Genomic DNA, 72,089 nt, shown 5'->3' on the forward strand with positions numbered 1-72,089 from the left:
AGAATGAAAATGAAAAAGAGTATTTATTATAATGACCACAAAAATATAAAATACTTAATGAATTTAATAAGATAGATATACATGTATATATATGGCACCTAATATAAAGAATCTAAAGAAGTTATGGAAGAGCATAAAATAAGATCTTGATAAGTAGAGTAACAGATCGTTTTACTACATCATGTCAATTAACATGAAAATGATGTTTCCTACCAAATATATTAACATCGGATTATTTAATTATACTTTTAAAAATATACTTTGAATCATATCACCAGCTGACATTTTTTAGAAAGAGAAGAAAATGTAGGCCCACAGGTAATTTCATATAGAAGAATAAATACATGGAAATAATTAAGAAAAGGAACAAAAATGTGGTCAATAGTGATAAAGCATTTGTATCTACCTCACATTAGAAAGTTCCTTTCATGTTAATGGTGTGTGATTAGAATAAGGATAGGGAAGTGGATAAGCGGAAGAAAACAAAGTTCAGGAAACATTTTTATTTAATAAAGTAATTTAATATATGTAAAAGATGGCCATTAAATTTAGTGGAAAAGGGATCGATTATTTAATCCGTAATAACTAGATACTTTCCATTTATCCCTCTATATTGCTGCTATAAATCATATATGTAATTTCAAACTGTAGCCACAATTAAAAAGTAAAAAGAGGCCGGGCATGGTGGCTCATGCCTATAATCCCAGCACTTTGGGAGGCCAAGGCCAGTGGATCACGAGGTCAAGAGTTCCAGACCATCTGGCCATCATGGTGAAACCCCCTCTCTATTAAAAAAAATGCAAAATTACCTGGGCTTGGTGGCGGGCGCCTATAGTCCCAGCTACTCGGGAGGCTGAGGCAGGATAATTGCTTGAACCTGGGAGGAAGAGGTTGCAGTGAGCAGAGATCATGCCACTGCACTCCAGCCTGGCAACAGAGTGAGATTCCATCTAAAAAAAAAAAAAAAAAATGTAATATATTACCATTTCAGTGCAATGAATATAAACAATTATAAATGAGTATTGCATATTCATTTTCTTTGTTTTTCCTACTAATTCTTTGAAATCCAGTACTTATTTCATACATACAGAACATCTCCAGACTGGCCACATTTCAAATACTCAGTAGCTGCCTGTAACTAATGCCTGCCATACTGGATCCTGTCTCTAACCCTCACCATTCACTGAGACCAAAGGTGTGGACTATCTTGATCGGTCCGCTTGTTATCTGGTTTCTTATTGAATTCAGCCTAAGACAGACAACAAAGAAAGAGATGGACTTAGAGAGTAAAAGGAGAGCGATGTTGTGTATATATTCCTCCATGTACCTCTCTGTTGGACTGTGAGTTTGTTTCATTGCTCTCCTTGGGCCTTAAATTCATTTAAGTAGCCTTCTCCTGCAAGGTCCTGATAACACATCTCTCCTCCTCTTACCTCTCCAAGTCTAATGAAGGAGAAGGATGCTTCACTGTTTCTTGGTTTCCCTCAACCTTGCCCTCTCCCTTATAAATTATCCTTTTATTAAGTTGTCTACTTTTACCCTGTTTGATATTTTTCATACCAGGATCCTGATTGATGTAACTATTCCATTAGAAGAATATTAAAGTATACCTCATCTCATATCACATGCAACACACACACACACACACACACACACGCGCGATGAGTTACACCTTTAAATATAATATATAAAAGACAAAACTTTTGAAGAAAATATTTGTATAATTTTGTGGAGAGGAGCAAAAAAGCCAAGAAGCCATAAAGTAATAAGTAAAACAAACAACCCCAACAGATTAGATGACATTGTACTTAAAATTTTTATATGGCTAAATTTGGGCTCATGCTTGTAATCTCAGCACTTTGGGAGGCTGAGGCGGGCAGATCACGAGGTCAGGAGATCGAGACCATCCTTGCTAACATGGTGAAACCCTGTCTCTACTAAAAATACAAAAAAAAAAAAAAAAAAAATTAGCCGGGCATGGTGGCAGGCGCCTGTAGTCCCAGCTACTTGGGAGGCTGAGGCAGGAGAATGGCATGAACTCGGGAGGCGGAGCTTGGAGTGATCTGAGATTGCGCCACTGCACTCCAGCCTGGGCGACAGAGTGAGACTCTTTATCTCCATATCAAAATATTAAATAATAGTCAAAAGGAAAAAACAAGAAGAAAATATTGACATCACAAAAAATGGGCAAAATGTTAATTTAATATAAAAAGATCTATAAATTGTTTTTAAAAAGAACAACAGAAGGAAAATGGACAATAAATTTGAGTAGGAAATTCACAAGAAATTAAATGCAAACATCAAACAAGCCCATGAAAAGACATCCAACTTCACTAGTAGATAGATAATTGCAAATTAAAACAATAATATGCCTTTTTTTTTCTATTGGCAAAATGGAAAGGATTATTTTCAGTTGGTACTAAAAAAAAAAAAAACCTTAGGAATAGCTGCATTCTCATAGACTACTGATGTGAGTGTAAATTTAAACAACCATTTACTGTCCTTCTTGGATAGTAAACCCCATGATTACTTGCCATAATGAAGTAAACGTATAAGTTAATCTTATCAAAAAAAGAAAATAATAAAGGAAAAACACATGCATTTATATGTATATAGAAAACGATTATGAATGGATAGGTATAGTATTAAACAATTATATCAATAAGTTGGAATTGAAGAGGGAGAAGTCACAGTATTACAGTTACGTAGAGAAAAATACTTAATTGTTCAAATACTTTGTAATAAGAATAAAGAACAACAAAGGAAAACTATACAAAACATTATGTAATCTTTAAAAAATATAACAACAGTGTTCTGTTAACATCCTAGAGTCAGATTCTGGCTTCAATCTGGGTACCTGAACTTTGCAAAAAGAGAAGGTTTCCACTCATACAAAACCAGATTCCTATAAGACTGACCTACTGTCAGACCTTCTGTGCGTAGAGATCAGTTACCAGTTTAGCTCCTTATGATCATTGTGTATTTATGAATTCATTAACTAATATTAATATAATTATTTGAAAAACTTATTTGACAGTTTTGGCAATAGATCTGTCCAAGTTTAATTCAGGAAAAAAAAGTCTGAATTGGGAAGTGTGAGTTTCTATATCAACATTTTTTTCCATATTAGGGTTACACAGTCAATTTTATACATCTTAACCTAAAATGGTTTTGTAGCACCTGAGGAAGTTGAGTAAAATCTATGTCATGTGTTATTAGAACTTTTAATATTTAGTAATCACTATTCTTGTTCTTAGCTATTCTTTAGTAAAGATTTTACTATTTTAGGGCCGGGCGCGGTGGCTCACACTTGTAATCCCAGCACTTTGGGAGGCCGAGGCGGGTGGATCACGAGGTCAGGAGATTGAGACCACGGTGAAACCCCGTCTCTACTAAAAATACAAAAAATTAGCCGGGCGTGGTGGCGGGCGCCTGTAGTCCCAGCTACTCAGAGAGGCTGAGGCAGGAGAATGGCGTGAACCCGGGAGGCGGAGCTTGCAGTGAGCCGAGATTGCGCCACTGCACTCCAGCCTGGGTGACAGAGCGAGACTCCGTCTCAAAAAAAAAAAAAAAAAAAAAAGATTTTACTATTTTATTGTAAATGATAATTTCTTTGTTAATTTATTTTCTCTGCAGATATCTGTACTTAATCTGATTTTATAGTATTATTGGTATACAGAGTTTACGAGAGCAAGAAAGAAAACTACAAATTCCTGCTATTCTAAAATAAATGTCTGTTGGAAAATGGCCAACAGGTACATGAAAAAGTGCTCAACAGCATTAGCCATCAGGAAAATACAAATCAAGACCATAATGAGATCTCTCTCACCTCTTAGGATGGCTATATCAAAAGGACAAGAGAAAAGTGTTAGGAGAATTTGAAGAAAAGGGGATCTTTGTACATTTTTTATGGAAATACAAATTAATACAGCAATTATGGAAAACAGTATGTTTGTTACTCAAAAAAAAAATTAAAAATAGAACTATTGCATGATTCAGCAATCCTACTTCTGGGTATATTTTCAAAGAAAGTGAGATCACTATTTGGAAAAGTTATCCTTATCTCTATGTTTATTGCAGCATTATCCACAATAGCCAAGATATGAAAATAACTTAAGTACTTGTTCATTGTTAAATGGATTTTTAAAATGTGATAGCCACACACACTGGAATATTATTCATTTTTTAAAAATAAAGAAACCTGACATTTGTGACAACATGGAAGAGTCTGGAAGACATCATGCTAAGTGAAATAAACCAGAGGCAGAAAGATAATTACTTAATAGTCTCACTTACGTGTGGAATGTACTCTCAGAGAAACAGAGAAAGAAAAATGTTACCAGGGATTGAGGACCAGGTGAGGTATAAGAAATGGAAAGATGTTAGTCAAAAGTACAAGCTTTCAGCTTTAAGAGGAGTGAGTTCTGGAGACCTAAAGTATGGCATGGTGACAATAGCAAATAGTAAAGTAGTGTATTCATGATATTTGTTAGGAAAGTAGATCTTAAATATACCTACCACAAAAAACAAAATGATAGCTATGTGAGCTGGCAGATATGTTAATTAGCTTGATTGTGGTAATCACAATGTTCATACATATCAAAATATCACATTGTACACAGTAAATAATACAATTTTTATTTGTCAATTATACCTTAGTAAAGCTTGGGGGAAAAAAGAGATGCCTCTCTTTGGAACTCAAGACGAAAAAAAATGAAAGTTCTTGAATATAACCAAAAGCAAATAAATAAATACAAACAATCAGAATGTGCTGCCAAACAAAACTTACCCTCTGTGCTTGTTAGGGCTCTCTCTCTTGCCCTTGCGTGCTCTCTCTCTCTCTCTCTCTTCTACTCTCTCTCTCCTTCTCTTTCTCCTTCTCTCTCTCTATGTATATAGATACCTCCAATATCTCTCTGTCTGTCTATCTATCTATCTATCTATCTATCTATCTATCTATCTATCTATCTATCTATATCTATCTATCTATTGAGAGATACTATGCTATTATGCAAACTGAGGAACTAGCAAAGACAGTGGTGTCATTCAGTCCAAGTCTGAAGGCCTGAAGACCAGAAAAGCCAATACTATAACTACCATTCTTATTCCAAAGTTATGAAAACAAGGGGTGAGTGGCAGTGATTTAGGTCCCACCAGGCCAAAGCCCCAAGAATAAGAGTTCTGATGTCTAAGGATGGGAGAAAATAGATGATCTAGCTCAAAAAGAGAGAGAGAGAGGAAGTCACCTTTTCTCTCTCTGTTTTATTTGGGCTCTCAATAGATTGGATGATGCCCACTCACACTGATGAGGCTGGACCTTCTCAGCCTACTGATTCAAATACTAGTATCTCCAGGAAATATCCTCACAGATACATCTAGAAATAATATTTTACTGGTACAGCTATCTGGGCATTCCTTAGCCCAGGCAAGTTGATACATAACATTAACCATCACATGCTCTAAATCCAAAATCCTAATATAACAAGTCTATAGTTGGCAATTCTGACTGGCTGTTATCTGGGAGACTACCAAACTTAACATAAATGTATTTTGCTAGGAACCTATGAAAAATCTTTGTAGGTAACAATATGTCTTTTTAGTCCTGCAATTTTCACTTCCTGACAAGTCCTACCCAATTCTAACCATACCAAATATTTTTTCTACCCAGTCCTTGTTTAAATTCGACATTTTCCCTAATGATTTTCTTAATTGCAGTGATTGGAAATTAAATTTGTTTCATCTTATCTAATACTGCCATATAATTTTGATAAGTGTCATGAGTTTTGGGATTCTTAATACATTATAAACTTCCAGTTAGTCAAACTTTGCACATGACATCTTTTTTCATAAGAAAAATATTGAATATCAAAGGATCTTTTATCCTTTTTACACCATGTTAAAGTAATTCCTTAAAAAATTTCAATATGGATGTTTTGGAGAACTGCAGGTACAGCCCAAGTTTCATAACAAAAACTAGTTCATGAGTTAGAAAGTGGGAAAACAAAAGGCAGTCCACTGGTTGTATATCTATTTTATAATACTTTAGAGACCAGAGAATATTGGAATCAGGAGATTTATAAAACACTAGCCCTCCAGCTTTCCAATGTTTAGTTTTCCAGATGGTACATTGCATATTGTGGTTATTCATACAATACAGAGAAGATTAATCAAAAGAGCAAAACATGTAAGTGTCTTTTTAAATTATTACTTTAATACTCTCCTTTCTCCACCTCCAAAGATTTGGATAAAATATTTTTCCACGTTGGCAGTATTTTTCTTTGGAATGCAAATTCCTAGTGTGGACCAATCCTATAATTATTCAGGCCAGGTATCTCTAAAATGGTAAACATAAGCTGAAGGTTTACCTCTAAATTTGTAGTATGTATTCAAACTCACTGATGATTTTAGATAAATATAAGTAGAGAACCTAAATGAAAATATTTACTTACCTTAGGGAAATAAAGCTTGGAAAGCTGGTATCAACTTTCATTCTGTCATATAAACCTTGCTTATCCCTACTTCTGACCATTTACTCATGCACTTCCATGCAAAACTTTCCTCTTCTCAGCTCCTTTTTATGAGTTTATATTCAGTGGTTACTTTAAGTTCTATCTCAAAACTAGTTTCCTCCAAGTTACTGTTAAAGATTTTCCTACTCTGAAAATTTCTTTACCTAGATTTCTGTTTAGTACATATCCAACCATTGTGGTATAATTTTCTTATCATGTATATGTTCTAACTTGCTAATATGTTATTTTGCCATTATTGGATGGGATTGTCTTTTGTACTTGGAATATAAGCTTCTTAATATCAGAAACTTTGTTTCAAACTTGTCTAACCTGCAGCTGAAGGGCCACGTGTAGCCCAGCATGGCTTTTAATGCAGCCCAATACACATTTGTGAACTTTCTTAAAACATCATGAGTTTTTTTTGGCATTTTTTTTCTAGCTCATCAGCTATCAGTAGTGTTCATGTATTTTATGTGTGGCCCAGGACAATTCTTCTTCCAATGTGACCCAGGAAAGGCAAAAGATTGGACACTCCTGCTTTATTCCATTAATCTTCTACTTAGGGGTTAAATATTGATGGTGGAAAAACACATCATTAATATATTAAATGAGAGAGTTAAAAAACATTAGAAAATACTGAAATCCTGGACTTTGTCTGATGAGGTGAAATTTTCATAATTGTATTATCTTTTGATTCACAGAAACTAGAGCCCAAATGCATAATAGAGATATATTGTAGCATAGAATTATATGTGAAAAGGCCAGTGTTATATTTGGCTCTAAACTAAGTCATTGGGAATCAAATCTGCATGTTATAGAAATGATACCTATTGAGAATGGTTGGAGTTCATGATACAAAACTGAAGGAAGGCTCATGAGATAGGTAAAGCACATAAAAGTCAGTTCATGAAAGCCTTGCATGTCATTATTTTTAGGCCAAGATTTATTGAGCACTGAACAGATGACAGATGCTGAAATTAATCAATTTCAATCCTTTCACTATCCCTAGGATATAGGTGGTTTTATCCACACATTATAAATGCAAAACCTAAGCCTTAGGGAAGTAGAATAGCTAAAAATAAGTAGAGAAGTTTGTATTGGTTATTTGCTATGAAGTTGCAAATAACCAAAAAGACAATAGTCAGTGAAACAATTTATCTCAAAGAGTGATAGTGTCAGATGTAGTTATAAGACAGAGGGAAACTTCCTTGATTTTCTGTAAAAAATAGTAATCATGAGAGGCGGGAGACCCGTATGCAATTTGGAGGGGAGAGGATAAAACTTGAGATTTTAGTAACCTCTCTACTCACCCATTTGAGAGTCACTGTTTCACAAACATTTGTTGACAGCAACGTGGAGGGGGGACTTCTATTATGCCCACTTCAATTTAATATTCCAAGAAAGAGAATGTTTGGTCTGTTCTCTGCATGGTCTGTTCTCTACTTTTAATACATCATTTATTTGCAAGGCACTAATTAAGATAAATTGATAAAGTGCCTGTTACTCAGGGTCAAGCAATTAGGATGGTGAAGGCAAAAAATCATTTTATAATCAAAAAGAAATCTGGATATGTATTTAAAGAAGAGAATATTTGTGCAGTGGAGGAAATATACATTTTGAGTGATCACAAAATATAACTTTTTCAGGGTTCAGCTTGATATAAGTAATTTTTCATAATCATCTTCTACATTGGAATGGATCGTCATTGAAATAGGTGAATTTCTAATCACTGAAGGTTTTAAAACATGCTATGCAACCTCCATAAGAGGCATTATTCTCTCCCAGTTTTTCCACTGGATATGTGAAATTCTTTAACACCAGTATTTTCTATGTTCCAAGCCTACTCAAACCAGCTTAACTTACAAGGGAATTCATTAGCTTATGTAAATGGAAGTCAGGAGATTGGGCAAGCTTCAGGAATAGTTAAGACCCAGAGGGTTATCTATGCTTGACACCAGAGGTATAGTTTCATTTCTCAGGCTGGCTTTCCTCATGTTGACTGCAGGTTGGCATTGCTCTTTTTTTTTTTTTTTTTTTTTTTTTTTTTGAGACGGAGTCTCTGGCATTACTCTTGAGTTATATGCATCTTGGTTCATATTTAGACAAAAGAAATGTTTGTTTCAATACATTTACCACATTCAGTTTCATATCTATCACTGATAGTTATAATGGTGGAGGTCTCCGTTATAAGCCCATCTCTGACCCAAAACTGTCAGAAATAGATTGTGAATATATTGATAAATTTGGCATATTCCCCTGAGCAAGAGTTTTCAAACTTTGGCATCGTAAGAATCACCTGTATTGCTTGTTAAAACACAGATTCCCAGGCCCGACATCCAGAGTTTCTGATTCAGCTGGTGTGAGATCCAATGATTTATATATTTTTCTTTTATTGCATATGTTTATTGTATGCAACATGACATTTTGAAACATGTATACATTATAAAGTAGCTAAATTGAGTAATTAACATATGCATTCCTTCACATAAAATTTGCATTTAACACCTCCCCAGGTGATGATGATGATGAACCACTGCCTAGGCCTGATCTCAAAATAATTAAATGGGAATCTCTGAGGATGGAACCCAAGCATCTGTATTTTTTAAATGTGCATACAGATCGCCTGGAAATCCTGTTAAAATGCAGATTCTGATTCAGTAAGTCTGGAGAGGGGCTTGAGATTCTGAATTGCTAATAAGCTCTCAGATGATACTGATGCTTCCGATTTGAGGTACTGACTTTGAACAACAACAACTCGACAACATTCTGGTTGAATTAATCTGAGGAAGGGCCAGGTGTTTCCAGTGGGTAGACGTAGCTGAGAATCATTTTCTGATGTCATCAGGACCCAGGAATTAAAACTCAATGCAAGAGAAAGAGGAGGAGTGGGTTTCTTCTGGAAAGACAGTCCCTTTGCTAGGCAGTGGGTAATTGGATTGGTTGGGTGATCTTTAAGGTATGTTGTAACTTTTAGTTTCCAGGAATTGTCTTGGGTTCCTTTGTGTTAGCCCACAAAAAAACAGAACTTAGCTTCAGAATCAATTTATAGTTGAAAAATCAACTTAAATATAAATATTTGTTTTGTTTTGTCAACTCAAAAGGAATCTGAAATCATAAAAATCTTCCATTACTGGGCTCCAAGTCATCCTGTTTTAAGTCACCAGCATCTTAATCTTTCCTTAGAACCTTAGGCACTTACACAGCTGTCATCATGGAATAAAAGGAAAAAACATTTTCACATGCCACACAGAATTTGGATAAGCACATCAGTGATTTTTTTCCTAACTCTTCTGCAGTGTTTAGTTTACCTTACCAATGTGTCTTGCTTACTAATAGCTGCTGATCAGAGCTGAATGAATAGATTTGTTTATAGGAAAGATTTGCATGATTGAGAATCAATAAGGCACGTTTAAATCCTCAGGTGGTAGGAAGACAGGAAATAGGACAGATTAAGCTGGTGAGTGTTTACAATTTAATTGTGAGCAGACAGGTGAAAAAAATCTACTTTGGGAGAAAAAGAAAAAAAGTTCTATAAAGTCAAGGGTGAAAATATCAGAAAAATGTAAATACAGGAATCTGGATATTTTAGGCCTATGCCTTAGCCCACACTCATTAAAACTGATTTGAGCTAGTGGTCCATCTGTCCATTATCAATGGGAGAGAATGGCTTCAGCAAATAACTCATTAAATATGCACTCTGTTTGGCCCAATGTGAAGTGATATATCTAAATGGCATTTGTAATTGCTTATGTGAAACTACTTTTAGAAGTGTCTTAAAACACAAATAAAGAGATAGAAAGGAAAAAGAGACATCTTTCTGTGGATGCTTTTGTTGTTGCGGGTACTCATTCTCTTTAATTCTGAAGCCTGGTTGGTGGAATTGAGATGAATTTGTTAGGGTCATATTTTAAACCTCAGGTAGCACTTCCCCAGCTATCCACTATCTTTCCATGGCATATTTTATAGTTTAGATCTGCAGGGTAAGCCTCATAAAAATTACAAATTTTATCACCCCACATTAAAGTGACTGGTATGACGATCTGTATGAGTTAAGAGCATGGCTAATTATCTACCTCTTAGCATTTGCAAGGTCAGTGCATCAGCCGCTAAGAAGGTCAGTACTGGGTGAAGGGCTGACAAGAATTTGGGAAGTTTTGTGAAAAGATCAATGACCTTCATTTGTCTTAGGAGGCAAAACAGGCTGAAACAATTCCAGTAGAGGGCAGCAATACCTACATCAGCATGGCACTGTGTCAGAGGCCAGCAGCAGATGGCAATAATGATAGTTGTAGCAATAACAACAATTACCAATAATAGAGTTTATTACTCTATGTCAGGCTTTTTATATGTATTCTTCCATTTAATTTTCAAAACAACCACATAAGGTTTTTATTATACTCATTTTACTAACAAAGAAGCAAGCTTTGATTTAAGTAATATACCAGAATGGGTTGACCAGATGTATATAATAGAAGTATGACTTTTGAATCAAGGACTGGCAGGCAGGTCAGCATTCCAGAAAACGATGGGTACTACAACTACTATAATTCATAGTGTTCTGACCATGGTCAATGTGACTTCCTCCAACTGTATTCTGAGAACACTAACATTCCTGTTAAGATGTTACTGAGTGTTCTTTGTGTGTGTGTGTGTGGTGGGTGGTGGTGGTGGGGTTCCCACATGGGGAGGAGTTGGATAGGATTTATGACAATGTCGAGTTATATAATTTTTAGCAAGTTTATCTCTTGTATTATTTTTGCAAGGAGAGATACAATAGGGAACATGATCAATATATTACAGAATATTATCTCCAGTGGAACACAATTTATAAAGAGCTGAATGAGAAAAAGAATACAAGATCAATAGTTAAAAACCTAGTGTCTTAGTCTATTTGGGCTGCAATAACAGAATACTACAGACTAGGTGCTTGTAAACAACCTACATATACTTTTTTTTTTTACATTTCTGGAGGCCAGAAAGTTCAAGATCAAGGCACTGGCAGACTTAGTGTCTGGTGAGGGCTCGCTTCCTGGTTCCTAGTTGTCCATCTTCTCACTGTGTCCTCACATGGCAGAAGGGATGAAGAAGCAATCTATAGCAAGATTGATTTTATATGTGTATAAGAAAAGAAAGCAAAAAATATCAGACTCACTGGTGAATTTAGTGGATCAAGTCATAAGAAAAAGTAAGAATGCAGACTTCTAGAAGATAATAAATAATGTATGGCAATTAAATAGTTTAACCTCAACTTGCTTCTAAACTTCTCAGAGTCTCAAATTTAAGTGTCTTCACCTAGTGACTTTGCCTTGTCACTTGGAATTGAAAGTTTGTTTTCAAAGTAGAAAACAAAAACCAAAGAATAGGAACAAATTATATTTTTAGGGGAAATAAGAGAAGAAACTGCAGAAGTTTAGAGAAAGTTAGGAAACAGAGCCAGAGGATTCTGTTTGATCAAAAATAGACATTTTAAACTCCTGTATCTAGAGACCTTACTTGAAATGTATACCTCTTCTTCTCTCCAACACTGTATCTATGCAATTCCCTACTTTGATATGAATTGTAAACATGAAAATGGTATTATAATATGTGTTCTTCCCCTGTGGGTCCAAGATATGTCTGCCAACTAAGATTTGCAGAATATAGAAACAAAAGAAAAAATAACATCTGGATTACAACATCAGAGCACATGGTTTAAATGGGAATTTGTTTACTTTGGAGATGGACTAAAAAACAACATCATAGAAACCCTTAAACCATCGGGAATAGAAGAGCCTCACATCTGGCATCCTTTCTACTAAAACAGGAAATTCTTTTTTTGACTAAGATGTTGCCCCCGTTGGCTGGGCGCAGTGGTTCACGCCTGTAATCCCAGCACTGTGGGAAGCCAAGGCGGGTGGATCATGAGGTCAGGAGATTGAGACCAGCCTGGCTAACACAGCAAAACCTTCTCTCTACTAAAAATACAAAAAAATTAGCTGGGCATGGTGACACGCACCTGTATTCCCAGCTACTCAGGAGGCTGAGGAAGGAGAATCACTTTAACCCGGGAGGCAGAGGTTGCAGTGAGCTGAGATTGCACCACTGCACTCCAGCCTGGGCAACAGAGCAAGACTCCATCTCAAAAAAAAAAGAAAAAAAATTTGCCCCTCTTACTAAGTGTACTCTGCAGGATTTATTTGAACCAAAATTACCTGTACTCATAGAATAGTAGTACTTCGGCTCAAGAAAGTTAAGTCAAAAGAGGCCTTGAGGGGACCAACATTTTCCAAATAAGAAAACTGATGCCTGGTAGGGTGCCATGCTTTCTCAAAGCAGCTTGATGACAGAGCCAGGGCTTCAAGTCTGTAGTCACCCTGTATGCAACCCTTTGAGAAACTGTCCATTTGTCATTTTTATATCTACATTCTCAAAACTGTAGTGTGTTTTATAACTCAAAGAGTGTCAGAGCTAATTGGAAGTCAAAAGAAAAAGGTATCCAACTGAACATCTAAAAGAAAACAGATTTCAAGTAGGCACGCATGGAAGGAGAATGACCTGTGTTTCTGCTTTAGAAAGTGTTTGGGGAATGAGGCTAAGCACTTAAGAGTTAGTTAATATTTACCATGCTATGTTATAATCACAGGAATCTGAGCTGATTCTGTTGGGTAAAAATGGTCTCCATCTTTTCGGAAAGCAGCTTCTACCCAGCCATGGGGACAGAACAAACAAGACCATGGAGAGACATGACTGAATTATTAAAAGCCTCGTCTACTTGTAAGGATTAATTGTGAGTTCTAAATCAATATTTTATCATTTTAGCTAGTGAAAAATTTATGAGACAGCCTCTTTTTTGCAAGTGCCCCAGTATAATTAAAAGAGATCTAACCTTTCAATTGGCATATTTTTCTGCTTACACCTAGATGACATTGATTAGCTAAGCCCTAATCGAGCTAGGAACAGTCTCTTAGACCCTCTTTACTCAGTATCATTGTACCCATATTCCCTGTATACACACAATGCTTAATATATTAATTTATTCACTCACAAAACACGTGTTGAGTATTCAAATGAAAATCACTGAAACAGATGCCATGGGGTGTATAGTGATAATAGATATATAGTCCTGGTCCACCCACAAAACCCAAATATCATTATGATTAAGCACCTACCTGTAATCCAGCTTTTCTTAGGTCACACCTTTGTGTATATATGTGTGTGATGTGTGTTTTTGTGTGTTGTGAATATGTGTGTATGCAATGGATATAGTTATTGATTTACAATAACAAAACAAAAAGACTAAATTCTCCTGTCTCCTACTTAACATTGTCAGATATATTCTATATCCTCTTTTTAGTGTCTCTCCTAAGATACTACTTGTTTGAAAGCTCTGAAGAAGTGATCCACATAGAAGCAGTGTAAAAAAATGGATGTCAGCATGAGCTTGGAATTTCAATCCAGACTACACAGCTTAATAGTTTTGCTACCATAGACAAGTTTCCTAATCACAGTTTCACCATTTGTAAAATAAACAAAGTACCTCCCTCCACATATTTGTTATAAAGATTAATGAGAATAAAAATGTTTGGTACAGTGCCTGATGTAAAATAAGTGATCCATTGTTATTTATTATAAATATATGTCTAGTTTTATGTATCATATATTTCATTGGCTCTGAAGTGCATTTTTTTCTATTTCAGCATCTTTGAAATTGGGATGTGATTTACAATCTGCAATGTCTCAAACGTGATGAAAGAGAGAATTATATGAAAGAGAATTATATAAAGCACATACGTACATAATAATAAATGATATGTATTATCATGGGCTCATGGACAATCACATCAGCAATGTTAATATTTCTATTCTTTTATTCCTTCTTGATCCAGTTCAGTGTGGTGAGTCAATGTTTAGGTCCAGGTATCATGATGTGGGCTTTATAGCTGGGACCCAACAAGACTTCTTGCTGTGCTGTTGTTGTTTTTGCTGTCTGCTGATACCCGAACTGGGGTGTCTAGCAGTCAAGATCTGGTGCATCAAGGTAACTATGGAGAGCATTAAGGCCTATGACTACAAGAGTGATTTGAGCTTATCATGACAAAAGTCAGTGTAATTTCTGCTAATGTGGGAGATCTTTTGGCTGTACCTTTGTATCACACTCTGTTGCCCACAACTCAAGGCAGTTCTGCCTGAGACCCCTTATACTTGAATGTATTCATTAAGTAGCTCATTCAGGTTTGGTTTGCAGACTGTCCTTGAGCTCAGGCTGGAGGGAGAAGTTAAGTGACTGGCAATGTGTGCTTATCACGCATTGTCCCCTTTCTCAGGAAAATATGAATATCTGACTCTTATTCAAAGACAAATTGTTTCCAAGGTGTCTGATCACTCCCAAGTTGCCTGTGTGCGCTGCACAAATATCACAGCAGAGCTTTCAGGTGGGGATGTGCAGTGTGTGGTATGGCGGTCCTGGTGTCTGTTCCTGTGCTGTCTGTTTCACTTGTCTGTGCTCAGGTGCATTTCTTGCATTTCCCCTGCTTGGCTTCATATCATAGGGGATTGACCCCTGCAAACACTGTTTCCCAGGACTCCCTCTCCTTCTGGCTTCCAGCTAGGTCTGGCCAACAGTGAACACTCACAAGAGCTTGAACAGAGGGAGAAAAGAAAAACTTGGGTTAGTTCTCATTTTCTCTGTTTTTGGCAGTGTTGTTAGAGAGGACTGCATGTCTCCTGTGGTTCCTGTTCTTGCTGGACATCTCCCCTTGACCTCACTTCCTACCGTTTCTACCCCACCAAGGTAACCAGTCTCACGGACTCTGGAAATTCCATTCCGTCCCTTATTCCTATAGCTTAAGGGTGACAACAACTTTCTGCTTTTGCTAATTTGGGGGTTACCTTTTTATCAACTGTTTGGTATTTAAGCTCCACCCACATGTTTGTAGCTAGTTTTCTATTTTAAAATCTTACTAGTTGGCTACCTGGAATGGGTTTCACTTTCCTGATATAGGCCCATGCAAATAGACCTCAGGAGTCCCAACCCTACAAAATACCTACCCAGGTGTATCTGAACACTGGTGAAGGCAACATAGACTTAGCTTGGATCTGTAATATAGGCATATATTGAATCGATTAACATATGGCCAAATGTGAAGACAGAGTCATTCAAGAGCCATCTGGAATGATGGAACTTTTGAACGGGCTGACAGAAAAGATGGCGAGGGTGGTGATGAATGTTTCAGTGCATGGGGTTCAGGATGAGGGGTGGCATTTCTGAAAAATGAAACATCACATTTATAGAATAATGAATCATTTAGGCTGGGCGTGATGGCTCAAGCCTGCAATCCCAGCACTTTGGAAGGCTGAGGTCAGAGGTTCAGTTGAGCCCAGGAGTTAAAGACAAGCCTGAGAAACAAAGCAAGAACCCCTCTCTACAAAATAATACTAATATTGCTAATAATAATAATAGTTAGAATAATGATTCAGTTTGGAGTATGGTATACTGTGGAAGACAGGGAAGATATTACAAATTAATAACAATTATCAGTGACAACTAATATTTATTTTCATTTTAATATTTGCTAAGCACTAAATGGTCAGTACACATTCTGTAATTTATTCTTAGAAAACCTTATAATGGAAGCATTGTAAGCCGCATGTAATGATGTGGAAACCTAAGATGAGAAATGAGAGTAACTCTTTTAAGTAGAAAATGAAAACTGAGTGGCAGAGCTAAACTATGAAATGTGATGTCAGCCCCATCTACTCAGCCCAGACTTACTTTTCAGCCCTCAACATGCCAAGCTGATGTCCACTTCAGGGCGTTTTCACATTTGCTTTTATATCCTTGGAATGTTCTGTCTCCTGATCTTCACCTTTTTCTCTTTTTGACATCTAGAAATAGTGTATCCATGTATTTGTTTCTGATTATTTTCCCCTGCTCTTCCTACTTTAGCTAGAATATAAACTTCATAAGAGCAAGAACTTCAGCTCCCTTTCACTGGTTTATGACTTCTGCCCAGAACAATACATCGTATGGAGCTACATCGTAATTATTCATTGAATAGAAGAATGGCACATAATAGGGCTTTAGTAAATATCCATTCTCAACACCCTGTGTGTCCAAAAGTCAGTCCCTCAGCCACTTTCAAGGGTGTAGACTGCATACCCATAAAGGTCAATGGATCTGCTTTCAGAAAAAAAAAAAAAAAAAAAAAAAGGGCAATCTATAAGCGGCAGCATTTGGGATGATCTCTCCCAGCTAACTATTATCGTTTAGGCTGAGAAATGAGATTCTTACCCTGCCAAACTATTTATACTTTTTAGGTAATTAAAGTAATGAAGTTGTCTGGGAGCACAACACATTGTGTGCTATCCCCTCAGGTCCAATTCATCTGCTTTAGTTTCTGACTCTAGTTAACAGTTTTATGTTGGAAAATCACATCGAATAGTGGGAATTCATGCAGAGCCGCACGAAGGAACAAGCTATTTGCTATTTCCAAGAGAGAAATGAATGAAGAAAGGAAACAGAGCTTAAGTCTGCTTTCTCTGTTTCATGCAAGAACTGTGTATTTTAAATAGGCCTAATGAGGCGTGGGGAGTTTCAGCCTATGCAACACGAGCCCTCTATATGGACATTGGAAAGCACTTTGTATTAAAAAATATATACATAAATGTAAACATATAGAGACAATTTATTTTGCCAGAGGTCAGTGTAGCATAAAGGGTATGTGTATTCCTGTAGAAATATTTTTCTCAAACAGGACACAAAGCACTGTTTCTTTGTATGACAAAGCCTTAGGCAGGAAATTGCCTCTAGGGTGGATAGTTTGAGCTGCTGCACACCTTCAACAGCCTCTTCCTTTCTACAAGTTCAGCCTAAGAGGCAGAAGTCTTAAGGGAGGCTCCCATCTATTCTGTCTGGAGGCAATGGCTTTCCTGGTTCCCTACCTCTTGGACAGCAGAGACCTTGGCTACAGGCCAGCAGGAACACAGACATGCCAGCCAGCAGGTTAGTTATGCTTTCTCATTAGTCACTGCCAATCTCTGGAACACTTTCTTTCTTTTTTTCTAATTTTTCCCTCATTTGTTTTACTATGTAGATGGCTTTCAAATTTTTCTTCAAATAATTACAAATATTCCATACCATTCCAGTTGAGATGTAGAAAAAAGAGTGAAAATATGATGTTCAGAACACTGGGGAAAACCCACCAGGTTTCCTCTCATCTGGGCCCAGACAGTATTGGGGGGCAAGGTAAATAAATCTTCAGATCTGCCTATAGACACTGGAAGCCACATGTGTGAGCCAATTTTGCTGTTTTTCATGCCGATGTGTTTTACTACGATTCTCTTCACAAATACCCCTTCAACGATCACCTTCCATCCAGGTCTGATATTCAGATCATGTGTACTAGAATGGCTATGTCTGGTCTTTTTGTTTATTAAAAAAAAAAAAAAAACAGAAATATTTCCATACCAGCTGGTAAATAGCCATGCCTTGAGCCCCCTAGATTCCCCAGCTTCCCTGGCCACCTTGGCTCAGAGAACCCTTGATTTTCAGGATCCAAGTTTATATCTGGCCCCACAGGTGGTCTGTCAACCTCTGTTTCAACACTGTAGATGACAGCAGTTGTGACTGCCTGACCAAGTTTTGAAGATTAGGAATAGCACTCCTGCTTCTAATAAAAAGGGGGTTCATCTTTATAGTGCCATCAAGTCTTCCCTCACTTTGGGAATAACTTAGATTCCATGAGAAGAACTAGAAGCACTGTTAGGAGACAAAGCTGCACGGCACAATACAGGCTTGGGGGTCAACCTGAAATGCATTTAAATTTTACTTGCCAGTTGGATGAGTTTCTGCAATTGTCTTCTCCAAACATTGCTATCATATCTTGTCTCTGAACATCAGTGCCTGATCTGTGAATCAGAGGGTAGTAATTGGAATGCAAGCAAGAGGAATCAAAGTGACTGATATTTGAAAAACAATTTTTAAGGATGCAATGAAAAATAATTTACTGTAGTTCACAGAGTCAAAGGACGAATTGAGCAATGGAGCATTGATGGGAAGAGTAAAAACCACAGCAGAGCCAGGTGTTTCTGAACAGATGGCCGGGTTTCAACTATGTTCCATTTCCCATTTTATTATTTTATTTTATTTTATTTTATTTTATTTTATTTTATTTTATTTTATTTATTTTTTATTTTATTTTATTTTATTCTGTCTTGGAGACAGAGTCTCTCTCTCTCACCCAGGCTAGAGTACAGTGGCATGATCTAAGCTCACTGCAACCTCTGCCTCCAGGGTTCAAGTGATTCTCCTACCTCACTCTCTCCAGTAACTGGGATTACAGCTGTGCACCACCATGCCTGACTAATTTTTGTATTTTTAATAGAGATGGGGTTTCACCATGTTGGCCAGGCTGGTCTTGAACTCCTGACCACAAGTGCTCTGCCCGCCTCAGCCTCCCAAAGTGCTGGGATTACAGGTGAGAACCACCATGCCTGGCCATTCCTTTGTATTTTATTAAGATTCATATTTTTGGACAGAGAATCTGGTTGCGCTAATTTGTTCTCCTGTCTGTTCCTATATCTAGGAGAGCAAGTCTGTTTTATTGGCAGCCCCAACAGAATAGGGAAGAGGAATTTCCTGAAGAAAAGAAAAACAATCAATAAACAACAATAATCAAGATATCTACTTATCCACTAGACATTAATCACAGGGCACCACAGAGTTTAAAGGAGATAACATATATCAATTGCTTAGATTAGTATGTAGTTCAAACACTCAATAAATAGATGCTAATAATATAATGAATGATAATAAAGTGGCATAGGAGAAATATAATATCAGTGCTATTAAAAGTAGCAGCTGCTGGGTGTGGTAACAGGCACCTATAATCCCAGCTACTAGGGAGGCTGAGGCAAGGAGAATCCCTTGAACCTGGAAGGTGGGGTTTGCAGAAAGTGAGCTGAGATCACACCACTGAACTCCAGCCTGGGCAACAGTGCAAGGCTCGGTCTCAAAAAAAAAAAAAAAAAAATAGCAGCTGTAGCGCTGGTAGTATGGTGAGAATATGGTCTTTAGCTTTAAAAGGCTAGATATAAGATCAATGGCAAATCTGAGACTCATTTTCTTCATTAGAGAATGAGGGATATAATAGTTTTTTTGAGTTACTAAATTAAATAACGTAATGTACATAAATCACTTATGGTTCATGGCCAAGTACTAAATTTTTTTATGTGTGTGTATATGTCCTTATGTGTATATATGTATATATATACCTCGAAACCTAAATGGATATATCTTTATCTGACATATATGAGATTATATCTTAGGACTTTAAAAGAATCATAAAATCCATGATTAGGTTTGAGGTTGTGTCCTTCGGTAGCCTTTCCTTGACCCACTTCCATCTATAAATAGGCCCTTAGCATCCACGTGTAGATAGAACTGGCATTTCATTCTATAAAACACATCTGCCTCTTGCAGTCTTTGTGTAAGAATATTGTTTCCTCATCAGTTTTAAGGATGATTTATTGCTGTTTTGTTGTTATTATTTATTTTCAAACCCCACATTATTCAAAATTAATAACAGCTGCATTTGGAAAATGAGATCTAGGAAGAGATGAAAGAATCTGCTCAGGAAGCAGACCCCAGTCCTGCGTGACTCAAAGCCCACTCCATGCCCCTTTTCTGTGCTTCCTTCTGGAGAAGAAAAGCTCAGAGCCAGAGGGGTTGATGTCATTAAGAACAAATGGACACCTTCCTGGTGACTTCCTTGGGAATTGCTCCTTTGCTTTCCTATCTGAAGTCCACCTTGATAAAGCAGCTGGCCCTTTGTACTGAAAGGAGGGGTTATCTCTTTTCAGGGAAATCTCTGCTTTGAGTTATTCGTCTTTGAAAGTAAATGAATTAATAAAGTTGTCTCACTACAGAAGAGGACACATTCTGTCAACCTAGGTCCCCATTATGTGTTTTGTTGGTGATGTTCCAGAATACAAGGGGAGGAACATTAGGCAGAAATGACATTAAAACAGCTTGAGGTCAATAGATGATGGAACTAAGTAGTTGTGTTAGTGGTAGTTTTCCCCAACAGCTGCTGTCCATTCAATCCTAGCTAATTGTTTACGCTTTGTCACACACCTAGATGTATTTAAAAGTGGTCCCACTCAACTATTTAAATAAATTATGATGCAAAGATATAGTGTAGCACCGGCAGCTGTTCTTTTTAAAGACTCTATGATGACATGGGAGAAATCTTTCAAATATATTGTTTGGTGGAAAAAAAAAAAGTCAGGATATAAACATGATGTAATATAATCTCAAATAATATGCTTATATAATTTTTTAAAAAAGGCAACTTCAAAATTCTACTTTCCAAATATTCTATAAGAAATATATGTTTCTTTATAGACATAAAAACAATCAATAACTGCTCTGCTGTTAAAGAGGGCTTCAGCAGTTCTTTTATGCAGCCTATGGATCCTGGTAAGGAATGTCACTGGACCCACCCATCCCTGGAAATCTAGGATGCCCTCATCCCTTCTCATGAAATTTATTCTTCTACATGTGATTGCCCAGGAAGTTACTTTAGTCCACTTACCACTTAGACTTTGAGATAAGATTCAAAGTCTATACCTGACCACATTATTTCAATTTGAATGGTGGAATCTTGCCACTTCCATACTGAATTCATACTTAGGAATTCCATTATATTCTCCAGTTCATTTTTCCACCTTGTTTTATGATGTATGTACCTAGTAAGTTCTCTCCCTCTAGATTGTGGGCTCTGTGGAGGACATAGAGTGTTAGATTCTGCAATACATTCTTAGTGTCAGCAGATCACCAAAGAGCAAACAGTGCTAAAAATTGGTATGAGCAAGTACTTCTTAATGCCAACTGCTTTGGGGTCTGCAAAGATTACTATATTCCACATCTTTTTCTGTCAAGGAGAGAACAAGGTGAGATAGATATGGTGATTATGTGTGACAAGAACGCAAATAACTATTATATAGTTATAAGACAGAAGACGTGTCAGGTTCATATAGTATAAGCAAAGACTTGAGAGATTCAAAGGAGATTGAAATCATATGGTTTAGTGGGTTTTGGAGGATGACTGATGAAGGATTTGTCCCTCATGTTGGGACTTGAAGAAGATAGAATTTGGTAGGCCGATAATAGGGTACTTGAAGCAAAATGCAAAGCATGAGTAATTGGAAAATGTGGATAATTTCCAAAGATGGGTATATTTCTGGGAGCCAAGAGAATTTACATCTTACTGTGTCATAAGGAATAATATAGAGAATGCAGGGTACTTAAGTCAAGGCCCTATTGCCAGGGTTAGTTTGTTACAGGGAGGTTATTTTCAACTTGGTAGGAACTGGAAAATTACAAGTGGTTTTCATGTAAAGTTATGATATTACTCAACTGTGTGGAAGCCTCATTTATTTAGGAAGAATCTAGGGATGGGAATACTAATTAGGGGATTATTATCTTATTTCCTTAAAGATAAAAGGAGAAACTTTAGATTTGCAGCATTGGGAATAGAAAGGAGAGAAATACTGAAATGCACAAAATCCATGTATCTAAATCATAGCCATTTTGCAAGGTACATAATGTTCTTTACAACCTGTACTTAATTTGTAACTCATGCAATAATGGATTACAAGTCTCACCTACGCACATGCATTTTCTGCCTCCATGAGCACATCATTCTTCAAGCAATTCCACATCATTCTCTAGTCTGTTGTTTTGTGCATGCCATCTTTGTCCAGAATACCCTCTCACTAGCTCAAGTGCTGCTTCTCAGTATCTACTGACTCCTCCAGGAAGTTCCATTTAACTTTTCTGACAATATTTAGTCTAATATTTGATAATGCGTGGTAATCTAAATGAATGCATATCTTTCTTTCCCACTAGAGCCTGAGTTCTCACTCCCAACCTCGAGATATCTGCAAATTCAAAAAGCATTTCTTTTAAGCCCTCTAAGTCATTTCCCCAAATATGAAACAGGACAAGGCCAAGGCCCTGTCATCCTCCAAATTAATTTTATTTTAAAATATTTATGGACGACTACACTCTGATGAATGCTGTGCAGGATTTAGAAAAAGTAAAATACATAGTTCCTGTTCCCAAGTTGCTTACAATATAGTGCAAAAACAAGACTAACACTTGTAAAACAATTAGAGGACAAATATCACATTATATAATTAAGGGTTTAATTGTATGGTGAAGATTTACAGGAAACTTAAGTGGAGGGAGATTGGAGAGCATGAAAAAGTCAAGAACGGCTTCATGGAAGAGATGGAAAGAAACAAAAGACAAATAGCATTAGGACTGGAAGGTGTTTCCTAACTAAACCACCTGCTCTGACTTTTTCAACCTTGTGACATATACCTCTGAGACTTGTCTGGGACAGATGGAGACATGGATGTGCAATGGCTCAGAGTCAGGGTATGAGGCAGGAAAGGACGTGAACATAGACATTTTGAAAATAAAGAACTAAACCAGTAGTTTTATAGGACAAATCAGCTTTATATATGAACAGTTCGTTTCATCTGAAGTTAGAAATAGAGTTCAGCTGACATATTCACTGTCTCTTTCATCAAGATTCAAAAACGTTGGTAAACCAGGAAGAAATTGATTCCTTTATAATAATTACTAAAAGGTCCTTGTATCCAAATCTTCTTTCCTCTGAACAATTCGAAGCAGTCAAGGAATTGAACTCTAGCTATTCAAGTGAGACAAATTTTAGACAACTATAGACATAAACATGAATGCTGATATTTATTTGAAATTATTTGACTTTGATCTATTTTTGGCTTATCATTCTGGAATCAATGACAATACATGATTTGCAGATTATAAAAACCTGGCTCGGCTGGGCGCGATGGTTCATGCCTGTAATCCCAGCACTTTGGGAGGCCGAGACGGGTGGATCACGAGGTCAGGAGATCGAGACCATCCTGGCTAACACGGTGAAACCCTGTCTCTACTAAAAATACAAAAAAATTACCCGGGCGTGGTGGCGGGCGCCTGTAGTTCCAGCTACTCGGGAGGCTCAGGCAGGAGAATGGCGTGAACCCGGGAGGCGGAGCTTGCAGTGAGCCGAGATTGCGCCACTGCACTCCAGCCTGGGTGACAGAGCGAGATTCCGTCTCAAAAAACAAACAAACAAACAATCAAAACAAAAGCCTGACTCAAGCCAGGTATCCTCAGAAATGAGATGTATTCCATTTCCGCATTAAAGCTGCATAATGTTAACACGGTGCATGGAACAAGAGGTTGCCATCAATGAAAACCCGCTGCAGTACTGTATTTTGTCCATAACCTTGTTTTTCTTCAATATCAAGAAATCAATTTTTAAGCCGAGTTTTTTAGTCCATGCATCTGAGAATTAATAATTGTGTAGAATTGAGGATGAGTCAAAAAATCAAAATGTGAAGGTAGATTTAATATTTCTATCTTCAAATGGTTTGCTGTTTTTTTGTATTGATTTTTTATGAACACCACCAGCAAAAGTATGCATATACACATATACACACACGTATATGACAGTGTATATACATATATTTTTGCAACACACTACACTTTTCTTGTATAATAATATTGAAACAGGAAGCTATTCCTCAGAAATCTTTAGATTAATTTGCATCACTTTCTTTTATAGAATTTTCTCTCTGTATGATTGAAGAAATATTTGGGTTGTCAGGCTCAGTTACATATAAAGAGAACAATCAGAAATAGTGAAAATTTACACGTGATATGTTTTTCTCCATCTGACTTTACTGCCTTTTACCCACAAGGTGGCAGTCTCTAGATATGTCTAAATTCAAGCCTTTTTAATAAAGATACATCAAAATAGAAATCTTCCTCAACCAACCTTCATTGTTAACAGCCTTCCCAAAAAACAAAGTGAATTCACAAATGCAGTTTGGAAAACTAGTATGGTTAAATGTATCACATAGATCCCTAACAAATGTCACTGTTTATATTGTAAATCTGTAAAGTCCTTAATTCTGAATCAGTCAATTTAGGTCTGATTTTGTTCTCAGTATGAACAGCAAAGCGGATTGTCCCTACTAAATCTGATTAGTCTTGAGGCACCTCTATTCAGTGTTTCTTCTTAGGAAGTACACAGGCACAGCCCAGAGGCTGGGGTTTATGGAGAGAACTCGTGTGCTGTGATTGCAGTGACCACATGTCCCCAGTTTTTTTGGACAAAAATAATTTTAAATGGGCTATTATAATAACCACATATGGATATTCGTATTTCTAGAGAACATCTTCGTTTCTTCCTTATATTTTTATTTATTTATTTATTTTGAGACGGAGTCTTGCTGTGTCGCCCAGGCTGGAATGCAGTGGCACGATCTCGGCTCACTGCAAACTCCACCTCCCGGGTTCAAGCAATTCTCTGCCTCAGCCTCCAGAGTAGCTGGGACTACAGGCGCCCCCCACTATGCCTGGCTGATTTTTGTGTTTTTAATAGAGACAGAGTTTCACCATGTTGGTGAGGATGGTCTTGATCTCCTGACCTGTGATCCACCTGCCGCTGCCTCCTAAAATGCTGGGATTACAGGCATGAGCCACTGTGCCCGGCCCCAAATTTTTAAATTCAAAAATAGTTAATATTAAAGACAGTCTTGATCTCCTTCTCAACCAAGTGTACATGGAGTCTGTTAGCAACATGACAACAGATGTTCAGTCCTTTTTTAAGTTCAATATTGGCCCTGGGAGATGTCCTATTCATTGGCCAGTGGATGCACAAAGATAAGGCTCTGGCAGCTAGATCCTAGGATCAAGTCCTCCCTATCAGCTTTCACTGCCTTTCTTAGAAGCTGTCTCAGGAAAGAGATATGCCCTTTGCTTGAGAAACTTCCTTTGAAATTGAACTCTTAAAAATCAGAGAGAGCATACTCCAAAAATAGTTCCATAGATCTACATTCTAGTTTTTCAGTCAGAATTTTATAAAGCCTCTTTTCTTACCATTGAATAATTATAAAATAAAGAGTTTTTCAGTAGAGAAAATGATGTATTTTCTGTATCATGCAATTGCTAGGTACACACTGGGTAGTGCCTACAAATAAGAATATTAGAGATCTTGCCCCTCACCGACCCCCTTATGTATATAAAAGAAAAGCAAGTCATACTGTAACTGGTTGTCACTAAGACAGGTTAGAGTAAGGTAACAGATTTGTTACAATCCACATCTCTGCCTTTTACCTAGGTAGAGATAAATCAGCAACAAATTTTTCATTCTACTAATTATTCTACTAGAGATGCAGTCTGCTTATGTTTCAAAGCATTTTCTTGGTACATGGAGCAGCTGATTAAAATGTCCATGAGGGAAAGCTCATGTATAAAATGAACTCAGTTTGAATGAAAGGAGGTGGAGCCTGTGGAAATTTCAAATACAGAAGAATGTGAAGTGGGTAATGATTACCAGGAACCAGCAAAATAGAATAAAATAAAAATTTGATTAACTAAAAAATGGACTAGACAGAGAGAGGCATTGTGTAAAATTTTCATACAAACAATGTCCTCCCTTGTATTATTATGAAAATGACAACTGGGAGGAGTTATGGGCTTGCAAAATTGAGTAGATGCAATAAAATGGGAGTTTTGCTTTGGGAAACATCTTTGATGCATATGGTATTGTGAAAAGCATTACAGCCCTAGCATAAATAATCTAGGTATAAGTATGCCTGATTGACACTTGCAGGCAGTAATGTAAGTGGAAAGTAAACAGAAGGATTTGATTTGATTTAAAATGAGGAGGGAATTTGATAAAACAGAGACTATGATAGAGGAGTCAAATGGAAGAACAGGAGTTATAAAGCAGACACAAATCAGCATAAAGAGATGAATATGAATATAGAGATGAGCGAAATACCAGCCCAGCACTAAATATGTTATACATTGGGCTCCTGCTGTACACAAAGGATATATGCTACCTGACCTCAGAGGCTGCAAAGGGGAACAGCATGACACAGAATCTTTTACCAATAATATTATAATCTTATTGAGGAGAAAAGATATAAATACATTAAAAAGTTAGGTTTAATACAAGCATTAACAATACAACAAAATTTTTACAACATAATTCATGAAGAGTTACAGAGAGACAAATCACATAACTGTAAATGGAGTTTATCATCAACATTAAAAGGAAAAAAATAGATAATCAATATCATATCAATTTCTTGGACACACTTTTATACAACTGTTTGAACTCTGATAATAAGAACTAACACAAGCTAAGGTAAAATGATATAGGCATATCGAGACTTTGCTTTAGTATTTATGGTTTTCCAAAACGTAAGCTTCAGCCTTTCAGCTCAGCAATTTAAAACTGTAATGGCTATGTTTGATAACTCGGAAAAATATGCTTTCTAAGTCCTTTATTTTTATATGTTTATTTGATTAAAGCAAAGGAAAAAAGACGCTAAAATAGAAAAACGGTCTCTATACTTCAGTTAATTTAGCTTGAGTACCAATATTTTTAAAATTAATTTTTGGATCCCAGGGAGAATCACCCACTCATATTAGATTTTCTTTTTAAATCTTGCCAATGGTCATTAATTATGTACAATCATTTGTGACATTTAAAACTGTTAATTTCCTTTGTGATTTAGGCTGTGGGGATTTTATTTTTCAAGGAAACAGTTTCTCAAAACCCATACTGTAAATGATTTTAAAAATACCTCGATGAACAGTAACTGTTTTTTCTTATTATTATTAATCTATTTGAGTACCTAGGACAGGAACTATGTATACATCAACCCTAGTTGACAAACTTGTAGTTAAAAGTCATTTAAAAGACAGAAACACTCAGAAAGGTAAAGTGATATTACCCAGCTAGAAAATGGTTGAGGGAAGGTTTATTTCCAAATCTGCCTAATTCCCAAATCATTGTTCTTTCCAGCAGCTAATGCTGCCTCTTTAGAGAAAACCATATTGAGATGCTGCCATATTATAGATGCCTCTGTATGTGTGTGTGTGTGTGTGCGCGCGCGCGCTCAGAGGCTTTCACACAAATTTTTATATCCTAAATAAGTCTCTAACCAGCTTTATAATTTGGCAAAAACTGAAGTGCAAATTAGAATTAGATTATTTGTTTTATCTTTTCTGTTCTCAGCCTGCACTACCTTCATCCTATTCAAGAAAAGAAACTTCGTTGGGTGGCATGAAATTGGTTGCCAACGACTCTTAGGTGTCTTTTTGTTTTTATTTGCTTCCAGGGACTGATATTTCAATGGCTGCATAGTACCTGACCTAAAGAGGATACTCAGTAAATCTCCTTGAAAGACTGAATTGCATTAATCTGTGTTTACATCTGATTGTTCCACACATAGCCCTTGTTTTCCCTCAAGCCTTGAAAATACCCAAATACACATTGCAATTTTACGTATTAAATAAAATGTATTCTCAGATGCACTTACATATGGACAATGTTTTAAAACTCACTTATATTTGCATTTGAAAAGCTTGTATCAGACCATTATATAATCTAAGAATTATTAGGGCTCTTAGAGATACTATGGTTGAACCCTTTCATCTTACTGAAAGATAAAATTGAATCTTTGAGAAAGCAGGACATCTTTGTTTTAAAATTAAATAAGATTATAAATTCACCTAGGAAATTTAGAGATGTGTTTCTTTCAATAATGGTAGTGTTTCCTTATGTTGGTGACTGCTCCTTCCCTTGCTGGCTTACCTGTTGTGGCTGGATAGGAGGCAGTGTTGCATGGAGTGTTGGGGTCAGAATGACCTGAGTTTGGGATATAACTCTGACATGCTTGACATGTGGCTTTGAGCAAATTACACAATTTTCTCTACCCAGAATTTCATTTTTGAAATAAATTAAGCATTATGATAACTATCCCCAGAGATTATTTTAAAGATTAAATGAGATAGTGTATGATAAGAACTTAGCATAATCCTCTTACAGTAAATGTTCAGTAAATCTCAGGTTTTAGCACTGTTGTGACATAACCACTGCTTATAGTCTTTGAATTTGAAGATATCTATTTAACCTCTCTAAAATACATTGAAATGAAAAATGTTAATCATTCCTGCTCTGCCTACTGTAGCACTCCTACTGTGTTTCCTTACACTAACACCTCCTTTACTGGCTTTTCTCCTGCTCTGAATTTCTTTCTCCACTCTCATCATCTTGTTAAATTTTACCTTAAATTAACTATGTGCACACAAACCTTTGACTCAGGCTCTGTCTGTAGGAGAGTTCATCAAAGACAGCCCTTTGTATGAATTCACTTTCAGAGCTAAGTAAATTAAAACCAAATTTAAAGGGATTGTTATGATAAAGAAATTTGTTTGATTCACACAATTCAAAGTCCCAGAAAAAATATTTATTCCTGCACTTTTACTAAAGTGCCAATATTACAAAGATTTGATTTCTCTCCAACACCTTGCTTAGACTTCTAATATACTGGCTTTATCCTATGGTTGCTATTCCTCATGGTCCCAAGATGTGTTCCAGAAGCTTCCAAAGTAAGATGCATTGCCATTTATGTGTGATGTGAACGACGTGATGTCTTCATTCCAGGGTGCTTAGAAAATTTCCTGAGAGTCACCCTGACTGGATCAGCATATGTTCCATGTCCGTGCCTGTACCAATCACTGTGACTGACCAGGGAAATTAAACATGTGGATTGGTTTAGATTCAGTTATGGGTTTCAGCCTAGAGTGGGTGAAGGAAGCAGCTTCTTTGAACCTATAGAGATTCCCAAGCAGAAGTTGAAGCTGTTGGGAAGGGCAAACACTTGGGAAGGTGGTGAGCAGGAAATAAAAAATGTTGGCTGGGTGTGGTGGCTCACGCCTGTAATCCCAGCACTTTGGCAGGCCAAGGCAGATGCATCACTTGAGGTCAGGTGTTCAAGACCTGCCTGGCCAACATCGTGAAACCCAGTCTCTACTAAAAATACAAAAATTAGCCAGGCATGGTGGTGCATGCCTGTAATCTCAGCTACTCGGGAGGCTGAGGCAGGAGAATCACTTGAACCTGGTAGGCAGAGGTTGCAGTGAGCCGAGATAGCACCATTGCACTCCAGCCTAGGTGACAAGAGTGAAACTCCATCTCAAAAAAAAAAAAAAAAGTCTGCTACTTGACTTCACATGATTGCAGTGAAACAAAAAGGAAATGATATTTGTGAATATTCTCTGTATAGTATAGCTATAAGGTGATATACAAATATCTGGTTATTATCGTTTGATTTTCCTTGGCAGGAGCATCTCAAGAGGTCTGTTTGTCCTTAACCCAGACCAAGGACTCTATGCAAAATAGTCCCAAGACCAACTTCACTTCTCCTTGGTGCTCAGTGAGAGTGGTTGCTGCCTTTTGAGCCATGGCACACCAGCAGATGTGCATGGGCAGAAAAGCGCTGATGAATTTCTATATAGACAGAAAGAGCAATGCATGTGTTCATCTGGGCAAGATTTGATATTCACTGAAACAGCTGTTATCTCTCAGCCATTGCACATAAGGTTAAAGTGAATAGGATATTGTTAGTATAGACTCAAGCAGTTTTTTTTTTTTTTTTGTAGCAATAGAACCACACCACACATGAGCCATTCTGCCATCTATGAGACTGTTCAATTTTGTTCCTCACAAGAGGAAAGAAATAACTTGAATCCACAGAAAACGTTATAATCTACCCTAAATATAGCATGCATTCTGCTTTCCATATTCCAAAGCTCTGAAACAAATTCAGGAAGTAACTTTGACTTCTTGTCATCAACTATGATTTATTTAAGAATAGCATTCCAAAACCTGAGTCCCAGAACCAACTAAATTAAAAAGATGAAACACATTTTAAAATATGTGATGGTGTTTAGATCAAAAGGATCCCAAATGCTGAGGTAATTGTCTTAGTAAATAATACGATGGGCACTTCAAATATGAACAAGTGATGGTCAGAGCACAGATAGAATTTTTAGATGACATTTAACAAAATGCAGTGAAGACAGCCAATGTAAATGTTTTTCTTTTTTTCTTAATAAAAGAACATAGGGGCCATATGCTGAGGCACAAACAGTTGGAAAATGCACTAATCCAGGAAAAAGTAGCAGATCAGCATTAATTCTAGCCTTGCTTTGTAGCGATAAATGTGTTTTTTAAAATGACTAATTGAATACATGACAAGAAAAGACATTCCTGGAAAATAACTAGCACTTGAGAACATATCGCTACCTTGCAGAAACCGACTCATAGTAACTTATACTGAAACATGAAGTCAAACAAACAGAGTTAGAATTAATAAACCACAGCAATAACTCAGGGCATTGTGAAATGACTGAAAAAAATAGTCTTTACTCTGCAAACTTTTGGCACAAAACTGCTTCTTTAAACCTGCTTGTTTTTGCGGGAAATCACACGTGATGGATGATTCTATGAGTAAGAAGTCATGAATATTTCAGGCTATAGTAGTCGATTAAGTACACAGGAAAGGTGAAGAGGGAAATAGCTTGAACTGGTTATTGGCAGTGTCTACGACTTGATGGTATATTTACAAAAACCCCCAAAGCGTCACCTGGTTTTATGAGTTGTATCCTATCATCTGATGCCACAGATAGGGTGTAGTAGCATGACCAAATCTGAGCCAATGGTATGGGAGAAATATTGCAGGGAAAGATTCAAAATGTCACTATACAAAAGACATGTAATATGCAACATTGGGATAGAAGGCAACTACAGCAACTCAGAGGCAAGAAACTGTATCAGTTCATTCAATAGCACTCCAGAGGACACATTCATACAAAGAAGAAAAAGGAAGTTGATTTCAACACAAGACAAAGGAAAACTTTCTACCAGTGAAAACAGTTCAAAAGTAGAAGGTCTAATCAGGTCCTTTCCAATGAATGTGGTCAGAGACCTCTACCCCCAGAGATGTTGCGCATCCACCTCGGGGCTGAACCAAACAACTAGGTGAGGATGCAAAAGCTCTGGGGGAAATCTTTTTTAAAATTGTTATTGTCAACATTCTTTTTATTTCTTTGGGACTTTGGAAGTGAGGAAGGAACTTCTAGAGCATTTGACAAACATTTTATATGGAGATCTGCAAAGAAGGAAATTTCACGGAAGTTCTCAGAATTTATGAATTGCAGGACAAAGTTATTGGCTTTAATTTCTTTGGAAATAGATATTTTTTTAAAATGAGAAGTGTGTATATTAGGACTGAAATTGATGCGGATGCAAAATAGCATTTAAGAATAGCATTACTAAACCTGAAGGCCTAATGTGACCAAAAGAGAAAGTTAAAACTTAAGTCGTCAATACAGAAATGTTATGAGATTAAATGAGAATACACGTACTAAAGGTATGTCATATAAATACCGGTTCCCTATCTTTTCATGGAAAACTCAGAAGACATACTTTTATATGTGCATGGTAGAAGTGTACAAATTCTAAAGACCTCTAACTTGGTAGTAATAGTCTACAGTTCAGAAAATCATCCACCCCTAGATTTCAATCTTTGGTTATTTAATCAGGGGTTCTGTAGTGTCTATGAGTTCTTGGAATGGGAGTGTTCAGGTTTTCTCTGCCTTGGATTGTGGTTGAGATTTAAAAATGCCTTGGCACATCCTGTTTGAAGTACAGTAGATGAATCAAGTTCTGGCCATGTCCCAGCTATGGATGCTAAAATGGTATCATCTCCCTCAGCAGCTAAGCTTCCCAGCCATAAAGGCCAGGCTGCTTTAAGGGAAAGTTTCCATAGGTTTATTGACACTTAGTGAAGTTTTATTTATTTATTTATTTATTTATTTATTTATTTTTAATACAGAATGGCACAATCTCTGTTATCTCTTGAGAACAAGATGGTAGAGTTCTGGCTATGGTGTTCCGTTGTACATCAAGGCATAGCCCACTCGGCGTGGGGAAGTGTAAAATGTAATACATTTGAGGTTCCCTGGTAGAAAACAAGAACTTCCCAAACATTAAGAGATGCATGGAGAGAAACGTGGAGATAGCATGCATGTTCTCTCCATGTATGAAGAGAAATCTTATTCATACAAGACTTGAGCTAGAAGGGGATAAACTGTGACCTTGCCAGGAAAACAGTCTTGGAAGCTGAGGTTACAGCGATGTGGCAAAGTACAGGTTTTTGTTTTGTTTTTTGTGCCTGCTACCTTTGTTAACTGATGGGAGTCCTTCAGAGTGGTTCTTTAAAGGAATAAGATATTTCAGTATCTTGCTTAGGCACAAGATCCATACTTTTAGATGTCTTCGCCATTACACAGTCACTTCTTAGGTGCAAACCAGCCTTGACATTGTGGTGACCTTATGGATTTGGCACCAAGCCTGCTACAGGCCAAGAACCACTCCCTGCTCTACCTGAACCACTTAATTCCCCAAACATGGGACATCTTATACACATCTTTCCAGACAGTGAGGACTAGCCCCTTGCAATTACCCTCCCAAGGAAGATGACAAGTGAATTCAAGGTGACTTGTCAGTCTCAGTGTGTACTCTGAAATGTTTGGCTCTATTCACTGAATAAATAAAGATGCCAACATACAGTCTAGTGATACATCTTTCTGTTAGGCATAATGTCGGAAAAGATATACAATAGTGTTAATATTAGTGTTAATATTTAAAGCAAACACTCCCTCAGTGTTCCTTTTCAAATCTTCTAAAGTTCATAGGTGAAATTTTTAAGGTAAATTGTAAGATAACTTTGTAAAAAATGTCATCAGGATTTCAATTATGTTTGGTACATATATATTATTTGCAGAATTTTGAAAATATTAGATATATTTATTTGTTCCCACCAGATGAATGATCTATTCCTCCATTTATCTGAACTTTTTACACGTTTTATGATGAATTTCTGTAGTTTCCTGATTTTGGTTCCACACTTTGTTTTATGACGAAGAGTTTTGGAATATAAAAGGCTAAGAGGTTTATGTATATTATATTCTCACTATTATATCTTCATTGTTTTAAAGTTTTAGAGTTAATTTTCTTTTACTTCTAGGGACAATCATATCATTTTGAAGTAATGTCTGTGTCCTTGTTCTCATTTGTTATAATCTCAGTTGACTTTTTGTATTATTCCTGATCTTAGGAGAAAGCATCCAATCTTTCACCCTCACATGTGAGATTAACTGTGAGTTTTGATAGATGTCCTTTATCACGTTGAGCAAGTTCCCTTTTTTCCCTATCTTGTTGAGTGTTTTTTTTTTTTTTTCTAACCATGAAATGAGATTGGATTTCTTTTCAACTACCTTTATGTATCTAGTGAGATGACTGCATAGTTTTTTCCCTTTATTATATTAATATGGTGTTTTATATTTATTGATATTTGGATATTAAACCAGCTTTACAACCCTGGGATAAAGCCCACTTGGTTATAGAGTGTAATCATTTTATGTGTTATTGGATTTGGTTTGCTAATATTTTTTCAATATTTTTTGTGTCTATGTGTCTATATTCATAAAAAGTATTGGCCTGTAGATTTCTTTTTTTGTGATGTCTTTGGTTTTAATATCAAGGTAATACTGACCTCATAGACAATTTCTTCCTTTTTAAAAAGAGTTTGTGAAGATCTAGTATTGGCTGTTCTTCAAATGTTTGGTAGAAATTACCAAGAAGGCCCCCGGAATCTTAAGCTCTTCTTTGGGAAATGTATTGAAATTATTAATTTGATCTCCTTACTTTTTATATTTACTTTTTATTTGTATAAAGCATCAAATATACTTTATTTGTTAATTTCTTTCAAATTATGTGTGTTTGGTACTGATTAAGAGAATGTCAGTACCAAACACACAGAAATAAAGGAATAATAAGGAAAGAGTATTGTAACTGTATGCCAATCAGAGCTTCAGTTCCAAACGTATTTCAGCCTTTAGATTTACAAATTTGAATCTTTTATCATTTTTTCTTAATCATCCTAAGTTTTTGTCAATTAAGTAATATTTTAAAACAACCAGTGTTTTGTTGATTTTCTCTATGTTTATTTCCTTTGTTCACACACTTATTTTAATTATTCCCTGTCTTGTGCTTGCTTTGTGTTTAGCTTGTTCTTCCTTTCCCAATTTCTTACAGCAATAGATTATCAATTTGATTTCTTCTTTTTTTCCAATATAGATGTTTAAAGCTATAAATGTCTCTGTCAGGACTATTTTAGTTTCATCTTATAAGTTTAAGTTTTAGTATGTTGTATTTTTGTTTCCATTATCTCAGAATTTTCTAGTTTATCTTGTGATTTCTTCCTTGACTCTGGTTATTTAGGAGTGTGTCATTTAATTTCCATATATTTGTGAATTACCCAAATTTATTTTTGTTATTGACTTCTAATTTAATATCATTGTGGTCAGGAAACATGGTTTATATGATTTTAATGTGTTTAAATTTACTGAAGCTTGATTTATAGTCTAGCATATTGTCTATTTTGAAAATGTTACATAGTACCAGAGAAGAATGTATATTCTTCTGCTGAGTGAAGTGCTGTATAGATATTTGTTAGATTTAGTTGGTTCAGTGTTGTTCAGGTCATCTATATCTTTGTTATCTCTCTAGTTCTATCCATTATTGAAGTGAATATTAAAATATCTAACTATTGTTGAATTGTCCCTTTCTCCCTTCAACTCTTACAGACTTCATGAGTTTTGGGGCTGTGTTGTTATGTGTATATTTATTTATAATTGTTATTCCTTCTGGATTTATTGATGCTATTACCATTATAAAATATCCTTCTACTGATATTTTTGTTTCAAAATATATTTTGCCTGGTATTAGTATAGGTCAGTTTTTTTTATGATTGCTGGGTACCTGCTATATTTGTCTTCTTCCTCTTACAGTCCACCTGTTTCTATATTTGAATCTAAAGATACAAAGTATCTTTCCATCTTGAGAACAGAATATTGTCAGAAAATTTTTTTTAATACATAAAGTCTAAAAAACCCTGCCCTCAATGCATTTGCATGTAATGTTGTTATTGATATAGTTGGTTTTAGGTCTGCCATTTTTCTTTTTGTGTTTTGTATGTCTCATGTGTTTTCCTCCTATTTTATTCCTCTTTTACTTACTTTCTTTGTGTTAAACCAAGGTTTTCTGGTGTAATGTTTTAATAACTTGACATTTGTTTTCACTTTTTTATTCTCTTAGTCATTGGTCTAGGGCTTACCATATGTTTGTTATCAGAATCTACTTCAGATTTATACTAACAATTATAATGAAATATAAAAATTTATTCCTATATATCTCAATTCCATCTTCTTCCTTTTCATGCTATTATCATTTTACATATTATATTCATGTTATAATATAAAAACACATTATTATAAATGATATTTTATATATTTTTATATTTATAAAAAACAGGAAAGAAAGAAGAACAAGTATATATTTATAAAGTTTACTATATTATTATTCTTATTTTCTGTTTCTGGTTGTCTTCTTTTGTTCCTATGGATTCAAATGACAACTGATGTCATTTTATACTTCAACACAGCTTTGTTCCCACCTGATCCCTCTGTGCTGTTATTGTCAAATACATATGTTCCTCCACTTACAAGGGGTGGTACCATAAACACATTGTAAGTCAAACATGCATTTAATACCCTTATAAACTCATTATAAAATTAAACATTTATAAATTGAACCATCATAAGTCCAAATGCTCCCCAACTTAGGATGGGGTTTTGTCCAAGTAAACCCATCATAAAGTCTAAAAATCATAAGTCAAACCATCAAAAGTTAGGAACTGTCTGTATACTAGATTTATATTGGGCATGGTATATGCCCAATATAAAAAGTACAATTATATACAAATTGTGTTAGACAATATTTTATCAATCTGTTGAGAGTAGAAAAGAGACAAAACATGCATTTATACTATCATTTTAAATTACACAATACCATTACCAATAATCATTCTTTATTCATGCAGATTTGAATTACCATCTGGGATCACCTACTTTCAGCCTGACGAAATTTCTAAGTATTTTTGTAAGATGAGTCTGCCAACAATATATTTTCTCAGTGCTTCTGTTATCTGAGAATATATTTATTTCATCTTCATTTTTACAGATAGTTTTGCTGGGTGTATGATTCTTGGTTGACAGCTTTTTTTGTTTTTTTTATTTCTTCTTTCAGTACTTTGAATATGCCACCCGACTCTTTCCTGGTCACCATTATTTCTGATGAGAAGATCTTAATCTCACTAAGATTCCTGTGTCCAAGCAAAGTCATTTTCCACTTGCTGCTTGCAGTATTTTCTGTCTTTAGATTTCAGCATTCTTACTCTGATATGCCTGGGTAGATCTTTTTGCATTCATCCTACTTGGGGTTCAGTGGGCTTCTTTGATTTGCAGATCATTTTTTCATCCATTTTTAGTTTTCACTCATTATTCTTAAAATATTTTTTCTGCTCCTTTATCTTCTTTTTTTCAGGTACACCCTTTATGTATATGTTGGTATGCTTAATGGTGTCCACATTTCTCTGAGATTCTATACATTTTTTAAAATTTGATTTTCTCTCTGTTTTTTGGGTCACATAATCTCTATCAATTTATCTTCAAATGTGCTAACTGTATCAAATATACTGTTGAGCCTCTCTAATGGATTTTATATTTTGATGATAGAACTTTTCACTCCAGAACTTACATGTGGCTATGTTTATAATCTTCTCAGCTAAAACATTGTCACCATAGCTTCTTTTAACATATTTGAGCATGGTTCCCTTTAGTTTTTTGATATATTTATAAGGGATACTTTGACTCAGTTATTTTTATTCTGTTAAATCTGATATCTGGGCCTTCTTAGAGGCAGATTCTATTGTCTGCCTCTACAAAGCAGACAGTATTCCTGTATATGGCTCACACTTTCCTGTTTCTTTGTATGTCTCATGATTTTGAATTGAAAACTGGATATTTTACTTCATATACTATAGCAGCTCTGAATTCTTAGCTTTCTCACCCCTTTTGGCACTTTTTGTTTCTTCTTGTTTGTGTGTCTATTTGTTTAGTAACGTGAGACGACTGGACTACTTCAGTGAATTCTATTTCCCCAGTAGTGTATAGCATCTGATGTTTCTTCTCAGAATGTGCAGACTTGGCATGCATAATCTGTATGAGCACCTGGGAAGTCTGCTTCTATTAATATCACACCTAACTTTTAGCATCCACAAATTGCTTTCTGATTGTTCTATTTTTTTTTTTTTTTTTGGAAACAATGCTTTGAGGTATAAATTGTTCCACAGTGTGATCCAGTTAAAAGTAAGGCCCCTTTGAGGGAGGATTTTTCCAGTCTTGAAGGCTGCTCTGAACTCATGAAGGCTCTTATCTTATTCTCTGGTTCTCTCTATTAAATATCTATCTCATCTACAATTTTGCTTTTTGTTATGGGTGTCAGAGAGCTACAAGTCTCTTTTTAATTGCTCATTTGGTGATCTCCATTGTGTTCAACAATGCCCTCAGTCATGAACTCACAGTTTCTTCCAAATCAAGTAAACTCATTTAGGAAAAGATTTGAGCTCTTTGTTCTTATTGTCTGCCTCTCCTCTGGATAGAACTTCCGTTCCACTTTACCTGGGCTGATGGTGAAGACAGTGGCCCCACTTCTTTCAGGGTGACACCTCTGCTCAACAAGTGGTACTCTGGGCAGGGAAATAGATCCTGAACTTTTGAACTTGTCCTTGTTGACATTGAAACTCTACCCTAAGCAAGTTGGGCAGGGCTGTTATAGATTCCAATTTCCTCGATCTGTTGTGCTTGGGGCATAACTTCTGCCACTGGAGTGGGTGTTGGGGAAGGTAAAGGAGATCAGTGTTGCCACTCATGGCTACCCAGAATAGAGATTCTGCAATTTAGAGCTGGAGTGGAATGACATGTTCATGCTGTTCCTGGAGTAAAACTGTAATCCTCGACTGAGAGCGAGGTAGGGAGGAAGCCCCATGTCTTCAAATGACTGAACTAGAGTTTTCATCACACAGATCTAGGAGGGGCAGGATAGAAACAGTAGTGAGTTGTGGCTTAATTGCCATATATTTTTGCTGTTCTTACATACATTTAGTAGATTTTCTTGAATAAATGGTTGTTCATTTATTAATATACCCAGATGACAATTTCCAAAGACTTTGCATGGTTAGTTTAAAAAAAAATTCACTCACTAAATGATTTTTATTTTCTACTGGGAAGGTGGTTCAATATACGCTTTACACCACTATTTCGATAGCAAATTCCTCTGGTTGCCCTTAAAATAACATCGTTGCCTTTGATACTCTGCAGGCTTACTATGATATATATAATTGGACTTGCTTTCATTTATTATGTTGGTGGCTCATTTTATTTCTCAATCTGAAAGCTCTCTCCTCTTTCATTTTGCTGGTATTCTCAGCCATATAGTTTATAACATTGCTTCTTTTTAAATGTATCCTATTTAATTTCCCCTAGAATATTTAGAGTACGTTGTACAATTTCTATGTTTCTATATCTCTTAACCTCTCTTTTATATTCTCTAGTACAGTTCTCAATTTTGCATGTATCAGAATCATCTGGAGAGCTTCTTAAAAGACAGATTACTGATCCATATCCTTAGAATCTCTAATTCCACAAATCTAGGATAGAGCTTAAGAATTTCATTTCTAACAAGTTTTCAGTGATGCTGAAATTCTGATGTGAGGACCACACTTTGAGATCTAGTTCTTATATTCCTGTGCTGGATTCAGATGATTTCCTCAAATTTATCATTGGTTTACAGATTAGCCATGTCTGATTTGCTATTTATCATCTTCTACGTTTTAAATTTCAATGACTAGTCTTCATTTATAGAAATTCTGTTTTATTAAATCTCTTCTGTTTATTCATGGCTTTTTTTTTTTTTTTTTTTTTTTTTTGAGACGGAGTCTTGCTCTGTCGCCCAGGCTGGAGTGCAGTGGCGCGATCTCGGCTCACTGCAACCTCCGCCTCCCGGGTTCACGCCATTCTCCTGCCTCAGCCTCTCCGAGTAGCTGGGACTACAGGCGCCCGCCACCACGCCCGGCTAATTTTTTTTTTTTGTATTTTTGGTAGAGACGGGGTTTCACCGTGGTCTCGATCTCCTGACCTCGTGATCCGCCCGCCTCGGCTTCTTATTATTTTTTGGTTTATTTTCTGTATTTTGTCTTCGATCCTTTTAATCTCATGTTTTATACTTATTTAAGAACCTATTTCAGATTGTACCATTATATCAAGTTCTGTGATGTTATTTTGTGTTCTGACAATAGACTGCCTATTAGATAGAATTATTTCTTCATGTATTGGGTGACTTTTGATAAGAGGTTATCGTTGGCAAGAATTATTTGTCCATGAGAATTTTGCTTATGTTGGGTTATAGTAGTTTCTGTTTTATTGATTAAATCTGGAGTTTTATTTCTGCCAAGAGCTTGGAAAACTTAATAAGCCTAGACCTATTTTAACAATAAGTTCTCATTACATAATTTATGCACCATGTGTGGTGTAAATTTGGATCCCAATTTTGGATTCCATGGGGGATATTTTATTTTAGTTTTACATCTCAGGTTCTGGAGGAATACCAAATGAGCAGAATTTTCTCTATTCCGTTTTGAATTGAGGAGGGTTGATGTGTGTGTGTGTGTGTGTGTGTGTGTGTGTGTGTGTGTGTATGGGCACACAGGCATTCATGTGGACAATTTCCCTTCTAGTTTTTCTACCAAATAAGGTCAAGATTTTAGAAACACAGCAGCATATATAGAATTGACCACTACCTACATCATAAACTGGATTGTAAAGTATTATCACTTTTTTTCAGAAATCACTATTTTAAGCTCGGAATTTTTGTGCCATTTGCCTTTCATATTTTAATCTAAAATTCATTATCTTAAACCAATATTTATCAATTTCTGTATATGAAGCTGGGGACGTACACATCAGCTGAGTCTTACGAATATTGGGAATTTATATCATTTTGTAATCCAAAAAAATGTTAAAAGAGTTAAAATGAGGTGTTAATCAAGGAATGTGCACTTATGATCTGTACACTTACTGTATGATACATATATATATATATATATATATAGAGAGAGAGAGAGAGAGAGAGAAGTTTTAAGTATAGGTAGGAAAGCTACTAATACTGAATATTTATAAACGAGCATGCCCTATATTTAAGATTTACATCTTCTGGTTATGTTAACTTTCTTCTTCTATTGGCTACTTGTTACACCAGTCATTGTTGTAATAAAATTACCGATTTAAAGTGTCTTCTATTTCTTGAGAATCAAAGAAAAGTTGAATTTACTATCACTTTTCAGCAGTGATAGAACTGACAAGCAATTGGACTGACATGTAAGTGCTCTGGTGCCATTATGATGGACAGTTTCCCAGTTCTACAGAAATCATGGTGTGTAGGTACCCCTAGCTTTTTATTTACTGGTATGTTCTAGCATATAGAATAGTGTGTGGCATAAAGTGGATATTTAATACAATTGTTGAACAATGACATGAAGCTGTGAAACTGATCTAACCAAGGAAATAATTGTGACATTTGTAATCAAAGTCTGACATTCCACATATTAATTTCCAGTCAGAGCTCTAGCCCCTGAGTCCCCTTTCCTAACTGAAACCCAGAGAATGTTCTAAACCTGACATGAATGTGAAGTAATGGCAAGAATGAGGGTGCTCTGTAGAACTACGACTATTTGTGAAACTCACCACTGCTTAAAACCTTAACTTTGCTGAGATTTATGCTCTTTCTAATGAAACAACTGCCCTTCAGATTAAAAAATATCCCATTGTTTAAGTGTCAGGCAGTTAGATTATTGTTTTAACAAACTCATAAAGAGGAAAAGTGAGCTCACATGCAGAGGCTGGTTAATTTGCTAGTTACTAAGGTCACAACCTGGGCAGAGGATAGGATGAAAGCCAGCACTATTAGAAAGGTCCACTCAGAGCCACAAACATATCCAGTGTTCTTGCTTTTCCCTCATAGACAGAAATCTTGTTACTGGATAGGAGCAGGTAACTGACATAAGGAAAAATTAGCCTTCTTCCAATAGTCTCCAAATATTTGGCCATGGGGTCACATCTGGGCTTTGATTAATGAAAATTTCCCATAGAATCTTACAGGTGTTTAATGAGTATTCCCAGAGTGTAATCATTTGTGTGATTTTAAGAAATTCTTCAATGGAAAGTGAGGTAAGGCTGGGTTAGACTTTGCCAGTTATCTGCTAAGTTAAAATCAAAGCTTTTAGACTCCTGTTACTTAATTCAAAGAGTTTTTCTTTCCCAGTTTGTCTATCAAGAGTCAGCTCCTCAGAGATCTTTTATTTTAGTCCCAGCATGATCTAGGGGCCACTTCTAAGACTAATAGTGCACACTGAATATACACTAGCGTTACATTTACTGTGACTTTTATTAGTAATTAATTTACATACTAGTATTTCCTACTAGATTCTATGCTCCTTGAGAATAAGTTCTGAATCTCATTTTCATAAACCTAGTAGCTGACACGGTACCTGGCACGTCACCTACTCAATACATATTTGTTAAATAAATGCGTGATGCTCCACCCCACCCTACATGATGATTCTCAGCAAAAGCCTCCAAGAATCCAGCAGCATGAAAAAAATCCTTTCCTCATGAGATTATTCCTTCCCACTATTATGGAAAGCACTTGAAATGTCTCTCTGTGTGAGCCAGATGGATTCAAATTAATATAGCTAGAACAATGTGGCTCATCAAAAGTTAAAATAACAAAGAAAAACTGGACCCCCCCATTTTAAAGTCCTCATATTCTTTTTCTTAAAATACTAAAATATTTTGTTAAAAACAGAATATTGGAATGCTTAACATGTAGTTTGCTGGTTAGTTTTGTTTCTTCTTGAAATTTTCCTCCAAGGGGTGGCAGACAGAAAAGTAAATGTTGTATTGGAAATTGTTTTATTTAATCAGTTAATGATACAGAATATCTCCTTTCACCAAAGTGGGTCCCCTGATTAACGAATCTCTTCTGGTTGTCATGACTAAACATTCTTGGGAAGTGGGAGAGGTGTGCAGGAATAGGGGGCACAGAGACATCAGCCAGGAATTTCAGTAAGCCAGACCTGGGTCAGGCACACTGTTTCTCTGCTTTCGTTGTCCTCATCTACTGAATGAGGGTCTTGATCTAGAATATTTCTTCCAGTTTTAATATGCCATCCTCTCTCTGAATTCTGAAACAATCCTGCCCTCTCTGGCACCATTATCACCAGCTGATAACAGAGGAATCATATAGTTGCAAGGGATCCACTGGGCTTAAGATACAGAAGTAGGGTCAGAGTCAGAGTTTGGGCTGCTGCATCTGCACACAGTCAGGTACCATCAGGATCCTCCATGTGCACACCCTTCATGGGAATGCAGGATTTTCAAATACCAGCATGCTTTCAGGGGATTCTTCTGTAAGGTGGCAGGGTAGGGGTAGAAGAATGGTACATAGCAGGGAACGTGAAAAGGAAGGGTGGGGTACAGTTATTACCATACTTACTACCTATTAATCTATCAATCATTAAACACTTACTGTATACCAGGCACTGTGTTATGAACTTCCACCTCCAAACTCAATCTTCAAAATAAATCTGTGAGTTAGGTATTACTTTGAGTCCATTATACAGATGGAGAAATTAAGCCTCAGAAAGGTGAAATGACACAGATTTTAAGTGGTGTGAATGGTAAACCCAGGCAGTCTGACTCAAGGGGCCAACCTCATAACGATTGACCTATAAAGAGTTTCTCACTTTTGCTAGTTAAAGACAAATAAACAAATGAAACACAGTGAGAAAGAACGATCTGAGAAGTTCCCACATTCTCAATGTGAGCATCAAAACATGTTCCAAAGAAGAACCTTTGTCTTGAGTTCTTGGAGCAGTTCCTACACCTGCACCTGCACCTGCAAAGAGCCCTGAATGCGAGATGGTGCAGGATCAGCTCTGAAATGTAGTCCAGAGAGCTAAATCAATAACATATAAACAATGATAATGTTTGATTTTCTGGAGATATATATATATCATTGAAGTAAAATGGAACTCTGCAGGAGCCTAATTTTAAAGCATCAATTTCTCAATGATCATGTTAATGCATAAAATGTTTTCTTTTCCTGAGTGTAGGAATTTGCAAATACTTTCTCTATAATTTGATGCCATTATCAAACTTAATTCAATGACACATTGATTTGTTATTCATTCATTTATTCAACAAACATTTATTGAATGCTTTGTGTGTGATGGGCACTGTCCCACACCCTAAAAAAAGAGTTATAGAAAAATTAGACAACAATCACTGGCCTCATAGAGTTTATGTCATGGTGATATTAAAGGATTTGAAGTTTTATCGTTCAGGTTTTATCTCTCATCTGAGTATTGGTGGAGAGTAGAATGTTATGACCTTGGTTCTTAGGATCTGGGAGCTACATGAGGAAAATTTTTGCCTAGAATCTTGAAGAAGCTTCCCTATTCCCCACTCTTCTTTAGAAGTTTCTTAGGCCAATAATCTAGAACAGAGAAAAAATAGAGAGCAACTTAATCCTCAGAGTCTAGAATCTCTGGCTATGAAAGAAGACTTGGGGAGAAAAGCTTACTTTTCTGTTTTTCTTCCCTTCAATGTCACTATGGCCAGCATAAGTTTCTTAGACAAAAGTATGTATGGTATCAGATGAAACAAGACAGTCATATTGGGCCACAATGAGGGGGATAGCCTTTAATATGCTTGTATTATAATAAATTTTTGATTTCTTAATAAGTGTTTTTCTCCATGTTTAATGGTCTCACTTCATTTTTTTCCAGGGTACCATGAAGTGCTAGGCCCAGTTACCATAAACCAGTTGGGCTTGAGCACTGTAAAACATGGCAGAGCATGAATAGTATACAGATGTGAGTACCTGGGCATGACCAAGTGTATACTGATTTTCCAGAATTAAATCCATGGTTGTCTTCATTTTTCAAAATTAAAACACAAACATAAATCACTGTGTTTTATCAGAAAACATTTCACTGTCTAGATGTAAGTAGTCACCGGAAAAGAGTCTATAGCCTGAATTTTGATCTTCCTTGGTTTCTTTCAGGATCTCTGAAATTTTAAAGTGACATAGGGTCAAAAATCAAAGCATCTTTCTGATGCTAACTTATCTCCTTTCTTTGGATATTTATGATGATATCTTAATGGTCCATGAGCCTGTGCCTAATCTTTGTTAAGTCACTTAAAATTTTCCTTTAATTGCAATGGGTGGCTACATTTCATAAAATCATATAATTGGAAGGTAACTTAGGTGACACACACACACACACACACACACACACACTCACTTGAAATCCCTGTGTGTCCTTGGCCAGTGCTCAATCAAAATTTTATTTCACTGATTCTAGTAAATGTAAGCTGTATCTGAAGGCCACCTTTTCTTTTTGAGCATATTTTTATTAAGAAAGTTATTTAGTTATTATAACACATTTCATGGTTACTTCTATTGCTGTTTTGTCTTTTCTGGCTCCACATGAAATAGCATGTCCACTTCCATGTGAGAGTCCTTCCTGCGTTTGAAGAAAGCTTTTAGAAACTTTCAGTTTTCATGATGCTTGCCCTTTCTATTCATTCTGTTTCTCCAAACAATCAAAATGTATTTTTAGCATTTTTCCTAGATTACAGAATCAGAATATAAAATGTTCTGAATCCTAACATCCCCAAATCATCACTGTAAATGTTTGACTGCTGCCTGTATGTTTAGTTTCAGAAGAGCCCATAGGCTTGCTGAGATTCTGGCATGCTGTGAGACTCTACTCCATCCTAGATTCACGGTTTCCTTCAATATATGGGGTCAGATGACAACTAGCCACTAAAAGTCAAGTATTAATATTTTCTTTTACAAATCCTTGATCTACATTTTGTGGTACACACAATAAATAAATACTAGAAACTGGAACTATGGCCTCTAGCCCCTGTAGCACTCCTGCAGCACTTCTGTGCAATCTTGGTTTAGAAACTATTGGGGACGTAAAAGAAGGAAAGAGCATCTGCCACCAAGAAACACACAGTTTACTTAAGGAGTCATGGCACCTGGAGGATATTATACTAAGTGAAATGAAATAAAAATATTGTGTGGTCTCTCTTATATGTGAAATCTAAAAAGTCTAACTCACAGGGATGGAGAGTAGAACTGTGGTCACCCAGGAACTGGGGATTGGGGAAAATGGGGACATGCTGATCAAATGGTACAAACTTTTAGTTTTAAAATGAACAAGTTCTGGCAATCTAATATACAGCATGGGTGGTATTTGAAGTGTTAATTTTATTTTGATAATCATTACACAGTGCACAGATGTTCTTTGGCTTGTGGTGGGGCTACATCCCAATAAATCCATCACAATTTGAAAATAACGTCATTTGAAAATCATCTAACACAAAACCTATTTTATAATAAAGCGTTGAATATCTCATGTGATTTACTGAAAGTGAAAAACATAATAGTTTTATGAGTACTGTATAAATGCATATCACTTTTGCACCATTCTAAAGTTGAAAAAAATGGAAATTGAATCAGCATAAGTTGGGAACTATCTGCATACATATATCAAATCATGTTGTATACCTTGAATATATACAATTTTTAATAAGTTATGGCAGATGGTCATTAAGTAAAGAACAAAATATATAACACATTTCTGTGACATCATCTTCTGTGATTACTTGTGTTTTGTGTGTGTGTGTGTGTGTGTGTGTGTGTGTATTTGTGTGAGACAGTAGAAATCAATATGACAGGGTTATTTGGAAAATTATTCCTAGGAGAGGAGGAATGCAAGTTTACTACTTTGATTACTTCAAAATATAAATCATTTGAAAGAAGAATACTAATGCTTGGTATTTAAACATTTATATTCCTTAAATTCCAGTAAAGCATGGGATTTTGCTATATCTTAATGATTTATGTGCTTTGAATTTCATGTTTAAAAGAGAAATAATGTGGGGTGCCTACACTGTAGAGCCTTAATGCAAAATTATTTTCCACTTCCTCCTTGCCCCTATTCATCTAGCTAAGATTTCTTTTTTTTCTCCATGGTCAGCTAAATAACTGTGGAAGATAATAACTCATGGATGTGAACTTCATTGTCATTTTTGCACATGTAGATGTGTCCCTTGCTTTCTCAAATCCATGACCACAACTCTAAACTCTAGCAGGTACCAGAGGACGTAAGAAGTAGTTACAGAGTATTATGCTACATGAAAGGTTCAGAAACACCACAGTTTCTGGTTTATTCTTTGCTTTTTATACCTTTATCTAAATATTGATTTAGATAAATATTAGAGGAGTGGTAACTATATGTGTGACTTTGCAGTTTTGTTTTCTACTTACTCTTCCTTGACTTATAGGAGAAATATAGCCAAAACAAGAGCTGCAGTGTCATAATGCAAAATAAAGTTAATTAGTTCACACACACACACAAACACACACACACCCCAACATCTGCGATGGCTGAGAAATTAAAAATAGAACAGAATGAGAGTTTGGGTGACATATTCCAGCTTGAATCTTTAAGAGCAGTTTAGCTGAGGCCCTTTGATGAAAAATAACATTGTGCTTCTTTTGCTACCATCTTTGTCTTAATTTCTAATCCAAACCTTAAATCTTGACAGATTGGTGGGGGTGGAAAGAAAAACAGGGCTTCTTGCTTCTAGCAGAGTCTCAATGTCCTGCTAAGTTTCCTGCCAAATCTTCAGGAATCCATATAGCCACCACTGCCCTATTAAGTGGGTCATCAGACCGTATAGCTAGAAAAGACTTCCATATGCTGTCCATTTCAATTCTACCCCAGACCTGTTGCAATCATACTCCTGGCTGGCATGAACCTAAATCCTAAACTGGAGAACTAGTGGATGCCTAATCAACACAATGGTTTTTATTTTTCTTATTTTAGATATTTAATTGACAACATCGTATATATTTAAGATGGACAATGCAATGGTTTGATACATGTGTAGACTGTGTAATCTTACCACAATCAAATTAATACATCCATCATTAGCCATAGTTATCATTTGTGTGTGTAGAGGGCTGAAGACATTTAAAATCCACTGTTTCCGTACAGTATTATTAACTATAGTCACCATGCTATCCATTAGTCCTCACAACATATTCATCTTACAACAAAAACTTTTTATAAAGTTTTAGTCTGATCGGATGGAGACTACAGTTAATAGTAATGTATCATATACCTGAAACATGCTGAGCAAGTAGATCTTAAATGTTCTTGACACAAATAAATAAGTATGTGAAGTGATGAACATGCTAATTAGCTTGATTTAAACATTTCACAACACATATATCAAAAAATTACATTGTTCATACATATATATGATTTATATTTGTCAATTATATCTTAACAAAACTGAACAATAATTTTAAAAAGTTTGTACTCTGTGAACAATATCTCTCTACTTCATCCACCCTTCAGCCCCTGACAACCACTGTTCTACTCTCTGCTTCTATGAGTCTTACTTTTTTAGATTCCATACATAAGAGAGATTATATAGTATTTTTCTTTCTCTGTCCGGTTTATTTCACTTAGCATAATGTCCTCCAGGTTTATCTATGATGTAACCAATGGTAGAATGTCCTTATTTTTATGACTGATAAATATTCCATGATACATGTGGCATCCATTAATGGACACTTCGATTATGTGTAGCCATTGACTATTCTGAATAATGATGAAATCAACATGTAGTGCAGACATCTCTTCAATATACTGATTTCAGGTTATCAAAATATATCCACAGAAGTATATATTGCTGGAAAATATAATAATTCTATTTTTAATTTTTTAAGGAATCTCTATACTATTTTCCATAATGGCCGTGCCAACTTACATTCCCACTAATGGTGTACAAGGGTTTCCTTTCTCCATACCCTGGCCAACACTTGTTATCTCTTGTCTTTTTGATAATAGCCATTCTAAAAAGAGTGAGGCAATATCTCACTATGGTTTTGATTTGAATTTCCTTGATGATTTGTGATGTTGAATACCTTTTTCATATACCTGTTGGTCATTTGTATGTCTTCTTCAGAAAAATATCTATTCAGTTTTTTGTTCATTTTTAAATCGGGTTTATTTGTATTTTTATATTGCCATATATATTGAGTTATTTGGATTCCTTATATATTATTTCCATTTACCATATATATTTCCATATACCTTGTCAGATATATGGTTTGCAAATGTTTTTCCCACTCTGTAGGTTGCCTTTTCATTTTGTTGATTTCTTTTTCTTTTTTATTGAGATAGGGCCTTGCTCTGTCACCCTGGCTGCAGTGCACTGGCATGAATACAGCTCACTGCAGCCTGAACCTCCCAGGCTCGAGCAATCCTCCCACCTCAGCCTCACAAGTAACTGTGACTACAGGCATACATCACCATTCCCAGCTAATTAAAAAAATGCTACTCGGAGAGGCTGAGGCAGGAGAATGGCGTGAACCTGGGAGGCAGAGCTTGCAGTGAGCCGAGATTGCGCCACTGCACTCCAGCCTGGGCGACAGAGCGAGACTCCGTCTCAAAAAAAAAAAAAAAAAAAAAAAAATGCAGAGATGGGGTCTCACTATGTTGCTGAGGCTGGTCTCGAACTACTAGGCTCTCAAGGCATCTTCCTGCCTCAACCTCCCAAAGTGCTGGAATTACAGGCATTTGACATCATGCCCAGATGATTGTTTTCTTTTCTATGCAGAAGTTTTTTTTTTTTTTTTTAATTTGATGTAGTCCCACTTGTTTAGTTTTGCTTTTATTGTCTATGCTTTTGGTGTCATATCCAAAAAGTGATTGCCAAGACCAATATCATGGAGTTTTCCCCTATCTTCTTCTAGGATTTTTATGGCTTCTGGTCTTACATTTAAATCTTTAATCTATGTCAAGTTAATTTTTTAATATGGTATATAAGAAGGGTCCAATTTCATTCTTTTACACATGGATATCCAGTTTTCCCATCACCCTCTATTGAAGAGAATATCTTTTCCCCATTGTGTATTCTTGGCAGTCTTTTCAAAGTGTAATTAATCATATATGTATGGGTTCATTTCTGGGCTCTCTATTCCTGTCCATGAATGTATGTGTCTGTTTGTGCCAGTACTGTGATGTTTTGATTACAATAGCTTTGTAATATATTTTAAAATCAGGGACTGTGATGCTACTGGTTTTTTTGTTCTTTCTTAAGAATTGCTTTGGTTATTTGGGCTTATGTAATGGTTCTATCCAAATTTAGATTGTTTTTTCTATTTCTGTGAAAAATGTCACTGGAATTTTGATAAGGATTGCATTAAGCATATAATATCCTCTTTGGGTAGTATGAACATTTTAACAATATTCTTCCAATCCAATCCACAGAATAGTTTTTCATTTATTTATGTCTTCTTCAGTTTCTTTATTCAATATCTTACAGATTTCAGATAGTTTGTTGTTAGTGTATAGAAAATAACTGATTTTTATATGTTTATTTTGTATCCTGAAATGTTATTGAATTCCTTTCTTAGTTCCAACAGTTTTTTGGTGGTCTTTAGGGTTTTCTATATGTAATATCATGGCATCTGCAAACAATTTAACTTCTTTTTTATGACTTTAATGTCTTTGATTTCTGTGCCTTTTATCCCCTGTGTAAGGTCAATGCTCATTGTTTACTTATATGATCACATTTTTAAGTAGACATTGTAGTTATTCCCACTTTAATTATAATGAAACTGAATATTAGAGAGATCAAGTGACTTGGCCAAGATGCTTCATTAACAAATGGTAAAGCCAGATTAAAATTCAGATAGATCTTTCTTTTGCCAAAGCTCACACTGTTCACTAGCAAACTATACTGTCATCTTTTAACTTAAAATACAGAATCTCATTAAAATGCATATTACCCTGGAGATTAAGAAGTTGGAAAGGAAGTGATAAGGGGATCCTAACAAAGGGAGTTTGTCCCTTGCTGTAGAGGGCTGCTGTAACCAAGTACTGCTAAATGTATAGCTTAAAAGGACAGAAATGTGTTCTCTCACAGTTCTGGAGGCTAGAAACCTGAAATAAAGGTGTCAGCAGGCTCCTGCTCCCTCTAAGGACTCTGTTTAAGCATGCTTTTGTGTCTTTTCCAGCTTCTGGTGATTACTGGCAGTTCTTGCTATTCTTTGAACTGTAGCTTTATCATCCTAATATCTAATTCAGTTGTTATGTGGCCTTCTTTCCTCTGTGTCTTTGTGTCTCTGTGTCTTCATCTGGCCTTCCATAAAGGTGTCAGTCATTGGATATAGGGCTCACTGTACCTAGTATGACGTTATCTTAACTACTTATGTTTGTAAAGGCCCTATTTCTAAATACGGTCACATTTATAGGTACTGGGTTTAAGGACTTCAGTTTATCTTTACTGAGGACACAAGTTAACCCACAGCACTACCTTCCCATTTTCTTTTTTAGCTATGATTCCTTCAAAAGTTATGTTTGGGTTAGCTGGTGATTATTATATTTCTCGTAGGATGTAAAAAGACCATTAAAACTGTCTTTCCACTCAATCCTAAGGATTTTTAAATAAATTAGTGGGAAGAACAAAATCTTCCATTGCCGTGTATTTCCCTAGGCCTATCTTTTGAGGAAATATATGAGCTGTTCACTAAAAGAGTTGCACATTGGAGAGATGCTCATTGTGTGCAACTGCACTCTCCTACTAGAGAAGGAAAGGAAATAAGTAAGACCACCTAAAGCTACATAGAATATTCAGGGAGTGATATAGTGTTGTCTTTCCTAACGTAGTGCACATTGCTATTTGTTGATTGTTGAATAAACAAGGATCATTCTTCCCTTGGAAAGTCTCAGTATGATTTGAAGAACCCTGGGAAATATCATGCCATCTCACTATTTCATTCATACTTTTCTATTCTTTATTTATAAACTGCATTGTTCCAACAATGATTTAAAATAACAAGCTATAATAAATGTAAACTAAAGAAAATAAAAGGATGTAGATGATAATATTTTAGAGTCTGGTTCCTCCAAAACAAATATTGTACTCTCCACTTGATCATTTTGGTGTCCCATAAATTAGTTAAAATTTGGGTATATTAAAAATATAGTGAACTGCTATAACTAGAATATTGTGTAGCTAATTGAATCCAGGAACAAATAACTGTACTTTAAAGGGAAGTGATATATTTGAAAAGGATTGGTGAGTTGTTTTTATCTAATCTTTCTGGGTGCTAGATGCTTGGCTGCTTGCAATGAAACGTCCTCAAAAAGTAAGGGACCTATGGCCCTTTGGTCATTTCTCCAGGGCAACCTGAGGCAAGAGAGCAGGCATGTATCAGGTAATACAACTGCCATCTATTTGCTGAACCCTGATCACAGAAACACTGTGCCACTTGTGATTCAAGTCAAGATCCACTTTCCTTGGTGACCAAGAAGCAGAAAGATGTTAATTAATTTTCCTTTTTCAGTGTCAATATTTGCCATACCTGCTCTAGAAGGGTGAAAATCCATTGGTTGAGAATGCTTCTCTTTATTCCCACTTGATTTAGGAAAAATAAGAGGGTCCACTAAATCGTGATTGTTTGTTTGTTTCCTTTTCCCCATGATTTTTTAAAAAATGGTTGAATTGTTTAAGTTGCCTTCATTAAGACAAAAATGGTTCTTGGAAAAGCATTTATCATCAGTCATTATGTTGGGATCATAGGCATAAACTAGGATTGTCCCAGGCACCCCAGAACATGTGGCTATGCTGTATGTAATTATCATCAGTGTATGTTTATAGCATTGTAGCAAACTCTGATTCTGTAAAAGCAATTCTATGGTGAGCAGGTAGGAGAGATAGATTGGACAAGTTTGTTTCTCAGATGATCTGACTCAATGGAAGGATAGATTTTAGAGAACCCAGTGTCATCAAGAGGTAGCATATTCTCCAAGCAGTCCTCCACCAGTACTTTCTGATGAATTTTGAAACCTGAGCTCCTAGGAATCTGAGATTAACTTTCTTGAGAATTTCTTGGATTGAGGGTTTTCCAGATTCACAGTCAAATGCAGCATCTTAGCCTTTAATAATCAAATATAACCAAGTATAAATTGACCTTTTCTTTAAAGAAATGTATGGATGCCAACACACACTGAAATAGGAGGCCTTGCTTCGTATGCTCTGATGTGAGCAACGTTTGCTTCTACTTTGCAAGCAATGAATGCTTTGGCTTATTGGCAGCTAGTCGCTCTCTACCTTTTCCATATTCTACATTTGTCTACTGGTTATCTGGGTGCTGAACAGACTCTGCCTGGAACTTATGGCATGTATTCTACGGGGCATTCCATCCTCTTTATTTCATCATCATTAAAAAGTCCCTGGTAACTCAGATGTTGAATGCTTATAGCGGGTCTGCCTGGTGGGGCACCTGTCCTGTTAGTCACCATTGGCTCTCTCAGCCGTGGTTTCTTTCTTTTGGCAATATTATCAAAACGTTCATTTCATTCATAATACCATCAACTTTTCTAGTCTGAAATAATTTCAAAGTTCATCAAGTTCACATATTTTTTTTTTAGAGTTACAGAAATTGAAGTGTAGAGGTCATATGAGCTCTTAGTATCAAAGCCCATAATAGAATCCAGACATCTTGACATCTAGCTTAATCTATTTTCTGCTTTTGTAAATTTCAGGCCGTTCTGCTGAAAAAGATTGAACACACTTGATTTACACATCCCTCTTGCTCAAACATCTCTTTATGGGTTAATTTGTCATTAAAAAATATATTTTTCATTTCTCCCAGAATGTATCAACTGCAGGCAAGTTCAGGTAAAGTTTTCCATTTGGTTTTTCAGTTGACTTACATAAATAGGATTTATTCTCCAGGCTTGATATCACCTGAGATACTATAGCTCTCATGACTTTGGAATGTATCTAGTTGTGGTCAGATAAATACTAAGCACCCCCAGAGCTTTTCTAATCTGAAAATCTTCTAGAATGGGGGTCTGCAAACTGTAGCCCCTGAGCCACATCTGGTATGCTGCCTGCTTTTGTAAATAGTTTTATCAACCATGCTCATTTGTTCACAAAGGCTGCTTTCAACTACAGCAGCAGAGTTGAGTAGCAGTGACAGAGAGTGTTTAGCGTGCACAGCTTGAAATATTTAGTCTGACCCTTTATAGAAAAGGTTTGCCAACTGCTGCTTTGGAAACTATAAAAATCCCTTCTAATAATCAAGATTCTGTTTGTTAGATACTATTTCTTTTTTATTTTCTACAAGAAAAGCATTAGGTAATTTTAGAGTCATGCTAAGGTTTGTAAATAGACAATTTAGTTAATGACTTCCGGAACAATCAATATTGTTTTCCTTTTTGTTGTACGGTGATTCTTCCTGTGTTCTTGAATATTCATTTTTCCTGAAAGCTGACAGGTTATTATAAATTGAAATGACATCTCTTACATAAACATGGATGGTTTCTCTTTTTACATGTAAGAACCTGAAGATACAAATGTGTCTTTGATTTGTGAATTGACATTTGCAAGGCTTTAATGAATTATCCATAAGAAGAATATGGGAGAAATCAACATGCTTTGAAATTACTCTTGAGTTTTGTCCCCACTCTTGTTCTTAGTGAAGCTGCTGAGGCAATAGATTTTTTTTTTTTTAGTGATTATATTCATAGAATTGGCTTTGTAGTAAATTGCCAAAGTCTTGGATAATTTTTTGAGAAATTTTCAAGCAAATCTAATAAACAACCTGGCACCATTTATAAAGTTGACTTAATTTTGTTAGGTGCATTTCACCATTCAGCCTAATCATATTCTAAACAAAAAATGAATATCTGCACTTTGTATGCTTAGTCTTTCTTCCAATTTTCTCCAACAACACTGGTCAGTATTTCAATGCCTTTTCTTAGTATTGATATTTTAGGCAGTAGTTACTTTGTTACTGAATTCTGCAATGATTAATCACCATCACTCTGAAACTATCCTTCCTTCATCATAGTCATGAGTCGCTTAACAGTGGGAATGTGTTCTGAAAAAGTATTCCTTAGGTGATTTTGTCATTGTGCAAACATTATAGAATGTAAAAGATTTAAAAAACAAAAAGGTACGCCTATGTAAGGTACTTCCTGTGACTGAAGCGTACAGGACTAAATGTTGCTCTGGGTGAGTGAGTGAGTTGTGATTGAATGTGAAGGCCTAGGACACTGCTGAACACTACTGGAGACTTCGTAAACACTATATAATCAGGCTACAGTACATTTATAAACAAATATTTTTAATAATAAATTAACCTTAACTGTAATTTTTTACTTTATAAGCTTTTAATTGTTTAACTTTTTGATTATTGTAATAACTTTTAGTTCAAAACACAAACACACTGTATAGCTGTACAAAAATATTTTCTTTCATATCATTATTCTATGAGCTTTTTTCTATTGCAAATTTATTTATTTTACTTTAAAACTTTTTCTTAAAAATTAAGACACAAACACATGTATTAGCCTAGACCTACAAAAGATCAAGATGATTAAGATATCATCAGGTGATAAAAATTTTTCGGCTCCACAATAATCTTACGGAACCACCATCATATATGTGGTCTGTTCTTCACCAAAATGTTGTTTGGTGCATAACTGTACTATAGTCACTTATTTTAAAATCACTCTTTCATTTGTATGTTCCGTGAAATCAGACATCAACTATATACTCTTCACTGTTGTATCCTCATTTATTAGTAACTTCTTTATTCTGGACATGTTATTGAGCATGTGCTATTGAGCTTTGCTAATCCTGAAAAGGAGCAGTTTGAAGCAATCATGTCCCAATCTTCCTGAAGTTTGCAATTATTTCCTAGCACAGTACTGAGCACACAGAAATTGCTTAGAGATCCTCATTGAAGAAATATATTAATGGAGGATATTAGTGTTTGGTACTAAATCAGTAACAATTACAGTTAATTTTCTTTTATTCCACAGCTACAAGCCTCACATCTCAATAAGTAAGACTATTGACAACAAAAAGGATGAGAAATAGTATAGTTCAACACTCATCCACTACTAGAAAAATAATACCTGACAAATTATGAGTGATGCAGAAAAGTTGAACTTAAATTTCATTTCCTATTAAAATTTTTAAGTAAACATTTGTATGTATTGGGTATAAATGCCAAGATATTTATAGAGTCCTCTAAAGGCCCATACAATCTGGCTCCCCTGGAATTATAACCCATATCCTACATCTCTCCCCTTCATTCATTCTGCTCTCACCACACTGGCCTCTTTGTTCTTCAATCATGTCAGATGTGTTTCTGCCTCTAGATCTTTATTCTCTTTCCTCTATCTGAAACATTCTTCTTCAAAGAATGCACAAGGCTTACATTCTCAGCTCCTTTGGTCAGATCTTACTTTACTCATGTTATCTTGTCAGAGACCCTTTCTCTGACTTCCCTATCATAAGTTGAATACCCCGCTCCCCAGGTACTAACTTTCTGCTGGCTTTATTCATTCATTTGTTTCTGCATGTATTTATTTTTATTTTTACTTCATCTATCTGTCCATCCATTCATGTGTTCATTCACATATGCTCAGTTATTTACATTCTTGGACCATTGTTACTACAGATTTAAGGGTCATTTGTATGTATTACGAGAAGCAAAGTTATATCTACATGGGTAAGGTAATGGAGCGTGCCTTGGCAAAATACAAATACAAATTTAATGCTATTAACATTCAAAAGAGTAGTGGTTACTGAATATTTCAATAATATCAAAAGAATCCAGTCTCTGTTTCTTACTAAATTTAGAACTCATCTGAACGAAAGTCAATGGCTACAAATGTTCATAGATGGTTTCCAAATATTCTATGATCAATCTCTGTGCAACATTTGAGCAAATGCTGTGTGCAAATGACTCGTATTTTTTTTCGGCATTTTGAGGTCCCGAGGTATGACCTTTTCACTCTACTCCAAAATTTCAAATGGTTATGCTTACTAGAGTCCAGGCTGAACATTGTTCAGGGTTGAAACAGGTAAAAGCTAGAAGCTACAGACTTTTGCCTTTTGATTGTGTTGTCTCAATGCAGAAGTCCTTGAAAGCATCTTTTAAACTTTATCAACCCAAATACCAAAACTTGATGTACTCCCTGGAAAATGTTCTGAAAATTCTTAACCCACAGTGTCAACTTCACCAAACCTAGGACCAGCAACTCAGGCATGCAAGTATGACATATTGTTTCCTATGCTATTCCTACATGGGCTTGGCTTAGATAAATACATCGTACTATATAAATCTCAATATCTATGTGGAGTTATGTGAATTATGTTATGTAAAAACAGGCCACAATTTCAAAATTCAAAATCACTACTTTGATAATGATAAGACTACATTAGAGGAAGCATATGCAAATACAGCCTGACACCTCATCTAAACATTGTCCTGTAATCTACATGCCAGAGAAGCTGCTTGACTTTCAGTAGATGAGAAAACATGACACTTAGCTGTGGAGGGGAAATTGGACTTTATTGTTAGAAATTAGCCATTTGGAAAATTGTACTGATAACACATCTTAAAGGACTATGGTACTTATCCAGGACAATATTTTGACTAAAAATAAAATTATAATTTTTGTTCATAGAAGTGTTTCAAAATCTATGAAGAGATTACAATGTTGTGAAGATTTTCTTCGGGAGGGAGGAATAAAACTTTAGGAATTTCTTCAAAAGTTGCATTTTATGTTTAAGAATATGAACCCAGTCTAGAGTTCTGTTATTATGGATGCAGATTTTATTTTCAGTGTGTGTAGATGTTTGTAGCCATCTTATATCCACATATATCTATAACTGTTTATTTGCATGTTCTGAGGGTGCCACATGATTTTTGAACATGCCATGGAAAGTTATTTTTTCTCCCAGTCCAGCTGTTAGCTTGCTTAGTGTCCTTCTCAGACATCCCACACACTCTTTGGTTGCTGTTGGAGACTGTTTGATACCACAGCCTGTGATCATGGACCCTTCTGCCCAGGGAATGCGTGACACATTTGCTGTTGGAGAACTGTAGTTCACAAGCCCAAGCCTAACAGGTCTCCCTAAGATTGCATGGTTCCACAAGAAAGCAGGAAGTAAAGGGTGGTTGAGTAGAACCTGTTGGTTTGCAGATCTCATTCCTAGTTTAGAGTAAATCAGTCACAGAAGATGCTGAAGGCAGCTGGTTTCTCAATCTCATCTGAAAATTGTAGTTCTATCATCATATATTTTCTACGGTAAGTAGAAATATATATGATTGAATCTATTTCCATTAGTTTTCTCATTTAAGAAATTAAGTCAACATTCTGTCTTTCACCTTGAGGCTTTCTCTCGTCAACAAATACATAATTGAGCTTTGTTAGAAGCTATGAGCTTCTTCAGTGGCCTACATTTTGCCTTGGATCCTAGTACTGGATATCCTACTAGAAATGTTGGCAGTTCTTTCCTAAAGGCATGTTGGAGCCTTCAGTCCAGGAACATATGACCAAGGAGCAAGCCAAGAGCAAGGGTAGAGTCAACTGAATGGCACGATCAGCAAATTTGGGATAAGTCGACTTTTCCTAGACCCTGGCCTTGGCACTAGCTCCACTGCATTCATTTCATAGACGCTGTTCTCATGGCCTTAATATTTTCTCCAGAACCTTGTAAAACAATATGCATGGGATTATCAAAATCTGTGATGATTTCCATCAGGAGCCACAAACATCCTATCCCATGTTATTATCGTTAAGATTATGTAGAAGTCATTGAAATTGTGGTTAGAAACAAATGTGGTATCCATTTGTAGATGTAATTGTTAATGGGATTTAGTCTTGAGAAAATACTGTACAAAGGTTGAAGCAAATCCTTTATTATCTGGATTATTTTTCTAGAAATCATCTCTGCTTCTGCCTACAGAGCTCAGAGATAGGCTAGACACGGATCGAATTCCCATATCTATAAACGTAGGACTGAAGCACAGGTAAACAACAGGTTAACTAATATTGACTTTAGTAAAACAAGTGTCATCTCAATTGCTTTCTCATAGCTGTGAGCTCTAAATGATGATATAGAGTACAACTACCAAAATCAGAAGAATCATTTTTGGCAACAGCACTCTTGAAGAAATAGGAGAGCCATAGTAATAACAAAGCAAGTGTTTTGTATTATACCTCAGGGCAGGGTTTTGTTTGCTTTTCAAGGAAATGGGATTAATAAAGAACTAGAAGGATTTTATTCCGAGTCTAGTTAGAGCACATCTCACATTCTTGATCTGTTTGAATATATTATGGCAACTGGGAAAATAATATAGTAATCTAAATCATAGGTACTCTGGATTTGTGTGGCAGGCAGAAATAAGACATAGGTTCAGAAGAAATGTATGCAAAATAGTTACAGGTTCTCTGTGAATGTCAGACGATACGTTAAGCCAGATAAGATTTCTAGAATCATTGAAAGAACTGTTTCTTCTAAAGTATCCATCTTAGAGTTAATGATATCTCTTTTCCTCCTCATCATCCTGGTAAGGAAATGAAAGTCTGCTATGTAGGAACTTGTTTGTTAGGCTTCTATCAAGCAGCTGGTTTATTTGTTGACATTAGGATTAGGTCTATGGTATACTAGTGCCTGAGTTTTTATGAGGTTATTTCCAATATACTCTGCTTGATATCATCTTTGCTGGACAAGGAAGTAGAACTGACAGTTTGAATATCAGCTTCTTTCCTGGTTTTACATTTGAAAGATTTGTTTGTAGAAATATTCATATGAATGACTTTGGTGTACAATTAAAGATATCTTAAAATTATAAGTTATAAATTATAAATTAATATAATTATAAATTATAATAAACTGTTACTGTAATTATTATAATATAATAATTATAAATTATAATAAACTGTTGCATTCTCATGCAACCCTATTCCCTGTTAAGCAACTAGGGTCATCCTTTTGATCCTATATATGAATCTGCCCTGGCAAACCAGAGGCTTCTGTACCACCTGCAAGAGTCTCACCATTACCCATATATTATCTCAGAGTCCTCTACAGTGTCTCTTTTTATATTCACTTCCATGGAGGAAATGATGTCAATCAACAAATCAAGAGAATTCTTTGGGTTCTTTATTATAAGGGGACTAATCTCATTCGTGAGGGCTACACCCATGTGACTTAATCACCTCCCAAAGCCTCCACCTCCTAATACCATCATCTTGGAGGTTAGGATTTCAACATATGAATTTTGTGGAGACACACATATTCAGACAATAGCACTTATATTTTGGTGACCCCTCAGAAAATTAAAAATAGAATTACTGTATGATCTAGCAATTCCATGCCTGCATGTATACCCCCAAAAATGGAAAGCAGGATCCTAAAGAGATATTTGTATACCCTTTATCATAACATAGTTATTCACAATAGCAAAAAGGTGAAAGCACCTCGTGTGTCTAGAAACAGGTGAATGGATAAACAAATGTGGTATATACATACAAGGAAATTTTACTTAACCTTATAAAGGAAGGAAATTGTGACGTATGCTACATCATGGATGGACTTTGAGGAAATTATCTATGTGAAATAAACCTGTCATAAAAACACAAATACTGTGTTATTTTATTTATATGAGATAAGTAGAGTTGTCACATTTATTAAAAACAAAAGTAGTAGGGAGGTTGCCAGGAATCCAGGAAAGGAAAGAATAGGAATTGTTGTTTAATGGGCACAGAGTTTCAGTTTTTCAAGATGAAAAGAGTTCTGGAGATCGATTGTACAACAATGTGAATACACTTGACACTACTCAACTGTGCACTTAAACAGCACTAAGATGATAAATTTTACATGTGTTATGCCACAATTAAGAATAAAATAAAATAAAATACTCACATATTAATGCCGCATTTGATATTTTATATCTTCTTGGTAATCTTTAAAACAGTTTCATTCATTTCCAGGGCACCAGTCCAGAGCAAGAGGTTCATCAAGAGTCATTTCTGTTTTGTTAGGTTTTGTTTTGTTTTCTCTAGGATTCAAGTCTCCCCCTGTTCTATGTGTGGAACACTTTCTCTTGGCTGCCTGGCAAATCTTCAACAAGACCCCATACACTCTGACATCAAGGACGGTATTGTCCCAGAGCTTTCTCCCAAGATACTCAAACCTGATGGTTTGCAGGCATGAGGTGGCCACCACCAACCTTTAGTCAATAGCCAGCAGGCTGTGCATGGGCATCAGCCCTTGGTCACAAACGTGACTGAAAGGAGCTGCTAAATGCCCCAGTGTGAGCACGAGTGGGGCTTCTGAGAAGAAAGGGCAGCAGAGCACCAGGAGGAGAAGCCTAAAGAACAAAATGCATTTGCTGATCCTGGGGGAACTTGCAGTTTCTATGCCCTTGATACTGTTACCAAGCTGAGCAAGAGGGAGAGGAAGCAGCGCTCGGCGAGTAAGTCCTTGACCAGGCCTTCTGTAGCCTGAGATTTGCCACAAGCTGTTTCAGCCCCAGCTGTTGCAAGCAGGATGAGCAAGCGAGAATATTCACCTGGCCATCCACTCCAGTAGTGACGAGGTGTGTCGAACAGTGTCCGCAGCTTGGGTCATTCCAGGTACATGTGGATAGAAGACATCTCAGAGACTAGCCCAAACTTCTCACTTTACGTATGAAGAAAACCGAGGTCCACATTCATAGATTTACAGTTCAGTGCTTACTTTACTTTGTTTGAAGTAAGTTGTGTGCCAAAAAAAGTGGGGGTGACGTGGAGAGTATTAAAATAGTACTGAGCTCCAAAGGAAGAATTTCTAGTATCTTACTCTCTCCTATTCCCAAGCCTTCCCCTTTCTTCCTAATAGAAGGGAAAATTCATCACTTCCATCGTCTTCTTTTCCTTGCTTTCAAACTGGAGAAAGCCCACCCGTATTTTACCTTTCTTCTCTCCCTTCAATAAAAAGAGTATGATAAGTAAAGTACAATATTCTTCACTCACCAAAGATAAAACCCAGGCATCTTTCTCCTCCTCTCTCCCCTCCAGAATCTACCCCAGCAGCCAGGCTGGAGAAGCTGTCTAGGTGATCTCCCTTAACATTATCATAAGCGAACATTCTTTCTTGGTTTGGGTCTCTCTATGATTATTACCTTTGTTCTAGTCCTTCCTTCACATCGTAAGATAAAGGTCTAACTTTTAGGTTTGAATAGTCCCAGACAAATGCAGAGTGTCAAGTCTCTCCTGTCTATAGCACTTCAACATTTAAACAAAGCTACCTTAAACATAAGTTTACTAGGTTGGGCATGGTGCCACATGCCTGTAATCCCGGCATTTTGGGAGTGTACACTGGGAAGATCACTTGAAGCCAGGAGTTTGAGATCAGCCTGGGCAACAAAGCGAGACCCCATCTCTTAAAAAAAAAAAAAAAAAAAAAAAAAAGGCCAAGCATGCTGACACATGCCTGTAAGCCCAGCTACTTGGGAGCTGAGGCGAGAGCATTGCTTGAGCCCAGGACTTCAAGGCTGCACTGAGCTATGATCTTCCCACTGTATTCCAGCCCAGGTAACAGAACGAGACCATCTCAAAAAATAATAATAATAATAATAAAAAAAGGAAGTTTACTAAATGTTCTAGTCCAGTTTATAAAATACTTTTCATTTTATATTTGATACCTAAGTCACTACTTAAAAAATATTTTTTGGCCAGGCACAGTGGTTCACTTCTATAATCTGAGCACTTTGGGAGGTTGAGGCAAATGGATTTCTTGAGCCAAGGTGTTCAAGAATCCCCATCTCTCCAAATGAAAGTATCTAATTCAAGTATCTATTGGCGTGTGTGTGTGTGTGTGTGTGTGTGTGAAGGTGCACAGGGAAAAGGCACCTATCTTCATAGATTAATGTTACTTAGCATCCCTGGGAAAATAGTAACTCTGACTACAGAAAAAAAAATCTCCAATTTAAAAAAGTTTTTTTATATAACTTCCAAGGTCAATGGTTACCTTATTTAATTTCAGATGATAACCAGAACTTCTTGAAATTTTAAAGGACTGCAGAGTGGTTAACCAGGGAAAAACTGTGATTAAATTCTTACTGTAAAGAGCCAGATCAAGCTAAGTGAATATATTTCAAGGAAATGACTGCATTAAGGAATCAATATATAGTTGCAAGAGCTTTCCAGTGAGTCTACCATCCACAGAGTAAAACATTTTCTACAACTATTATATCAATATGTGGCAAATAATATCTTAAGATTTATTCACAAGTTGTTCCCACTTGAATATGTAGCCTGTTCTTTGAAATTACGCTTTAAAGTGATCATTTGTAAGTGTAAGAGTAACTGCAATTCTTGTGTCTTTCATTTCAAAATATCAGAAGTCATTGGTGAATACATGGGTAAAGATGAAAGAAATTAATGATTGCTAGATATATACTTCAGGTTTTAATTAACTTCTTTATGTCAGTGATTTATAAATAGTTCTGTGGAACACAAAGTCTGAAAAATGTCTTAACAGAAAAGTTAAATGTTCTGTGAAGCAATGAATTTTGGAAACACTGCCTTTCTGTAATGAGGAATATTAAAGAGATTTTGATTTGGAGATAGCAAAGGGATTTGGATTTGGGGATATAATATAACCAAGTGGGGTTCATCCCAGGTAAGCGAATTTAATTTAATATTTAAAATCTATTAGTAATAATGATTTTCTCAATGGAAAAAAGAAAATTTAATATAATTAAACACATATAATAAATATTCTCAACATACTTGAAGCAGAAGAAAACCTTCTCAATCTGGTAAAGAGTTTCAACACAAAGCCATCAGATAGCATAATTCTTCATGATTAAATAAGTATTGAATAGTGTCCTTTGATTTTAGGAAGTAGACAAGGATATGTATGATCTCATTTTTGTATCTGGCTTCTTTCATTTAGCATAATGCTCTTGAGATTCATCCACGTTGTTTCAAATATTAATAGTTCACTGCCTTTGTTGCTGAGTACTAGTTAATTGTGTGGATATAGCATAATTAGATTATACATTCACCAGTTGAATGCTTATATTGTTTTATTTATATTGTTGAATGAACCATATAAATGTTTCCAGGTTTGACTATTATTAATACAGCTGCTATATACATTTGCGTTCAGTCTTTGTATGCACGTGTTTTGTTTCTTTTGGGTGGGGTGGAATTTCTGAGCAGTAGAGTGTCTGTGTAACCTGACAAGAAACTGACAAACTCCCTTCCAAAATGACTATTATTTTTATTCTTTCTAAAATAAACATTTAATCCTATACATTTTCCACTAAACACTGCTCCCACAGCATCTCTCAAATTTTGATATGTTGTATTTTCATTTTATTTCTCTTGAAAATATTTTCCAATTTCTCTTAGGATCTTCTCTTTGACCCATGGACTATTTGAAAATGTATTGTTTAATTTCCAAGACTTTGGAAATTTACCTATCTATTATTTATTTATAGTTTAATTCAGTTATGGTCAGTGTGTTAGTCTGTTTAGTGTGTCTATAACAGAATACCTGAGACTGGGTAGTTTATTTTCTATATGCATTTATTTAGCACAGGATTCTACAGGCTGGGAAGCTCGAGAGCATGGGGCCACATGTTGGGTCAAAAATCCGCATGGGAAAAGAGATCACATGGCAAGGGAGGAAGAGAGAGTGTAGGAAGTCCATTTTGCTTTTCTAACAGTTCACTCTCTAGGAGCTAATCCAATCCTGGGAGAGCAAAATTTCACTCCCATGGGAGGGCATGAATCTACTCATAAAGGATCACCTCTGAGACTCAAACACCTCCCACTAGGCCTCAACTCCCAGCAACACCATCCAGCATGAGTATGGGTGAGAAAACCACAGCAATCAGGGAACATATTTTGTTTGATATCAATTCTTTTATGTTGCTAAGATTTGTTTTATGAATCAGGATATCCTTATTTGGTGAGTGTTGGGTATACACTTGAAAATAATGAATATTTTCCTGCTTGGGGTGGATAATTATGTAAATATCAATTAGAACCCATTGATTATTGGTGGTATTCAGTCCCTTTGTATCTATTCCAATATTCTATCTACTAGTTTATCTATGACTGATAAATACATCTACAGATATAATTGTGGATTTTTCTACTTCTCCATTCAGTTTTTTCAGTTTTTTCCTTCATGTTCTGAGGCTCTTGTTATATTCATGTACATGTAGGGTTGTTATGGCTTATTGGTGGATTTACCCTTTTATTGTTATGTAATGTCTCTATTTTGGTAATTTTCTTTGCTCTGAAATCTACTTTGTCTGATACTACTATAGCTATTCTAGCTTTCTTTTGATTCGCATTTGTATGGGAAATGTTTTTCCAACCCTTTAACTTTAATCTAACTCTATCATTGCATTTGGCATGAGTTTATCATAGATAGCACTTGGCTGAATCCATTTTAAAAAATCCAAGTTGTCCATCTCACTTTTTTAGTTAGTTAGTATATTTAGATCATTTAGAGCCCATTGGTTTATAAACAACTTCATGGGTTTGTATTCCTGAGCTCTCCCTAAAATCTCCCAGGTATTTTCCAGTTCCCTAGTGCTTTCTTTTTCTGTCCTCTGGCCAGAAAGCTGGAGCATTGGTTACTCTATGCTGCCATATACTACCCATGACCATGTCAACATCAGGGGTAGTGAAGATCATAGTAATTGAAGCTCCAGGTTTCTGGCCTGTGGGAAGACAAAGAGGAAAAAATATATAATTGGAGTTTTCTCTACTCTCTTGGGACAACAGATCCTCTGGTTAGAGTGGCAGATTTTCCTCCCTCAAAGTTTATATGCTCCTGGATGGATATACAATCATTTTGGAGGTCAATATGCAACGCAATATCTAACAAACTTGAAGATGGACAGCCCTGTAATCCTGTTCCTCATCATACACCCTAAAGAAACACTTCAATGTGTATACAAGAGACAAAAATTACTTTATCATTTTTATAGTAGCAAAAGATTAAAATTAACCTAAATTTTCATCAACAGAGGAGTGAACACTTTGCTTCCCCACTTTATTCATGTCTCTGACCTAAAATGCAGCCTCTTTAGAAAGGCCTTTCATGGCCACTATATTAAAAATAATACAGTCTTCTCCATCAACCCCTATCTCCTTCAATCTCCTTATCCTATTTTATTGCTCCTAATAGTTCTCATTATGATCTGACACTAGATTGTATTATTAGCTGGTCTCCTGTTGTTCTCTCCCACCATAATCCCACACATATGTGGATTCTTTGCTGTTCATTTTATATACTTCATTACTTCACATTATATACTTATTTGTTAACATGTTTGTTTACTACCTCTCTCTCCAACTAGAATATAAATTCCATGAGAGTTGGGAAATTTGTCTTAGTCACTGTTGTATCACCCATGTCTAAGAATGTGTGGTACTTAATAAGTGCTCAAAATATTTGTAGAATATATCAACGAATAAATTATGTAAATCTTAGTAAAGACTGCATGACATTTTATAATACTCTATGTTTTTATATTTTATACTTTTTTTTTTTTTTGAGAAAGGTTCTTGCTCTGTCACCAAGGCTGGAATGCAGTGGCATAATCTCTGCTCACTGCAACCTCTGCCTTCCAGGTTCAAGCGATTCTTCCACCTCAGCCTCTGAAAGTGCTGGGAGTACAGGCATGAGCCACCATGCCCAGTCTATATTTTATAACTTTTGAAAGAGAAAATAACAATACATTGTTTTAAATAATCTTTCAGTGATTAATTTATAAGTGATTTTTTCCTTATGTTTTATTTTTAAAAACTTCTTTGAACAGATTTTATTTTTATAAGTATAATAATATTTTTGCTATTAATATTTTATTTTATAATTTAGCTATAACTCTTTTGGTTAGCATTCAAGGTCTATTTCATTTTATATCTACTCCCCTGCCAACCTACCTTTCTAGCCCAACCATTCAGTAGTCATGAACAAGTATTCTGCGTGCAAAACAAAATGGAAGATTGGTAGTTTTCATATTATGCTCTGTGCTTATTTCTCTCACTCCTGACTTGCACTGTTCTCTTCATCTGGAAAGAAAATCCTTTCTCCCAGCCCTGTCACTTTTTACCATCAAAATTGCAATCCTTCAATGGCACGTTGAGTGCCTTTTCACACTTTCCTATGGCAATAAATGCATGCAGCAGAGGTGTTATTTGTCTATCTCCCTATCTTCTTGCCTTAATGTCTTTGTTGACCAACCCCGTTTCCTAAAACACATTTTACAAAATTCTCATTTCACAGAATGTTAATCTAGGTCATATGGAGAGAAAAAAAAAAAAATGATTCCATGGTAACTCAATTTTGAAATGGCTGTATTTAAAAAAATTTTTAATAGATTATTTTAATTTTGGACCTATCAAGAATATTTTGTCGACTTGGAACCAACCCAAATGTCCAACAACAATAGACTGGATTAAGAAAATGTGGCACATATACACCATGGAATACTATGCAGCCATAAAAAATGATGAGTTCGTGTCCTTTGTAGGGACATGGATGAAACTGGAAAACATCATTCTCAGTAAACTATCGCAAGGACAAAAAACCAAACACCGCATGTTCTCACTCATAGGTGGGAATTGAACAATGAGAACTCATGGACACAGGAAGGGGAACATCACATTCCGGGTACTGTTGTGGGGTGGGGGGTGGGGGGGCGGGGACAGCATTAGGAGATATACCTAATGCTAAATGACGAGCTAATGGGTGCAGGAAATCAACATGGCACATGGATACATATGTAACAAACCTGCACATTGTGCACATGTACCCTAAAACCTAAAGTATAATAAAAAAATAAAAATAAAAAAAAAAGAATATTTTGTCAATGTCCATTATGAAACTTCAAGAGGGACCTATAATATTCAGACTTTCAACTTGTTGTCCATAAAACTACTTTGCACATTTTAATGGTTTCCCTCTAAAAATTTCTTTGCGTGAGTATTTCACAGTGTGGGCAATTATATTTTGTTATATTTCATATTTTGTGTGGGAACTTATCTCTCATTTTACCTTCAAAATTCACACACTGCAGTTGATTAGCATAATAGATACTATATCAACACGATAAATACATGATTAATCTATTTCTATTAGGAACTTCTATAGAGAGTTTAGTACTTTGTCTAGTGTGACCCTTTAGGAATATACTTTTTTAATCATCTTTTTTTAGATAAGGAAATCTAGCCTGTGAAATTGATCCCCAAGTCTAATCCTCCTCTGCTTTCCAAAGTTGATAGTGAGTTGATAAAGTATCTGAGGAGAATTCATCCTCTCTTGTTACTGCTGAATAGTTCACTGTGTGAGCATGTTCTGTACATATGAGTGAAAATCAATTTGACAGATGACAGTTATCTTCAAACTTTTGATGGGAATGAGAGGACAAAAGACAACCTGAATTTTTCTCCACTCGTTTAATGCTTGTTGACAGTGGAAATTTGTAAGAATTAGTAAGACTGTGGTTGTAGAGAAAGAATGGGTTGGAATTTTATACGGTTTCATGGTCAAACAAATTGACTAATTTGGATTAAAGCTGAGTTCTGAATGGAGACTTACTTTACTTTCATAGAATTTCAATGTTTTTCCACTTCAAAATGTATTCAGAGAATGAGCCATTTTTACTCTACATGTTTTGCATCTGACAAGTGTAATCCTTGTAGAAAGGTTTCGGCTGAAATCACTTACGAGCTAGAAAGGCCTATGGTGACAACATTGAATTTGGGAAACTCTTCTGTACTTTAAAAATTATTTCAGCAGAATAGTGAGTAGATCCCTACAAAATAGTTCCAATTAGAGCTTCATAATTCATATTATTGACTCTCTCCCAAATCTGTAAATGTCTTTTTATGATTGTCTCTGCTCATTTACCCTCATTTTTTGATGATTGAGGCATGTTTCCAAATTATGTGGTAGTATTATTGTTAGCACTAGTGTTGTGACTAAAACCTATTGTGCATCAGACATTTCCTAAAGTACCAGGAAATATTTTACATATATTATTTCATTTAATATTTTACATACATTATTTAATATTTTACATATATTTTAATATATTACTTATTTTACATATAATCATCTCCAAAGTTATGAGATTAATGGAATGTTACTCCTTTTTATTATCCTCTACCAATAAGAAGACTTACATGACAAGAAGATTACTTTGTTCAAAGTCACAGAAGTAGTAAAAGGTTAAATTGGGATTCAAACACATACAATCTTAATCCAAAACCTGAATGTCCAGTTATGGCTATACAGTATACAAATGAGTTTAAAAGTATAAGCTCTCAAGTAAAAAAGTATTCCAAATTGTAGGCTCTGCTCTATATTAGTTGTATGTATTTGGGTTCATTGCTGAATCTACTTAAACCTCAGTGTACTCAAGTGTAAATTAAGGCTAAATAAGGCACACATTTCAGATAGTATTTGTAAAGACTAAATAAGTTTATGCACATGCATAGACGAATAAATGATCAGTAATTGTTACCTATTGACATGACATCTACCAGTATTATTGTGACTATGTTAAGAAAGTTTCTCCAAATGAACTTGTTGATTTCTCTATAGAAAGTTCTGTCAAAAGGCTTATCTGGGGAAAAAAAATGTAGCAATACAGTAAATTTTAGTGTGTTTTAAGTCAAAGATAAGATTTCCTGCAAGAATATATCATTTTTAAATCACTCTGGAATTAATCTTTTCCTTTTTGAAAGGGGAGCAGTTCAATACCATTATCATAATCTTTATCACCAAATATCACATTCATGATCAATAAAGGCATAAAGAAGTATTTAAAAACGTGTGCTCCAATCAGCAGAGAAACAGCACTTCTGTCCTCTCTGTTGACCACAGAGGCAGCCTCACTAATAGATTCTTCAGTGTTCTATGTGGTTCCAATCAGCTTCTCAATCCATAACACCAGATCAAAGATTCTACTTGTGGAACAGATTGATGATTTGTGAGAAGATAATGTATGCACTAATTCATAATTCTTTAACAGACACAAAGCAGATTTACCCTCTTTAAAAGACCCAGAAAATAATAAATTCCTAAGGAATATTTTGGAAAATTAGTCTTTGTATTGCACTTATTATATGAAAAATGGCCTTCGATACTAAACAAGTTCATAAATTCTGTTTATTTCTCACATATTTTTTGTGATCCAGGTACTTTTTAAAGTAAATTTATTCTTCTCTCTAGAATTCAGATTTAGTCATAATCTACTTAAAAGCTCAACTCAAGTTATAGTCTTCTGCAGGCAGTTTGCTGGTTTCACACACAAATCTCCCTTGGCAGAATCCAGTATAGTAAAATGTATTACTGCACATTACAGTCATTGTCTATAACTCCTTTGATTCTTCCCTACTTTTTTGCAGTACCTAAATTTGTCAGTTTGTATCTTCTTCTTGAATTGCCATTATTTCACTCTCACACCCATAATGTTTGTGGCTGTAGTCTAACTATATCATTATGTGTCTACAAAGGGGTTTTTGCATTATAAAGATAAGGCAGTGGTAAACTGTATTGCGTCTATAAAACCAAAAGTCTGATTGTAGAGACTTTCTCAATTTGGGTCTTACACTGTTGCTTCAACAAAATAATGTATAAAACAACTGAACAGGTGATTTTGAAATCTGCTACACTCACTTTTGCCTCTTATGTTGCTCATTTGGACAAACAAATTTTTGTTAGGGATTATTTAATTTCACCCTCCATGATTTTTCTCTTGAATGTAATGTTAAAGGCTTTATCTTGTGTCTATCATTGACTGTATACAGTTCTAAATAGCTTCCCATAAGTGGCAAAGGCAAGGGCCTCTTTGGATTATCAATAAGGTATTGCATTTTTACAAGAAAAATTCACATATTATCATATTAAGTCTCCTTCTCTAACATGCTGTTTATCCTTTAGCCCCCAATCAAGAAAGGTTTAGTGGTCCCAGACACCACCTAGATGCCAACATCAGTTCTAACATTTATGGTTTGTCTTTTCCTGAGCTTGCTTGCCTTTTTTTTTCTTTTTGGCTGAGGAGGGGGTAAGATATGAATTAATTTTTTTGACTCTGTGAAAATGATCTAAAAAGAGTTGACATTTTCTAACAAGTCTATACTACTTTTGATTCAGCTTCTTTATTTTCCTTCCGCTCTCTAATTTGCTCCATTCTGTTCCAACTCCCATCTAAACTGCTCCTTTCAATGGCCAAATTAAATGGTCATTTCTTTCTGTATTTATCTTGCTTTAAGTCTCAGCAGCAGCGTTTTAAACAGTTTTCTGTGGCATTTGACTCACTCTCCTTCTCTATCTTGCTCTCCCTCTCTTCTAAAACTTTTCTTAGATTGTAGGAGATCATGCTCACTTAGTTCTTAGGTATCTCTTGCTTCTCAGTGTCTCTTCATAGCTGCTCCTTTTCAACTTGTTCTTTGAGTACTGAGAAGTTGAATCTTCTTATATAAAGACATGTATATATATACACACACATGCACACATGTCTTTATGTATATAGATGTCTTTATATAAGATTCAACTTTATATATACACACATATATGTCTTTAAGTACTTCATTTATATATATATAGACATATAAATGTCTATAAGTACCTCCTTTATATATATTTTTATATAGACATACATATATAGTCTGTCTTTAAGTGCCTCATTCAGTTCCAGAGCTGGAAATACTCTGATGACTCTCAGATTAGAATCTAAAGTCATGCACTCTCCCTTAAGCTTGGATTTAGACATCAAAATGAAGATGGAAGAACTAAGCAAGATATACACTAAAAATCTCAAATTTGATATGTCCCCCAATTTCCCACAGAAACATCTTACTCCTCTCTCTCCTGTCTACATAAATGGAGCTACAGTCTGCCCTCTTTATCTACTCCAAAACATAGACAGTTATACTTAACTGCTTTCTGCCCTTTATTTTGCACTTTCTCGGAGAAACTGATCAGTTCTGTCCCTCAAATATGCCTTTAATTTGTTCACATTTCCTCACCTCCACTGTCACTGCTACATATCACTATCAGTTTTCACCCGATTTACAGTAGTGGCCTTTTAACTGGTCATCAATTTTCCTCTCTTAACTTTCCCAAATCAGGATGCACTGTAGTAACAGAGGGATGTTTTGAAAATGAAAATCTGGTTGTGTCATTCCCCTTTGATGACTTGTCACTGGATTCCTACAACTCTTAGAATAAATTCCTAAATCCTCACCTTTGAGAAGACAACATGAACCGGCCCTCATCCAAGGCCTGGCCTCATGCAGCTTTGGTAGTGTACATCTTTAATAACGCCAACTCATTCTCTCCTTAGTGCTTAGTATAGATGCCCTTTCCTCTGGCTCTTCAAATCTCTGGCTCCTCATTAGACAGGTTTCATTTCAAATATCACTCCCTAATGGGCCAAGCCTTTTCTGAACACTTTACCTATGTAGCCCCTCCCCAGTCACTCCCCCAGCCCATGGCTTCATTATCTTCCTTGCATTCATCAGTATCTAAAATTATCTGATGTATTTTTTTCAATTATTTATTGTAGTTGTCTTTTCCATTAGAATGTAAGCTGTCTGTGGATGAAGACCCTTGTCATTTTGTTCATTGCTTTGCCAGCTGCCCAAGAAGAGTATCAGAGACATAGAATATATTCAATATAT

At 35.8% G+C, this 72,089-nt stretch overlaps 1 long non-coding RNA gene across 1 annotated transcript; it reads right to left on the reverse strand.

The window, feature by feature from the left end:
* Nucleotides 1–11,436: 11,436 nt before the first annotated feature.
* On the reverse strand, nt 11,437–60,470 carry LOC116478568 (uncharacterized). Its single transcript, XR_004250794.1, has 5 exons — nt 60,310–60,470; nt 16,261–16,373; nt 15,537–15,584; nt 13,111–13,188; nt 11,437–11,601 (listed from the first exon to the last, which is right to left on the reverse strand). It is a non-coding gene; the product is annotated as an uncharacterized LOC116478568 (long non-coding RNA).
* Between the last annotated feature and the right edge of the window lie 11,619 nt (nt 60,471–72,089).

This window comes from Hylobates moloch, unplaced genomic scaffold (assembly GCF_009828535.3).
Source record: "Hylobates moloch isolate HMO894 unplaced genomic scaffold, HMol_V3 SCAFFOLD_3, whole genome shotgun sequence".
Taxonomy (NCBI): domain Eukaryota; kingdom Metazoa; phylum Chordata; class Mammalia; order Primates; family Hylobatidae; genus Hylobates; species Hylobates moloch.